General features: G+C 56.0%; 2 protein-coding genes across 10 annotated transcripts in view; both read right to left on the bottom strand.

Annotated features, from left to right (window-relative positions):
* NCCRP1 (NCCRP1, F-box associated domain containing) overlaps positions 1–3,348 on the bottom strand; it is a 3,807-nt gene extending 459 nt beyond the window's left edge. The window contains exons 1-6 of the mRNA XM_055554042.1: positions 3,044–3,348; positions 2,043–2,105; positions 1,904–1,955; positions 1,001–1,096; positions 266–404; positions 1–132 (exon numbers count right to left, since the gene is read on the bottom strand). The exon at positions 1–132 is cut by the window's left edge and continues 459 nt beyond it. Coding sequence (XP_055410017.1) covers positions 1–132; positions 266–404; positions 1,001–1,096; positions 1,904–1,955; positions 2,043–2,105; positions 3,044–3,335 — 774 coding nt within the window. The 5' untranslated portion in view covers positions 3,336–3,348. The remainder of the gene's footprint in view (positions 133–265; positions 405–1,000; positions 1,097–1,903; positions 1,956–2,042; positions 2,106–3,043) is intronic.
* A 15,474-nt stretch (positions 3,349–18,822) lies between these two features.
* PAK4 (p21 (RAC1) activated kinase 4) lies at positions 18,823–66,498 on the bottom strand. 9 transcript variants are annotated; one of them, XM_055554026.1, is made up of 11 exons: positions 66,343–66,497; positions 41,820–41,863; positions 30,084–30,157; positions 28,245–28,461; positions 25,166–25,627; positions 24,547–24,984; positions 23,210–23,343; positions 22,859–22,985; positions 21,643–21,768; positions 20,292–20,426; positions 18,823–19,801 (listed from the first exon to the last, which is right to left on the bottom strand). In XM_055554026.1, the coding sequence occupies exons 4-11, from the start codon at positions 28,446–28,448 to the stop codon at positions 19,646–19,648; spliced, it is 1,782 nt and encodes a 593-aa protein (XP_055410001.1). In that variant the 5' UTR covers positions 28,449–28,461; positions 30,084–30,157; positions 41,820–41,863; positions 66,343–66,497; the 3' UTR covers positions 18,823–19,645. The 9 variants fall into 9 exon arrangements, with proteins under 9 accessions (XP_055410001.1, XP_055410000.1, XP_055410004.1 ...); XM_055554025.1 differs by lacking the exon at positions 41,820–41,863 and adding an exon at positions 35,058–35,205; XM_055554029.1 differs by lacking the exon at positions 41,820–41,863 and adding an exon at positions 35,058–35,168 and having other exon boundaries at positions 28,245–28,499.
* Positions 66,499–69,004: the final 2,506 nt, after the last annotated feature.

Genomic DNA, 69,004 nt, shown 5'->3' with positions numbered 1-69,004 from the left:
GAATTGCACAGACACAGAGGAGTCGGTCACCCTAGTCCGCCGCAGCCCACCACGCTCCATCCGGTTCTTGGTCTTGTGCAGGAAGTGGACAAAGCGGACGCCGGGGCCATACTGGCGGAATACGTGGGATACCTGGGGCAGCACCAGGGTCAGGAAGAAGTTCTTTTTAGGGACCCGTAAGCCCTGCCCTCCTCCCTCCTCCCTCTGTGAGGTCTTGGGACACGAAAGCACGTGTGGGGGTGGTGGCCGGGGTAGGGCGTCTCACCTGGATCCAGTGCCCGGGAGGGCCTCTCCCGGAGGTGCGGGGGGCCACGTGGTGCTGGGCGATGACTGTGCTGCGGTCAGCCGCCAGCAGCCAGACGTGCAGCTCATACACACACGCGTCCAGTCGGCTGTCCTCGAACCTGGGGGCAGGCCTTCAGCTGCCACCACAGCCCCACTCCTGGTACGGTTGCCATTCCACACACACACCCACTGGCACCCACTCTGTGCACCGGGGCTGGGTGCTGCTTGTGACATGGCAGTGACCAAGACAACCCTACGCCCTGCTCTCATGGGATTAATAATGGTCTAGTTGGGGAGGTGGACATGTCATTAGGAAGCGACAATTAGGCATGGTCAGGGCTGGGATAGGGGACATTCGGGGTGCTGGAGCATAATGCATCTGACCCAGCTTGGGAGTGATCAGGGGAGGCTCCACATGGCCTGAGTTCAATCCCTGGTTGAGGAACTGAGATCCCTCAAGCTGTGAGACGCAGCCAAATAGAGGGGGGAATCCATCTCAAGAAAAGAGGGTGACCAACATCCAAGGAAGAAAGAAGAGGCTCTGGGCGGGAATATTCCAAGAACAGGAAGATTCAGACCAAAGGGGCCAGAGATATGGAAAGGGCTGGGTCCCCCAGTGGCAGGAGGGTCTCAGGGAGCACGGGGTGAGGCATGCGGTTTGGGGAGCCCACGTGTGCCACCTGGCTGGGCAGGTGGGCGGGGCGGAGGCACGTACCAGTCCATGACCGTGATACGTGGCTGCTCATCATCCAGTAGCTCCTCCCACAAGCCCTCGGCCAGAAGGTCCACGCACTGCTGCTTCACCGTCCAGCTGTGAGAGAGGGCACGGGGGAGGGCTGCCATCTGCTGGCATTCTCCCAGGTCAGCCGGGGCCCCTGAAGCGGGACACCCTGATCGTACCACCCTCCTAAAGACATCAAGGGCACTGGCCTAGGGGGGCTGAGCAGCCACTCAGCACCTCAGTCTTGGCTCCTATGAGCTTCTCTGAGGGCGATGCATCCTGAACCCTGTGTTGCAGATGGGGAAACCGTGGTGCACACAGGCAAGTGACTTAAAAGATCGAGCAGCAAAGAAGTGGCAGAGCTGAACCCAAGCGCCTGTGACCTGGAGCCCCTGAGCTGTGGCATCCCACCCACTATGCAGAAAGGGAGCCAGCTGGTGGCCTAGGTGACTCTCCCGTTCCCACAGAAAGAGGCTGAGTATAGGAACAGTATTAACTGCTAGGCTTCCCTGGTTCGGGCGGTAAAGAATCCACCGGCAGAGACGGAGACCCGGGTTGGATCCCTGGGTCCGGAAGATCCCCTGGAGAAGGGAATGGCAACCCATTCCAGTATTCCTGCCTGGAGAATTTCATGAACAGAGGAGCCTGGTGGGCTACCGTCTATGGGGTCGCAAAGAGTTGGACGCTAACTGAGTGACTAAGACGGCATGGAACACCTACTATCTGCAAACTAGCCAGACCCTATGCCGTGTGTTTTATGGGCATGCTTTTATGACATCCTGTTTACAGAGCAGGAGACTAGGGCCCAGAGAGGTAAAGACAGCTTTTCCAGGTCCCACAGCAAGGGAGGCCGGAAGAGGGAATCAAATGCAGGCCACGTGTGTCCCGGCCACTCACCTGAGGTTCTGCTGGAGTTTCTCAGTCCTGATGTGCCAGCCGCGGAAATTGCCTGGCGGATGGAGGAGCAACGGATTAAAACTTGCCCCTTCTCCAGGGCCACCCCTCCACAGCACGGGGCTAGCCTCCGGGCGCTTACCCAGAGCCTCCAGGGGTTGCTGGGTGGGACCGGTAGGGGGCGCTGGCTCATAAATGTTGATGCCTGAAACGCGCAGGGAAGCGGAGCCTCAGGCGTGCTGAAGCTGCCCTCCTTCCTGCAGGATACCCACTCACTGCCCGCTGGACGCGGCTGGAAGGACAGGAATCAGTGCCCCGCCTGCCAGACCAGCCCAGCCAGGCAGCGGGGAGTGAGTCAGGGCCCTGGGAGAGCCCTGAGAATGTCCTGGGGTCAGAGGGCCAGTGCTTGGAGGGGGAGGGCGTTGTGGCGAGAGGGGAGGAACAGAGGGAGAAAGAGAGAGAGGAACCAAGAAAAAGAGAGACTATGGGAGGAGGGGGAGGAGGGAGATAGCTCGGGGAGATAGTGAAGGACAGGGAAGTCTGGCGTGCTGCAGTCCATGGGGTCGTAGAGTCGGAATGACTGAGCGACTGAATGGTAACATGGGAGGAGGGAGGGAGAGATACAGACCCTGTGAGAGATAGAGACACAAGATGTAGAAAGAGACAGAGATGCAAGTGAGACAGAGAGACACGCTGAGAGAAAAAGGGACAGAGAAGGAAGTGCTAGAATGCATGGCTGCTCGGCCGCTCAGGCCTGTCAGATTCTTTGCGACCCCATGGATTGGAGCCCACTAGGCTCCTCTGTCCATGGGATTCTTCAGGCAAGAATACTGGAGTGGGTTGCCATGCCCTCCTCCAGGGGATCTTCCCGACCCAGGGATCGAACCTGCGTCTCCTGCATCTCCTACAGTGCAGGTGGATTCTTGACCTCTGTGCCACCGGAGAAGCCCCAGAGAAGGATGCAGAGGAATAAAAACACAGAGGGAGACATCAAGAGACAGAGACGAAGAAACAGAGTTAAGAGAGACAAGGAAACAAAGAGAAGACGAGACCGACGGTCTAGGTGAGCGAGCCCAGGGGAAGGAGACGGAGGCGTGGCGGCCTCCCGGCTGCTCCAGCCTCGCGCGGACCACGGCCCCGCACCTTCGGGGTTGGGCGAGCGCAGTAGGTTGCGGTAGAGCGGCCGCCTCAGGAAGAGCAGCTTCCAGGTGAGGCGCGGGGGCAGCTCCAGGCTCCCTCTCAGCGGCGCCCACTCTTGCAGCAGCAGCTGCCGCGCGTGGGCCTCGGTTGGCGACTCGGGCGCAGGGAGCCGAGGGGTCTCGGGGGCCGCGGGCGAAGGCGGCGACGGGGGCGGGGGCGGCGACGCCGGCTCCTGGGGGCTCGCGGGTTCCTCCATCCCGCCGCCGAGCTCTGGTCCTTCCCGCACCTCCTCCATCGCTCGGGTCTGGGTGACTGTCCGGGCTCCTCCGCAGGGTTCGGGGTGAACCCGGGGCGGGAGAGGGCGGAGCGCCTCGACTGGCCTTTAAGTAGAGGGGTGTGTTGGGGGAAGGATCCGGGCCCCCAGGCCCTCCTTCCTCGGGGCTCGGGAGCCCAGGTCCCAGCCCCTCCTTCTCCCAGCCTGCAGAAGTCCGGGTCCCAGCCCAGCTGTGTTTCCCAAGCCTCCTGCTCCAGTTTCCCCAGACATCAGCCCTGGAGAGGGGTGTGACCAAGGCGTTAATGCCAGGGCTCGGCTCTCTAATGAGGCCCATCCACCTCGTTAACATCCCGCGTGGCTGGAGGAAAGCTTAATTAATGAAGCCCCCCTCTCCCCCCGCAACCTCCCCGTCAGCTGGGCATGCTGTAAGGGGTGGGGGTGGGAGGGGAGTCCCGCCTCTGCTTGTTCCTCCTCTGTCCTCACTTGGGACACGAACTTGGGACCTGATATTTCTTGTCCCAGAAGCATAGAGGCGTGGGGTGGGGGACAGAGAGAGACCCAGAGAGAGTCTGAGCTAGAGATGGGGAGTCACAGAGATGGGGGACCCGAGGGAGACACTGAGATAGTGTCAGAAAGGGAGGTAGTAATAACCCCTCCTGGATATTGGGGTGCCTTGCATCTCTTCCTGGGGTTGGGCAGGCGGTGTAGGCTGGCCAAACCTCCTCCCTGGGAGGTCATAGGGAGTTTGGAGTCAGGGCTGGAGCGATGGCGGGGGCAGGAGGCCGGGGGTGCGAAGGAAGTGGGGTGGCGGAGGAACTTGAAGGGCCAGATGCCCACGCCCACAGCCTGCCCTTGCCACATCCCACAGCCCGCCCAGGTAAGCACGGGCTCAGTCCCACATAAGTTACCAGTAGCAAGTGCCACAGTGAATGCTTTCTGCTTGCTAGATGTTGTCCTAAGCTTTTACAAGTTCATTTCATCCTCTAACAACTTAGGTGCTATTATTACGGGCATTTTATACATAAGAAAAGATAATAGTGAATGAATATGGAGTTGCGTGCCAGCCACATGCACCCCAGCATCCAGCTTGCACACCAACCCTGAGTAGGGAGCTGTTGTTATCCCCATTTCACAGATGAAAAACTAGATGGCTCCCTCACAGGCCTGGTCCCATACCACCCCAGATAACCCCATATGCTTCCCGCCCCAGATTCCCGCAAGATGCTGACAGACATATTCTGCAGACACACAGAGTGGAGCTCACACCCAAATGATGATGCTCATGTAATTAACGCCTGTGTGCCAGGCATTGTTCTAAATTCTTTAGGTGGAGTAATTAATTCAATCTCCATATCTTCCATAGGAAATAGGTACTATTGTTATACCTGTTTTGTAGACTTCTACTTTTGTAGAAGTCTCAGTTACTGAGACTCAGAGAGGTCTAGTAACTCACCCAAGGTTGCACAGCTGGTATGTGGCAAATTAGACACGGAATTTCATGTGATACACAGGGATACAGATTCAAATTACCCCCAGAGACAGTGGCTCACACAGAAACAGATGGGAGAACATAGTTACATTTATTGAGTATCTGCCTTTAACTCATTATGTCTTACAACAACCCTGGGAGGTGGGGACTGGTAATAGTTCCTCCACTGACTGACTGGGGAACTGAGAGGCAAGAGAGGTGAAGTGACCTATCCTGGGAAAGCTGGGAATTAGCCAGGGCCCTGGGGGGAGGCAGGACCCACAGAAGGGGACAAACTAACTTATGTGCAATATCCCTGCTCACCCAGAAGTCCCCAAGAGGTTTCCAAATACTTGCAGAGCCCATGATCCACGCATAACTGGAGACACTCCCACCACCACTGCAAGCGCACAGACCCACACCCTTGCCTGGCTGCCTGCCTGTCTTCATCAGAGGAGGAAGAAAGGACAGAGTCAGGAGGAGGAGTGTCTATCTAGTGGAGTCAGAGCTGTCCCCAGGTCAGAATCCAGGGCAGGGAGTGGCTCAGAGCCAGAGACCAAAAAAAAAAAAAAAAAAAAAGGCAGGAAATCTGTAGCATCAGGATCAACACCCCTCCTCTGTCTGCCCCCCTCCTGCCATGGTGTCCACACTATCTCACTCCTGGGGTCCTCAGCCCCTTCTCTTACACACACACATGGGCCACAGTTAAAAGGATCTTATGAAAGGTTCAACACAAGTAGTCACTCCCCCGCTTAAACCTGCCATGGCTCCCCAGTGCCCTCAGGAGAAAAATCCCAGCTCTCTGCCAGCATTACAGGCCCTGGATTTCTGGTCCCTGTTCTCACCCATCTCAGGGATTTTGCTCAGAAAGTTCTTTCTACCCAGAATGCCCTTCTGTCTCACCCATATCCTCATACCACACGATCCCCAAATTTTAGTGCTCACCAGATTCACCCATGGAACTTATTTTAAATGTGTATCTTCAGGCTTCCCTGGCAGTCCAATGGTTAAGATTTGCACTTTCAATGCAGGGGGCATGGGTTCGATCCCTGGTCAGGGAACTAAGATCCCACATGCCTCATGGCATGGCCAAAAGAAAAAAAAAAGTGTATTTTCAAACCTTACACCCAGGAGTCTAATTTAGTCCCTGTGGACCCCAGAATCTGAAATTTTAGAAACACCCACCCTATCACCCCATACTATGAGAAATAGTTTTACTTAAATCTGAGCAATCCAGGAGCCATACAGAGCCAAGTGTCTTTCAACATTAGATCTCCAGTGTCTCCTTTCTTCACCTTCTGATCAGCAAAGGTCCCAGTGTGGGGACTCAAGCTCTGAAACAGCGATCTAGAATCAAAGAAAGCAGGTTGGTGGTTGCCTGGGCTGTAGGACAGAGGGGTGGCCTTTCTGGGGTGAGAAAAAAGCTTTATCTTAATTGTGGTGGTAGTTATATGGGAGTATACACTAGCCAAAATTCATCAAACTGTATGTTTAGAATGGGTGTGTGTGTGTTGGGGGAGGGGGGCGACTTTCCTGGTGGTCCAATGGTTAGTAATCCGCCTGCCAATGCAGAGGACATGGGTTCCATCCCTGGTCTGTGGTCTGAGAAGATCCCATATGTCTGGGAGCAACTAAGCCTAAGCATCACAAATACTGAGTCTGTGCTCTAGAGATCCTGCCCTGCAACAAGAGAAGCCACTGCGATGAAAAGCCTGAGCACCGCAACAAAGAGTTGCCCCTGCTTGCCACAGCTAGAGAATGCCTGAGCACAGCAACGAAGACCCAGTGCAACTGAAAGAAGAAAAGGGTTTAGGGACTTTCCTGGTGATCCAGTGGTTAAAACTTCATGCTGCAATGCAGGGAGCAAAAGTTCGATGCCTGGTTGGGGAACTAAGATTCGGCATTCAGCCAAAAATAATAATAATAAAATTAAAAAAAAATTAATGAGTGTATTTTCTTGTATGTAAATTATATCCCAGTAAGAAAAAAAGGCAAAAGGACATGGCAGTCCTGATGTACAGACAAGGAAATGGCAACAAACCTCCCCCTCCTCTCCCTTGGTGGCTCAGTCACGTCTGACTGTTTGCAATCCCATGGACTGTATCCTGCCAGGCTCTTCCGTCTATGGGATCTCCCAGGCAAGAATACTGGAGTAGGTTGCCATTTCCATCTCCAGGGGATTTTCCTGACCCAGTGATCGAACCCGTGTCTCTTGCATCTCCTGCATTGGCAGGCAGATTCTTTACCACTAGCCACAAGTCTATTGGGTGAAAAAGGCAAGATGTAGAACAGTGGGCCTCATAGGCTACTACCTTTTATTCTTTCAATAAATACTTATTAAACATCCACAGTGTCCAATCCCTCTGTGTTGGTGATATAATGGTGGAAGAACAGATTCCTATCCCTGTGCGGCTTCCTTGTGGGAGGAGGGATGGACTTCAGCAATTTAAGAATTTCTTTCTTTCTTTCTTTCTTTTGTTTACTGGCTAAGTCATTGGGCTCATGGGATCTTAGTTTCCTGACCAGGGATTGAATCTGCACCCTGATGTGCATGGGGTCCTAATCACTGAACCACCAGAGAATTCCCTCAATGAGTAACTAATTAAAGGGCAGCACTAAATGCTCTGATGGTGAAAAAGGTTGTAATGACGGGGCAAAGGAGTGGGTAGGAAGCCCGTTTTAGCTGAAGTGGTCAGGGAGGGCTTCTTGGAGGAGGTGACGTTTGAGCAAAGACCTGAAAAGGAGATAACAGCAAGTGTAAAGGCTCTAAGGTAGGACCAGGAGTGGTGGGTTTGGGGAACAGGAGGGAGGCCAGTGTGGCTGAAATGGAGGGAGTGCAGGGGAGATGAGATCAGATAGGGCATTGCTGGGGGCAGCTCTGTAGGATTTATCTAAGTGTAATAAATTCACAGTGAAACTGCGGGGAAAGTTTCAGCTGGGAAGTGATGAACTGATTTCTAGCTGAGTGTGGGCAGAGGGTGCAGGGAAACAATAAGGAAGGAGCTGGGGGTGGACAGGACCAGAGTGGTGCCATGGAGTGACTGCTGGGTCGAGGACAGATTGAATATCTTTGTTGATTTGACAGAGGGGAAAGCCTTGATTGGCCTTGAGGGTTGAGCAACGGGCAGAAGAAGGTGGTACCATTTGCACAGAGGGAAAGATGAGGCCAGAACAGGATTGACGGTGAGGAGGAAGCAGGAAGCAGTATTCTGTCTCAGATGTCAGTTATTGTTGTTGCTTAATCACTAAGTTGTGTCCAACTCTATTATGACCTTATGGCCTGTAGCCCACCAGGCTTCTCTGTCATTGGGATTTCCCTGGCAAGAATACTGGAGTGGGTTGCTACACAAACCCATGTCTCCTGCACTGGTAGGAGGATTCTTTACCACTGAGCCACCTGGGAAGCCCCAGATGTCAGTACTGGATATCTAAAGGAGCAATATTGGGGGTAGGGGCAGCTGGATGTACAAAGCAGAGTTCAAAGACAGGTATCAGGGCTGAGGCACAAATCTGAGAGGCATCACCATGTCAACACCTGAGGAACAGAATGAGATGATAAAAACAACAACAGTATTAGCAATAATGGAGCAGTTGCTGTGTGCCTGGCACTATGTGCTCTATGTCTATTAAATGAACTGCCCCCTGTAAGGTAGGTATTATCATTAAACCAACTTTACAGATGAAGAAACTGAGGCACAGAGAGGTGAAGTGTCTTACCCAAGGTCACACAGCCAGAAAGTGGCAAAGCTGGGATTTGAACCTCTGCTGTCTGGCGCAGAGTCTGCATTCCCTGCAAGGGTGGCCCAGGTTAGGGCCCAAGCTCCTTATGCCTCTTGATCTTTCTCACCAGCCATCTGGTGAGTCATCTCTGCTTTCCTGAAACCCTTCCCGGCTCCCCAGACTCTCCCCTACCCCAGATTCTGGTTTGCAGCCCCACTTCTAAGTCTTTGAGTTGGTCTCAGTTTACCTCATCCCCATCTCTGTCCCTTTCATTACATCCCAGCATCTCTGAATTCCACACATAAGAAGATTCTGAGTTCTCAGAAGCCGTCAGGGGGAAGCCTGGGTGGGCTCTGTCTTCTGCCCCAGGTGGGAAGTCAAGCTGGAGTCCGCTGCTCCGTCTGCCCCACCAAACGGTAGATTCATCTCTTAGGGCTGCCTCAGCAAATTAGCACATATGTGGTGGCTTACAAAACAGATTTATTCTCTAATGGTTCTAGAAGCCAAAAGTCTGAAATCAAGTTGGCAGGTGGCAACCCCTCAGAGGGTCTAGGAAGGATGCCTTTCTCGCCTCTCCCAGCTCCCGGCGGCGCCAGCATTCCTTGGCTTGTGGTCATATCACTCCAGTCTCTGCCTCTGTGGTCACGTGCCTTCCTTCGCTCTCATTTCCTTATGTCTCACTCCTTTAAAAAAAAATTATTTATTTGGCTGCATCGGGTCTTAGTTGTGGTGCAGGCTCTGGAGCTGTGGGCTCTGGTTGTGGTGTTCAGTTGCTCTGCGGCATGTGCGATCCTAGTTCCCCAACCAGGGATGGAACCCATGGCCCCTGCAGTGGAACTGCAGAGTCTCCACCACTTGACCTCTAGCGAAGCCCCCACCCCCAGTCTCTGATTCGGTGTTTCTGGGGTGGACCCAAGAGGTGATGCTGCGCTGCTGGTCTGGGATCCCTCACTAAGAACCACTGTCCTAGTGGTGAGGAGCAGAAGGCTGCCTGAGTTCAGCAGTCCTCACCCTTACTCTGTGTGTTCTTAGGCAAAAGACTTTCCTTTCTTTCCAAAGCTTAGCTTCTCATCTGAAAAATGGGTCTATCTCCTCCCCACAGTGCTATGTGAGGTGGTCCACACTTTCCTCCTCACCCACCATAAGTCCCGTATTTTTGCTGGTCCTTGACCCGCCAACTTCTTTCCCACCTCAGAACCTTTGCATGTGCCTCACTTTCTGGCTACAAGGTCTTCCACTCCATGCCTCCACCAATTACTTCCTCTCCATTCAAATGTCATCTCTTCATAAGGCACACACCCCTCTTCCTTATTCTAACAATGCATCTCAGTGATTGTTCCCTATTGGTTCATATAAAGCAACTTGGGCGCTCCCCCACCAGGTCACTTTCCTACCCCCTGCTCTCCTCTGTCACCACACCCCGTTCTTTCTTTCTTGAACTTCGTGTGGTCTTTAAATACCTATGAGTATGTGGGTATGTTCACTTGGTCATGAACTGTGTCACCCGGTGAGAATGTCAACCTCACCAGGGCAGGGCCTTGGGTGGGGGTTGGTTTGTTATTTGTCCCCAGCTCAGGGTTGACACAGACTGGTTGCTCTGTTTGTTGAGCAGGGAGGGCAAGAAGGCTGGGTCCCCAACAGGAGGACAAGGCTCTGTCTAGCCCAGAAGCCAAATCCAACCTGCCTCAGTCTAGCTTCCCATGACTCCTGATGAAAAACCAGTATCACCCCCAGGAGTGCCAGCTGGGCCCAGGGTCCAGTCCTGCTGGTACAGAGAAAGAAAGGGTGGGGGGCGGGCACCAGGGCACCAGGGCACCAGGGCTTGGACGAGCAGATGGTGGCTTCTCCATCAGGACTGCAGAGGATGGGAGACCCCAGCCAGGTCAAGAGAGGAGTGAGGGTGGGAGAAAGGTGTGCTAGGTTGGGTACCACATCCCCAGGGAGAAACCACTGGGCTCTGAGGTGGGGACATGTGTTGAACCAGCTTCACCTTGCAGGGGACGACAGAGAGGCGGGATGAGTTGGGAGATAACAGGAGGGAAACAAGATGGGATGGAGGGAGAGAAAAAGGAAGACAAGGGAAGCTGGTAAGGAGGAAAACAAAGAGAGACAGAGATGAAGATAGACACAGAAGGAAAGAGAGGCAGAGAAATCTAGAGACGCTGAAGCAGACAGGCAGACAACTGAGATGCTTATGGAGACTGGAATGGAGTTGACCAGATCCAGGGAAGGATCCAGAAGGTCAGAGATATCCAGAAGGCATCACCTGGGGGCAGCAGGCAGGTGGGAGTCCAGGGGCAGGCAGGGGAGGGGGCAAGATAAATTTGCCAGATAGGAAGTACATGCAAGGTCTCTCCTGTGGCATTGCTTAGGAAACCACCGCAAGCTTCCTGAACGTCCATCAGCAGAGGCTGTTCCAGTGAAATCAGGGTTCATATGCACCACGGAATACTACTGAGCCATCACCACGGGCAAGGTTGCTCATGTACCCCACCTGGGACCGACCACCAGAATACACCATTAGGTCGCAATAGAGCAAGTTGTAGAAGGATGTGCACATTTTGCAAACTTTTGTGCAAAGTAGAACATACGCCAGTATACGCATGTAGGTATTTCTAGGTACGCGCATACATTTCTGGAAGGAGATGCAAGAAACTTGTCTCAGTGGCTACCTTGGGGGACGGGGACCCGGGGGCAGGGCATGTGGAGGACGGAAGGTTGACTTTGCAATTTAGTCCCTTTGGAATCTTTTATATTTTGTACCATGGGTTTCTGTTACCTGTTCAAATACTCAATACGATTAAATGGCAGAATAAGAGAGAGAGAAAGTTGGGGATAAAGGTGTAGAGAAGAGAGGGAGAGGGGAAGAAAGGAAGAGAGAATTTAATTCTGTCTAACCCAGTGGTCCCCAGACTTCTGCAGATACCTTTGGTCAACCTGGAAAAGGCTGTGAGCAGTCCCCAACCCCCAAGCGACAGGTCAGGACCCTGTTTGCTGCCCCGTCTTGTCCCCTGCCCCGAACCAACACCCCTCAGTGTTTTCCAAGAACAGCCATCTCTCTTCTGGAGTCTCTTTTTGGGGGTCTGGCCTAGTTTGGTTGACTGCAGCCCCAGAAGACAGAGGCTGACCCTTTCCTGCTCAGACCTGTGGTCCCTCAGGTGCAGTCGTGAGAGATTCTCAGTCTTCAGGAGGCTGTGGCATGGTGATGGCTTTGAACTCTGCCTTGACCACTTTCTTGCTGTGTGACCTTAGACTAGTGACTCGGAGTCTCTGTTCCACAGCGTCCCAGCTGTAAAACAGGACACGGAAGGTGCTTCCTCAGAGGGCTGCTAGGAAGGTTGGTGAGCCTGGAGAGTTAGTCACTCAGTTGTATCCGACTCTTTGTGACCCCAAGCCCACCTGGCTCCTCTGTCCGTGGAATTCTCCAGGCAAGGATACTGGAATGGGTTGCCATTCCCTTCTCCAGGGGATCTTCCTGACCCAGGGATCAAACCTGGATCTCCTTTAATGCAGGTGGATTCTTTATTGCCTGAGCCACTTCCTCCTAGGAGAAGCCCTAGGAGGATTGGGGTTGCCATTATGAATTGCCACACACTGGGGTGGCTTGAAACAGCATAAATGTATTCTCTCATGGTTCTGGAAGCAGGCAGTCTGAAATCAAGGTGTCAGCAAGGACTTGCTCCCTCTGGAGCTTTAGGGGGAGATTTTGTTTGCCTCTTTCAGCTTCCAGAGGCTGCTGGTGTGGTTTTACTCATGGCTGTAGGACTCTAATCTCTTCACAAGGGCTTGATGGGTGTCTCAAATTTCCCTGTTTTTTTCTTTATAAGGACATTTGTCACTGGTTTTAGGGCCCACCCAGATAAGCCAGGAAGATCTCACCTCAAGGTCCTTAATCACATCTCAAAGTCCCCTTTTCCAAATAAGGTCACACTTACAGGTTCCATGGGGATGTATCTGGTTTTTTCTTTCTTGGGGTGGTGGGGGAAGAAGGGAACACTATTCAAGCCTCTACAGGGTTAATTAGGTAACACCAGGAACTCAGCAAAGCGCTGGACACAGTAAGGTTTTGATGAATGCTAACTATTCCCTCGATTTTGCTTGCCCCACATGATACTGTTGAATGTTTTTAATTATTGACCTACCTTTGAGATTCAAGGACTTTCACATGAACATGGGGATTTCTTGAGGAAAATCAGAACATTTGGCACCATCAGACCAAACTTCTGCAAGGCTGTGGAGCCCTGAGAAGTCACTGGCCTTCAAAGGGACCTGCGTGTGGCCACTTCCTCCCCCTACCCCATGTCATTTGTCTGGCCCTGGGGTGTCAGAGTCGGAGCGTCCTGCTCACTGTTGCAGCCTCTCTGCCCAGCCTGAGGCCTGGCTCAGAAAGTCAATGAGGGCATCCCTGGTGGCTCAGTGGTAAAAGAAAAATCCGCTGCTAACGCAGGAGACTGGGGTTCGATCCCTAGTCTGGGAAGATCCCACATGCCGAGGAGCAACTAAGCCCATGTGGCACAACTATTGAGGCTGTGCCCTAGAGCCTGGCAGCCGCAACTGCTGAAGCCCATGGGCCCTAGAGCTCGTGCTCTGCAGCAAGAGAAGCCTGCACACCGCAACTGGAGAGTAGCCCCCGTTCAATGTAACTAGAGACAAGTCAGGGCAGTAAGAAAGACCCAGCACAGCCATAAATAAATAAACAATTTTTTTTTTTTTTAAGAAGAAAGGGACTCACGGCTTTAGGCCTGGCCATTGTAGGCCATGTGACCTCAGTCTCCTTGTCTGTGAAATGGGGGAAGGTGTGGAATGATTCCTTGGCCCTTCCCCTGTGGGACATGGTGGGAGGCAGGCACGAGGTTTGAGGTTAACAGTGACTTACTGCGGCAGATAAACTGCCATTCTCATTCCTGGCTGCATGTTAGAATCTCCTGGATAATTTTCATTTTAAATACCTGTAACCAGACCCCAACCCACACCAGAGGGGGTTGCCCTTTGCTTACAAAACAGACCTTTGTCGTGGCCTTCAAGGCCTTTACTCCTCCCAAGACCCCTCTCTTGTTCTTTCGTTCCTTCTTTTGTGCCCCTCCTTTTCCCATTCTGCTCACGGGAGTCATTCTACTATATGAACAAGTCTCTTTTCTGGTTTTGCAAATGTTGCTGTTTAGTCGTGTCCAACTCTTTTGGGATCCCATGGACTTTAGCTCACCAGGCTCCTCTATGTGTCAAATTTCCCAGGCAGGAATACTGGAGTGAGTTGCCATATCCTTCTTCAGGGGATCTTCCTGACCCAGGGATCAAACCCGAGTCTCCTGTGTTGGCAGGCGGGTTCATTACCACTGAGCCACCTGGGAAGCCAGGACTATTTTATATCCACAATATTTGGCTTTGCGTTTTGCTATGGGCACAGGTGGGCCCTGGCTCCTGATGACGTCGCAGGAACCTTGCCTTGTGCCCTCAGCTCCCACATAAATACTGCTGCCTCGAACATCTTTGTGCACGCTCCCTCACGGTCCCAAGAGAGAATTTCTTTGGGAAGTCACCCGAGAGTGGAATTGTTAGGAGATTCGTACTTGCAGCACTTCATTTGACTAAGCCAGACATTAATTTTTACCAGATTCGTAGTGTTAAAATGACAGCTCATTGTTAAAATTCGCTTTTTTTTTTTAAAAGTAAATGTTTATTATTAATTTATTTGTGGCACTGGGTCTCAGTTGCTGCACTTGAGATCTGTCTTCATTACAGCATGTATGATCTTTAGTTGCAGCAAGTAGGCTCTTTTTTCCGTTGCGCCATGGAAACTTACTTGCGGCATGCGGGATGTATTAACAATTCCCTGACCTGGACCCCCTGCATTCTGAGCTCAGAGTCTTAGCCACTAGCCCACCAAGGAAGTCCCTGGAGTTAGTGTTTCTCTGATTACTAATGAGTTTGAGCACCTGTGCACATCCTTGTTGGGTTTTGGAATTTTTTTTCTTAGTTGTTTGTTTATACCATTGTGAATGCCCGTTTTTCTGTAAGAAATGCTCTTTTTCTTGTTTTAAAAAATATATCTTAAAGATGTTGCTGCTGCTGCTGCTAAGTCACTTCAGTCGTGTCCGACTCTGTGTGACCCCATAGACAGCAGCCTACCAGGCTCCCCCGTCCCCGGGATTCTCCAGGCAAGAACACTGGAGTGGGTTGCCATTCCCTTCTCCAATGCATGAAAGTGAAAAGTGAAAGTGAAGTCGCTCAGTCGTATCCAACCCTCAGCGACCCCATGGACTGCAGCCTTCCTACATCCATGGGATTTTCCAGGCAAGAGTACCAGAGTGGGGTGCCATTGCCTTCTCCTTAGGATTTGCAAATATTTTCTCCCATTCTGAAACCCAATACATTTGCCCATTATGTCCTTCCTTGAACAAAATAAATTTTGGCATAATCAAATTGATATTTTTTCCTTTGTAATTTATTCCTTTGGGGTTTTCAGAAGTCCTTCTCTGCCCCTAGGTTATCAATTATTTTCCTCCATCAACTTTATAGTTGACCTTTCATGGTGATGTTTAATCCAGCTAGAGAAACACTGTCCGATAAACAAAGGTAATAGTTTTCACATCTCTAATGTGTAATTCTTAGCTTCTGGCCAGAAGCAGCAACTGAACGTGTGAAATGTGGGTCACTACCCACAACAGAGAGACTAAATACTTAATTTTATTTCAATTTAAAAGTAAATAAGCACATGAGAATAGCAGCAACTGCCCTGCACAGTACCGACCTCAGGTTCCCTTGTGTTGTATTTGGTAAGGAGTCAGGTTTTTTTCCATCAGTTCAGTTCAGTCGCTCAGTCGTGTCCGACTCTTTGTGATCCCATGAATCACAGCACGCCAGGCCTCCCTGTCCATCACCAACTCCCGGAGTGCACCCAAATTCTTGTTCATCGAGTCGGTGATGCCATCCAGCCATCTCATCCTCTGTCGTCCCCTTCTCCTCCTGCCCCCAATCCCTCCCAGCATCAGAGTCTTTTCCAATGAGTCAACTCTTCCCATGAGGTGGCCAGAGTACTGGAGTTTCAGCTTGAGCATCAGTCCTTCCAAAGAAATCCCAGGGCTGATCTCCTTTAGAATGGACTGGTTGGATCTCCTTGCAGTCCAAGGGATTCTCAAGAGTCTTCTCCAACACCACAGTTCAAAAGCACCAATTCTTCGGTGCTCAGCTTTCTTCACAGTCCAACTCTCACATCCATACATGACCACTGGAAAAACCATAGCCTTGACTAGACGGACCTTTGTTGGCAAAGTAATGTCTCTGCTTTTCAATATGCTATCTAGGTTGGTCATAACTTTCCTTCCAAGGAGTAAGCGCCTTTTAATTTCATGGCTGCAGTCACCATCTGCAGTGATTTTGGAGCCCCCAAAAATAAAGTCTGACAGTTTCCATTGTTTCCCCATCTATTTCCCATGAAGTGATAAGATGAACCAATTTCCTCAACACTGTTATTAAACTATCTATTGCCCCCGCCCCCCATCCGTTTGCTCTTGCGTACACTTGGGTCTGCCTCTGAGTTTTCTGGCGTGAAGCCTGGCGTATTTAGTGAACAGCAAGATCTTGTAGAGATAGAAGTTTCAGACGCACAGCCGCCAGAATAAAGACTACATTTCCCAACCTCCTTTGCTGCTGGGCGTGGCCTTGTGACTAACTCAGGCCGAAGAGGCCACGGGGAAATCTTTGGGCCACGTCCTTAAAGGGAAGGGGCGTGCCCTTCTATTCACGTGGGAGGGGCCGCAATCCTAGGATGGAGGAGCCGCAAGGTGGAAGGAGGCTGGGACCCTGCTGACTGAGCGGGGCTGCGTCCCACGCTCCTTGGCCTTTTACCGAGAGCAACTGTGGATCTCAGTGGTTCTCAAACTTGAGTGGGCATCCGCGTCCCCTGGAAAGCTTGTTACAATACAGATTGCTGGCGCCACCCAGAGTCTCTGATTCAGCCTGGCGTGGGGCCTAGCAATTTGCCTTTCCAGCAAGTTCCCAGGGATGATATTGGTCCAGGAACCACACTTTGAGAGCCACTGGTCCGACTTGTTTCAATCACTCATTTTGGGTCGGTGTAAACACACCGCTGACCCACAGGTGAATACATCCCTGACTCCCCTTCCTGGGCGTCTGCAGTTCAGACCGGCACCCAGAGCGCCCCCTGCTGCAGCGGAGGCAACGTTCACTCTGTGCCTGGTCAGTAACGTGGACAGAGGGAGTCCTCTAGGCCACGGGGCTGCGAGGGACGTGTCTGCTGCTGCTCTGCCCCACTTGCGCTTCTAAGAGCTCCCTTGTTCTGTAGAGGCGGGAAGCCTGAAAACTCCTCGTAGAAGTCCCTTGCCAGTGGACATCAGTGAGGTCCTGGCGGTAGGAGGCACTGGAATGGGAGCAGAAGGCAGAAGTGGAGAGAGCAACCCCGTTCCAGCCACGGCTGACCCATTCTGGGATTCTGGTCGTGCCACTGACTCCTTTGTTACTCCAGCTTCCAGGAGGCGGCGGCCTCCCGCCTTTAATGACTGCTGGCTGGGCCTCAGCGGTAAAGAATCTGCCTGCAATGCAGGAGATGCAGGTTCATTCTCTGGGTGGGGCAGATCTGGAGGAGGAAATGGCAACCTGCTCCAGTATTCTTGTATGGACAATACCATGGACAGAGGAGCCTGGAGGGCTAGTCACAAACAGCGACACAATGGAGCAATTGACCACTGCACGGCTGGGTCCTCTGGCTCCTCCCGTCTTCCCAGTGCCTTGGTAACCAACCCCCTGGATTAAGCCCTGCCCCTCCCTGCTCCCAGACCCCATTGGAAACAACTGGAGAGGCTGACTGATACCCTGGGACCCCGTCTGCGTGGTACCTGGAGGGAGGTCTGGAGGAGGAGATGCCCTCACACCACTCAAGACCCTTCTTGATACAGCAGTGATGATGGCTGAAGGTGACAGGAACAGCGGAGTCTCCACGGAACCATGCGGAGCTGCCCCCACCACGCAGTGGACGGGCAAGTGATTCCCGTCCCGAAACCTAGAGCTCCCTGGGTATCCCGTGAGCTCATCACACAGGACTGTGAGTTAGAGACAGCCATCTTCTCTCCACTGGCCTTATCTGGCTCTCAGCTCACGGGCGTAGCAGCCTCCGCAAGGAGCCGGGAGCTATCCTCTTTTTCTATTTTCTGGAACAACTTGTATAAGGTGGGAATTACCTGATCCATCTGTCGGGTGGAATTCATTTGTAAAAGCACTCAAGTTTGAAGTTGTGTGTGTGTGTTGTCAGGGGGTGGGTGTGGAGGGTGTACTTCAGTCTTTTCTTGTACTGTTTCTCCCCACACCATTTGGCATATATATTTTTTTTCCCCACAGAAAATGTATCCATTTCACCCAGGCCTCAAACACACTCATATACAGCAGTAGTTGGCTGTACTGCTGTTTTAAATTTCTATGTCTGTCTGTCTATCATGCATGCGTTCAGCCAGGCGGTCACAGAAACAGAGCCCTGATTCTTGGGGGATTCAGGGCCTGTGGCGAGGGGTGCTAAGGGAGCAGGTGCTAACAGTGGCGGGGTGGGGGAGGAGGGGAGCGGAGACAGGACTAAGCTGGATTCTCTGGGTCTGCTCCACACTTTCTGCCCACACACCAGCTTGAGGTCCCTGGTGCCACTGATGCCTGGAGGGCTCTGGATAGGGGGTTCCCTCTTTGCTCTCCCAGGTGCTAGAGAGGGCGTGCGCAAAGCCCACGCCAGCCTGGGGCAGTCACTGCCCAGAATGCAGAAGCAGCGGTGTCACCTGTCGGCTGGCTATTCTCCTGAGACCCAGGCTCGGCCCCCACGTCCCCAGCCGCACCCTGGAGGGAAGGACTCAGCCAATGGCATGTTTCTGAGGCTGGCAGCCCTGGGTCCTTCCGTTGTAGCCTATCCCCCGAAAGCCCATCTGCCTGCTGACCAGTTTCCTAACGTCAGCTCCCAAGGATCAGTTCTCCACTGAACGCACTCCACCCAACCTTTATGTTTCCAGCAAATCGCAGACATGGCAAGCTGATCATCCTGGCATGTGGACTGGTAAACTGGCTGCCTTTCCAGGCCTGGGTCGTCGATCCGGTCCCCATGAGAAGGCGCGTTACTGGCTGCTGGGCTGTAACTCACTGCCCGCCCCCACTCCCCCGCCCCCACCGCCGACCTCCTTGCCAGAGACATGGCCCTGGCCCTTAGTGGGGCTGGAATCCTGGGGTCAGCCAAGCCTCCTCCCAAGCCTAGAGCCCCGCCCCATCAGCTCTCCCCACCAGCAGGCCTGGACCTGGGGTGGGGGGAAGCTCTACACACACTGCACACACACAAAACAAGAAAATGTTTTAATTGTAAAACTAACTTGAGGGAGGGGAGGGGCGAGGCTGCGCTGAGGGGCCAGGAACCTGATTCTTCAAGCGGTGGTTCTGTCCCTGGAGCCACCCCGCAGGCCAAGGACTATCTGTCCCCAGATGGGGGCTAGAGTGTTATAAAATGACAATATAAATAGACTTCTAGAAAAGAGGAGGCTGTCCAGGTGCAGTAGTCATGTTCTGCAGAGGCTGGGGGTGGGTGGGAAGCCCCGCCCCCTGGATCCCAGGTCCAGCCACACAGAGGGGTTCTGGGCGAGGGAAAAGGCCACTCTTCAGACATTCATGATCGACCCCTGCAATGGCTCGGGGGAGGGGCTGCGTGTCAGACGAGGTCTCAGACACCCCCACTTGCAGGCTGGAGGACACCGGAACTGGACCTTCCACATGCACACGCACGCACGCACACACACACTCACACACACACACACACCTTTCGTAGTGTTGTCTCCACCCCCGGCAGTCCCCAAGGCAGATTTCCAGTGATGGGGGGCCGCCTGCCCTTCCTGGGGACAGGAAAACCCCGGGGACGGGCCTGTCCCAGAGGGTGGGGGCGTCCTGGGAGCCTCACTTGCTCCCACGAGTCCCTGTGTTTCTTTCAAAGTCACAAAATCAAAACCGGAGTTCAGTAGTAGGGTCCCGCACACCCCCTGGCAAGGAGGGGGGCGCCACACGGAGTGTCTCCGGGGCTGGGAGGAGCAGAGGCCGGCCCCCCACTGGCCTCTGGCTGGGAAGGGGTGACCCAGGGGGCTCTTTGGTTCAGGGGTGGGGGTGACACCGGGCCTCATCGGGTGCGGTTCTGACGCATGAGGGGCACGATGCTGGCGGGAGGGCCCGCTTTGGCCAGGAACGGGTGTTTGAGCAGCTCGGCCGCTGTGGCCCGCTGGGCCGGGTCACGCACCAGCAGGCGGTCCAGGAAGCCCTTCAGGGACGGTGACACCTGCCAGGAGCGGGGCGAGAGGGTCGGTGAGCAGTCTGCTCACTTGCCTTCAGGTCCCTGGTTTCCTCCTGCCCAACGGGCCGATGGCATTTACTGCCCAGGGAGGGGCAGAGAGGCCCTCCGCACCGACAGCTTGGCCCCAGGGGCTCACGGCCTCCCCACTTTCATGATTCGGCAGGAGCTGGCAACAGCTGGGCCCTGGAGGCACCCCTTTTTCAGGAGGCAATTTCCCCACCGGAAGGTCCCTCTGCTGGACCTCACCAGCCAGCCTGAGCGCAAGCTCTGAGGGGCTGAGGGCGCAGAGTCCACACGGACACTCGAGGTCTGGGGGGGCGTGGGGGCGACTCAGCATGCAGTAAGCACCACCTCAGAGCCATCAGCACCGAGTCCCGCCTACACCCAGCACGATCCTTGGGTTCGGGGCTGGGCGGTGCCCTCCCCCACCCACGTGTGGTCTCCCCCACGCCCACTGCCTGCGGGAGGGGCCCACCTTGTGCAGGTTCTTCAGTCGGGGTGGCAGGTTGTCCCGGATCATCTTCATGGCTTTGAGGGGTGGCTCATTGAAGTAAGGGGGCTCCCCATCCACCATCTCGATCACCATCACCCCCAGAGACCAGATGTCCACCTGTGGTGGGGGCAGGGCAGAAGGGCTGAGCTGTGTGGGTGTGGCCAGCGCTCAGGGGACACCCACAGACAGGTGGCCCTGCTTCCATCTTTGCCTCTGATACTGGGACCCAGCCTGCCAGACCCTATGCACTCCTCACTCAGGGAACCCTCTGAAGGGTTCTGCCCACCCTGCATCCATCCCCTTCTTTTTGCTACCCTCTCCCCCTGCCCCTGGATTCCTCTGGAGAACCTCCTCCTCACTACTTCAGTCCATGGTGCATGACCAAGCTGTCTTAATCAGCAGAGTGCGGAAACAGTAACTGGTTCAGGAATGGACACGTGACCCAAGCTGAGCCAATCACAGTTGACCCTGAGACTTTAAACAAGATAGTCAGGAACACAGTCCTCATTTCTGCTCTGATGGGGCAGCACCTGCCTGAGTGAGGGCTACACGGGGACAATCAGAGCCGGGAGGGACACTGCACACAGCTGGGCATGAAGCCTGTGCCCCCGCCAAACTTTACAGTCCTAGGGACCCACAGTTTTCCACTTTGCTAAATCCTTCTTGAGAAGGTTTTGTCACAGGCAGTCCTGGTGGAGATGGTCCCTCAGAATCTCCTACCAGCCTCCCCTCCCAATGTGACCCCACTCCTGCCTGCGGTTCCCCAAGCTATGCTTCCACGGGCACCCTGGCCAGGCACTGGGTCAAGTCTTATTGACTGACTGTCCTCAGAGCCACAGGCAGAGCTGGAAGACCTCAGGGCCAGGCAGGGAATGGCAGGGAGTGAAGCAGGTCAGTGTAGGCAACACAGATGGGTGGGGGCTGTGACCAAGACGAGGGTTCCCCTGCTCCTCAGCACCTGACTGTTGCCATGAGGGAATGCGGCCTCCTCGTGCCCAGGTCACTTGGCTTTCCACCAGGGGACCAAATTCAGACTCACGTGAGAGCTCTTTTTAAAAAAATGCTTGCAAGAGCATCTTCAGAGCGCATCAGCCAGTTTGAAGCCTCTGCCCCAGGCTGGCAGGCAGGCCAGGGCCCCTTCTGCCCAGCCTCCTGTTCCCGTTGCCAAGCACTGGCTCCGAACTAGCACTCAGCTGGCGAGGAGTACACGCAGGCAAGTCTACTTCTCCCCCCAAGCTGTCCCTGGTGATCAAGCCCCCTCACCCAACACTCCGGCTGTTCTGGACCGCAACAGCGCAAACCAGTGCAGGGCGACTGGCTGCCTCTGGCTCACCTCTGGCCCATAGGGCAGGCGGGAGATGAGCTCTGGGGCCATCCAGTAGGGTGTGCCGACCAGGGACTTCCTCCGAGGCACCTCCTTGCTCACCTGGGCGCAGAACCCGAAGTCTGACAGCTTTACCTGGAGCAGGGTGCAGAAGTGGGGGTCAGAGGTGCTGGTGGGGCAGAGGCAGTCGCCTGTTTAATTCCTCAGCCTCTGACACGCTGGGTTTCCACATGCCGCCCAGAGGTTAGAGCCTGACCTTGGCGGAGCTCTGCCATCTCCTGGCTGGGGCCCTCAGTGGTGTCAGCTGCCTGAGATCACACATCTGCCTCCTTGACAGGGTCTGTGCTGGGACTCCTGGGGGAGGCAGCCCAAGTTCCATGAGTACCAAAGGCTGGGCAGGGATTTGGCCTGAGGCTGGCTCCCAATGCCGTGCCCTGGGCCCTGGCTTCCCGGCAGGAGGCATGTCTTTAGTTGGTAGGGGGTGAGAAGGATGCTGCCTGTCCCTCTGCAACAACCACCTCCTCAGAAACAATGATTTACAGCTTCTTGGGAACTATGGGCCCTATTCAGACTCCTGAGGATGTCAATGGACCCTCCAGAGAGCATGCTCATACACATTGCACATACAGTTCTGTGCTCACCCGTGTCCCCCAAACACGTCTGTAGAATCTTCAGGTGTTCACGACCCCAACTGAGACTCCCTGGGAAGCAAAGCCTTCCCCCGACCCCCCCGCCTCTGTGAACTGGCTTAACTTTCCTGGGGGAGGGCAGGCAGATCACCAACCAGAATCTGGTGAAAGTCAAGGGCCCCCTCCCCCTGAAAAATCACATCTGCTCTTGGAATACGAATGCAGGTTCTGGGACCAGGAGGCTCATCCATGGACTGCAAACTCGGAGCTTCGGTCCAGAAGACAGGACCGAGAGTCCGCAGCCCAGTCCTGGACGCCAGGCCAGGAGCAGGTTGTCGCGTGGCTGAGAGCTGTGGCCAGCCACCCAGATGCAGTCTCCCTGCTCTGGGTCCAGGGCTAGACTCCAGCTCTCAGCGGCTGGGGCTAATGATGGCAGAGGCCCCCACTCACCTGGACCCCTGACTCTGGACTGATGCACGAGGAATGAATACACGTACTGCTCCTCAAGAGACTGAACTGGGGGCTGGGCCCACCCACCCGCAGGGGGAGAGCTGGGCAGAGGCCGGGGGAGGCCAAGCCACCCCACCACTGCTCACCCTGCCGTCGTGGGTCAGCAGGATGGAGTCGCTCTTGATGTCTCGGTGGATGACTCCCTGGGCGTGGAGCACGGACAGGGCCTGCAGCACGGCCAGGCACACGGCGGCGATCTGCTCCTCGTTCATCCTGGGAGGGCAGGGCAGGTGGGGGGTGGGGAGTGAGTGGGGCAGACAGGGGCCCCACCCTGGGGTCTGATGGGGACACGGCCCCACCCTGGAGGTATGATGGGGACAGTGTGTTGGTTCTGAGATGTGGCCCCACCCTAAGGCGTCTGGAGGGGAGCAGTCCTGATATGGGCGAGGTCTGGGGGCACTCTGGGGACCCAGCAGCGTCCAGCTGCCCGGCTGTACCTGGTGTGCGTGACGATGTCGGTGAGGGCGCCTCCCTCCAGGAACTCCATCACCACCCAGAGCTCGTCCCCAACCAGGTAGCTGTTGTACATCTCCACCACGTTCTCATGCTGGTAGTCCCTCATGATCACCACCTGCACGCAGGAGGCGGGGTCGGCACGGCGAGGGGAGGACCAGCAGTCCCTGCCGCCAGAGCCCGCCCTCTCAGCCTCGGGGGGGCCCTGCCAAACTGCAGGTCCATTTCCACCCGCCACTCCTGCTCATCGGGGTCCAGTCCAGGGACTGTCCTCCCACGCCTGAAGCCAAGAGACCCAGAAGGCAGCGAGGGGCCTGACATATGTATTCTATTCCGGGGTGCTCCCACCCCATGCACACCTCACGCTGCTGATGTTGATCTCTGACCAGCCCTGAGTGGGTCTGTGAGTAGCCCTGATGGCCAGGCTGGCATTGGGAGAGGGCGCTGGGACGAGAGCATTAAGCACAGGGCTGAGACCAGGACAAGCAGGCGGCTCAGACACAAGGCGGGGGTGGGGGTTAGATTCCAGGGGCAGGAAGGCCTGGCAAAGCAAAGCCTGGAGGGCGGGCGTGGCGCTCACTGCGTGCAGCTCCGGCAGCCACGTTAAACGTGCGCCGCTGCGCGCTGCATTGGGGGAGGGGCGACAGGCTCTCGCCTGGGGGGCTGGGGAGGCAACGGGGAGGCTCAGGGCCCTGGCCTGGGGACTGGGGTGGTGGGGCCTCTCCGAGATGGGGAACCAGGAGAGGCAGGTGTGGGGTCAACAGTGTGGGGCCAGTATGGGACTTGGTGGTGAGGGGCCTGGAAGGCACACAGAGGGTCAGTGGGGCTCAGGGCCTGGAGCTGGGGCTCGGGGCCTGGACAGGACAGGACGGCATGGCAGTGGGTATCGTGGGGACAGAGGACACAGCCTGGGGAGGCATGAAGAGCGAGGACAGGAGCTGGGCTCAGAACTCACACCTGGCAAACCCCAGCCCCATAGAGCCTCTCCCGGTTCTCAGCCGTGCATACCCTCTAAACCGTGGGGTAGGGGAGCCCCAGGAGGAGTGGGACAGCTTGGGGGGGGGCAGGTGGGGAGGCGGGGAGCCCCGGGAGGATGGGGGCAGGTGCGGGAGCCCTGGGAGGAGCCGGGGGGCCCTGGGAGGAGCCAAGGGGCCCTGGGAGGAACCGGGGGTCAGGGGAGCCCTAGGGAGAGTGGGGTAGTTGGGGGGCCCTGGGAGGAGTGGGGCAGGTGGGAGGGTGGGGGAGCCCTGGGGAGCAGGGGGGCCCCAGGAGGAGCATGGTGGGGCAGGGGAGCCCTACGGGGATGGGGCGGCGGGCCCACCTCGTTGAAGAGCAGCTCCCGCCGCTGCTGCTTGCGCAGGTCCATCTTCTTGACGGCCACCAGCCTGCCGGAGCTGCGCACGGTAGCGATGCACACTATGCCGGTGGAGCCCTCGCCAATCTTGATGAAGTTGTCCAGGTAGGAGCGGGGGTCACCAGGGTCCACCACCAGCTGCAGGGCAGCCCGGAACTGCTCGTGGGACACTCGCTGGGGTTCCCGCTGTGGTGAGCGGGGGCCGGGGGGCCCGGGGGCAGGGGGCCCGGCGGGGGCGGCGAGGGCGCGGGCTGGAGGGGCCAGCTGGGGCTCAGAGGCATGGGGGCCCAGCACTCCAGGGCTGGGGGCGCCGTGGGCTCGGGCAGGGGGCCGGGAGGAGGAGGACTGGGGGACAGCCAGGCCCCCCACCGATGGCCCGTTGGGGGCCATGTTGTGAGGCTCCCCCTGCAACAGAAAAGAGAGGCGGCTGTCAGGGGAGGGACTGGGGGACAGGGATCCTGGCTGCGGAACAGATAATGGCGGTCAAGATGGAGATGGACAGTGGGCTGGGGCAGGCTGGAGTTGGTGGGTGGGAACAGGCTGGGCAAGGCAACGGTCAGGGGTCCTGGGGTGGGGGAGTGGTTACCTGGGTGCCCCGGGATGGGTGGTCCGTGTCGGCCCGCGGGTACGTGTTAAAGGGCCGGCCAGCCGCCACTTTCGCCCCGCTGGCTAGACTGGCAGGTTGGTGGGGGGTGCCGACGTCAGGCCCAGAGAGGGGGCGCTTGTCCCGGGAGGACTCCTGGGGCCCTCCCGAGCCCTCCCTAGAAGACTTGGGCCTCTTGTCTGGCCCCGCCCGCCGCCTGTCTCCAGTGCTGCCACCTGCCTCGCCATGACCGGCCCCCCGGCCTTGGCTGCCCGCCTTCTCTGGGCCCCCTCTGGCCGTGGCGGCCTGCTCCGCGGGCATCCCGTTTTCCTGGCGGGCACGGGTGGGTGGCGGCGGGCTGTCTCTCCGCAGGGAGTTGGAGCGCGTCACCGACATGTTCTCGAACTCGTCGAGCAGCAGCGTGAGGGCCCCATCCTTGGCGCCTTTGCTGCCCCGCACGATGGTCTGGGGTCCAGGGCAATGGCAGGGTGGGGGCCGGGCAAGGAGGAGGGGGACACAGGACGTGCATCCAACACAGGCGGACAGGACAACACAACACACACAGAGACAAGACAGAGACGGAATGAAGAAATGCCATGGGGTGACGGTGGGGCTGGGAGGGCGGGGCGGACCCGGGGAGGCCCCCACAGCCCCTCCCCCAGCACCGAGCCTCGCGTGACAGGAGGGGAGCTGCCCGCCCCATCAGGTTGTTGCCCCCGGGCTGGGAGCAGCGGTTCCCAGGACACCCCTCAGAGAAGCACCCCCTGCCTTTTCCTTGTTCTCCAGGCTTGGAGGGGTGCAGGGGAAGGAGGGCAGAGGCTGCGCCAGCCCATAACAAGCCCTGGAAAGCTGAAAATTACAGGATGCGGGGGCCAGGGCCCGGCTTGGCACCTCCTTCCCTGCAGCCTGGCAGGGCTGTGAGCCCTAAACACGCCCTCTGTTCCCGTGGAGGCTGAGGGTGGGGTGGAGGTAAAGTGAGAAAGGTCTGGGCCCGGAGCAGAGGGCAGGAGTGCCCGAGGGGTGGTGCCAGCGAACGCGAACCAGCACCGTGTGTGTCCCAGGCACGCCCTGCCTGCCGTGGCCACCGTCCTGACCCAGCTCACTGCCTCCAGGGCTCCCCCTAGGGGCCCCCACGCACCAGCTCCAGGCACACGGGGCCTCTTAACTGCTCCTCAAACACACCAGACATAGCGCAGCCTCAGGCACTGGCTGCTCATTCAGCCTGCAGTCCTTCGCCCCCGTCTGCCTGGGGCTCCCCTCCTCAGTGTGCCCCCTTCAGGTCTCTGCTGCTGGCTCTCCCTGACTTCCTGTGGTCTAAAACGCCAGCCTCGAACCCTCCCTATCCTGCTCTCTTGCTTTCCTTTTCTCAGAGCACTCAGATCCAGCGGGCGTGAGGCACGTGTTCAGCTGCCCGTGGCCTGCTCCATGGTGCAGTGTTCGTGAGGGTGGCCACCGCTTCTTCCTGGCTGCATCTAAGGCCCAGAACAGTGGCTGGTGCGCAGAAGGCCTCAGTAAGTACCTGCTGAGCCCATGAGTGAGCGAGTGAGGCGGGCAGGCTGGGAAGGGGCTGCCGCTGCAGAGCACAGGCCCCAGTCCTGTGCGTCAGTCACTGGCAGGCAGGGCCATGGGCTGCCAGACAACCTGAGGCCAGCACTGCCTCATATGTGCAGAAAACTCGAACCCCGCAAAACCCACCGACAGGCCACCGTGCCCTGGGGGCAGCGCCTGCCCCTGCCTCTCCTGGACCCTGGCTGCTAGTAGGGCAGCCTGGTTTTGCCCCAGGGGCCCAGTGAAACAAGGGAGACACCTGCTCAGGCTTCGGTGCTGGAATAAGAGGTCAGGAATCCCTGGCGGCTGGGGAGGATTTTTAGGAAGTGCCTGAATGAGGGCATGACCAGCAGGCATGCAGCCACAGGGCCTGGCAGGGGGTGGAATCGAGGTGGGCTGGGTGCGGCCAGCGGGCCCAGAAGAGCCGGCACCCTGCCTGCGCGGGCGGCTGCCCCTCCAGTGGCCCCAGCCGATTCATCAGAAGGCAGAAACAGACTTGGATGTAAAGTCTTGCTTTTCTAGGCAGTGGCAAAGAATTCAAAGTATCCCAAGCCCCCTGCCTGGGGCGCACAAACACCTCAGTGGGAGACCCTGGAGGAGAGCGTCTGCCTGCGGCTCCTCCCGCCAGGCTGGGCTGGGCACGACACCCAGGGCACCAGCGAGGATGAGTCAGCCCCGGGCCTGCTGACCAGCCCATGCACCCCCCACCCCCACCCCTCAGAACAACCCAGGCTGACTTCCTGGTTTCCACTGCCCTTCGGGTGAAGTCTGTGCTCTGAGGCCGGCTTTGCAGGCTGCGGGGGCCACACCCCCTGCCCCCAGAACAGCCTCACCACAGGCCACGCCCAGGGAGCCAAGACCATGGAGACAGGAACGGGGTTAAGAGCATGGGCCTTGGAAACGCACCTTGATTCAAATCCCAGCTTGGCACATTTGCTTAGATGGCAGGGAAAAAACTGAAACCACTCCCCCGCCCCCCGCGCTTCACGAGGGCTGTTTCCTCCACTACAAGCCCTGGCTCTCCACCATCTGCCTGAATGACTCCTCCTGTCCTCTGCCCTCAGGGCTCAGCTCAGGTGACCCTGACTCCGGGAAGCTGGCCTGTACCCTGGGGCTGGGTCCGATGGCCCCTCGGGCCTCTCCTGGCCCAGCCCTGACCACTGGGGCGGTCACCACGTGGGAACTGGTCTGTCCCTCTGCCTGCGATGGGAGGCCTGTCAAGACCCAGGGCGAGTTTGTGGTCCTGGGGACAGGAGCACAGGGCTCAGGACAGACAAATGAGTTGGGGCTGGCATGGGGGATCGTCAGAGGGTCAAGGTCAGCGGGGGCTTCTCAGGAAGGGAAGGTGGGTTGGCGCTGGTGCCAGGTGAGGTATCAGTGGTGGATAGGCGAGTGAAAGGTGAGGATGGGGGGTGTGGTTGGGGTGCATCTGTTTGGTGGGCAGCAAGGGAGGGTCCAGTGTGGGGCTGAGGCCTGGGGTCACCCCACAGGGGTCGGCGCAGGTCAGGAGAAGCAGCAGCGGGCGCCAGCATACCTTGGGGGCCCCAGGCTGGATGGAGGTGATGCAGGCGGGGTCGATGAGGGGCTTGGGCCGGCGGGCCGACTCCTCGATCAGGCTCTGCCACTGGCGGGGCAGCCCCGTGAACTTCTGCTCATGCTGGTCGAAGCCCGTGTGCACGCGGTGCTCGAAGTTAGACGGCGCCGAGATCTCGACCCGTTTCTTCTTCTTCCCGAACATGGCTCCAGGCTCTCTGCGTGGAGAGTGCAGAGTGGGGCTCCGGTTGGCAGCCTGAGGAAGGGCGTGGCTTGCCAGGACCTGCTGCTTCTCCTCCATCTCTCCCTGGTTTCCCCACACCCCCACCCTTTCCACAGCCTGCACCCCATCTGCAGCCCGAGGGGCCTTGTGAATACTCCAGTTAGGCCCCTGGCTCAGAGCCCACTGGCGGTCCCACCCCACTCAGGTAAAAAGGTGAGCACTCCCAGTGGGCTTCTCTGCTCTCAGCTCTTCCTCTGGCTCACGGTGGGCTTCCGACCTCAGGGCCTCTGCCGTGGCAGCTCCCTCTGTGGGGACTGACGCCTGACTCCCGCCCGCTTCAGGTGGCAGTCACTGGTGGCTCCTCTCCTGAATACACCCAGGCCCCCTGTCCTTCCACCCCATCTCGCAGCATGTATAACTTTTGGAAACTGCGCTGCTCAGTCTTATGTTTGGGCTTCTCTAGTGGCTCAGATGGTTAAGAATCCACCTGTGATGCAGGAGACCTGGGTTCGATCCCTGGGTCAGGCAGATGCCCTGGAGAAGGGAACGGCCACCTACCCCAGTGTACCTGCCTGGAGAATCCCACGAACAGAGGAGCCTGGCTGGCTACAGTCCATGGGGTCACAAAGAATCAAACTCGACTGAGCGACTCACACACACACAGCCAGTCTTGTGTTTACATTTCAGCGTTTACAACTCCCATCGCGACTCCCGGTGCCACAGGCCCGGTCTCATCTGCCGCCCCCCGTCCCAGCCCCCGCCCAACACATAGGATGTGCTCTGTGACTGGTGCCTAAGGCCTGCCACCTCTGTCCCTGCTTTCTCAGCCTGGACTGTGGGCTAGAAACAGCACGTACCTCTGGTTACTTGTTCAACACATGGTTACCAAGCCCCTGTCCGACGCGTGACTCCTAGGCAGCCTCACTAATATACCCCCACTTTACAGATGAGGAGACTGAGGCTTAGAGGAGGAGGCAAGTTCCTCACAGAGTGGGGCAAGACCCACTTCATGAAGGATCCTAAAAGACTAAACTGCCCCTGTCTTTAGGGCCCGTGCTTTCCAGGCCGGTACTCACAACAATACTGGCACAGCAGTGGTAAATGCCAATGGAAGTGAAAGTTACTCAGTCCAACTCTTTGTGACCCCTATGGACTGTAGCCCGCCACGCTCCTCTGTCCACGGAATTCTCCAGGCAAGAATACTGGAGTGGGTACCCATGCCCTTCTCCAGGGGGTCTTCCCGAACCTATGAAAGCTGAATTTAAAAACCAAAGGGGCTGAAGGGGACATGCGGAATGGTGGTGTCCCACAGAGGGGGCCGGAGACATGAAGAGCGAGGAAACCAGATGGCCAGAGTGCAAATCTCTCTCTGCCACCTACTGTGACCCTGGGCAAGTGACTTAGCCTGTTTGTGCCTCGTCTTGACCCCCGTGGGGCGGCTGCCGGGAGGATTAATGAGTTAATTAATGAGCAGGGCTCGGTGCGGGGCATGGAGGGAGGGCCCAGTCGGCCTTTGCTCTTCTGATGACGAGGATGACTCCCAGCTGTGTCAGGGGCCCAGGTGCTGCGCCCCCCAGAACCCCGGTCCCACACACTTGCCCCTGGAGCCCCACAGACCTGCTTTGTTGCTGGCTCTGCTAGAAGTGCCCTTGGGCGGGTGATGTCTCCTCTCGGGGCTTTGGGTTACTCATCTGTAAAGTGGGAAGAAAACATCCTTTGCTTACTCATCCATCCAGCCATCAGCAACTCACTCCTTTGTGGCCAGCCTTGTGCTGGTCAGTGTGAGGGACAGAGTGGTGACCCAGACAGCCTCTGAAGGCCCAGGATGGTCGGGGCTGGGGTCACAGAGTGCCAGACCCAGCCTGCAGGGACAGCAGGGTAGTGATACAGGAGGCTTCCCAGAAAAGGGCTCGTGTGAACTGAGACCCGAAGGACGAGGGGAAGTGCACTGGGTGGGGATTTCTATCTGCTCAGGCTGGCTCCTCAGCACCTGGCACAGTGCCCGGCGCGGGGTTGGCCCCAGCACAGTGAGTCTCGTGACTCAGTGAGGACGCTCGTGAGCGGATCTGCGATGCGGCCCGGCAGCCCCTGGTCGTTCTCCCAGCTCCTTTCCCAGGAGCAGGGCTTGAGGGCGGAGAGGCCGCCATCCCCAGCCCAGAGGTGGGGCCATCGGTGGGCAGCCATCCAGGAGAACCGGTTTGGCGGCAGGAGCCCAGTGGGAGGCGGGTGGGGACCCAAGCAGCCAACCTGTCTCAACTGGCCTGGGCCTCCTGGCCAGCAGGTGGCCAGAGCCAGGGCTCTGCCAGGGGAACAGACCTGGCCAGGGTCGGGGACCCTCTGCCCCAGCCCCTTCTCTACCCCCACCAAGCCAGGAGCCCCTTCAGTGCGGCTCCCCCATTCCAGCCCCCAGAACACTGTGCATTCCACCCTCCCAGGCCTCGGGGACCCTGACCAATCCCGTGCTCCCTCCAGACTTCTCTGCCCTCGCCTCCCTTGCAGCTCCAGCTCCTCTACTCGTCCCTACACCCCGACTCTCCCCCACCTGCCCAGACGTGCGCCCCCCTCACCCGCCCGCCCTGGTCCCACTGCCTCCTGTCTGCCCAGATTTGCCCCCGTCTGGCTTCAGGCCCAGCCTCATTCCTCACCTTGGCCTCTTTCACTCTGCCTGCCCATCCCCACCCCCCAGCCCGTGGCCTGCGGGCCCCAAGTCAGCTCCGAGCCCTCTGCAAGACAGGATTAGCCGCATGACCCCTCACTAAACCCGGGAGAGGGAGGAGCTTAGGATCCAGACGGGGTGGGCAGGAGGCAGCTTGCTAGAGGGGCAGCCAACCCAGGATGCCCACCCGCGAGCCCCCAGGCTCCCCAGCCCCCGCCCCCTGCGGCGGGGGAGAGAGGGGCACACCTCCGGATATTTGCCTGGGGCCACCCCTTCCCTCTAGGCGCTGCACAGAGGGCAGGACAAACAGAGGAACTGGCCGTGTTTATAGTGGCCAGGCGGGAGCCCCACCCCAGGGCAGCTCTGAGCACCGCGGGCTCCCCTGACCCCTCCATCAGTCCCCAAGCTCCTGACTTTACCGGAGCCACAGAGGGGAGGGAGAGGAGCTGCCACATGTGAGGGGAGGGGCCTGGCCAGGAGCAGTGGGGTGTCAAGGAGTGGGCGCTGGGCTCCCAGGCACGCCCGGAACTCAGGAGTCAGACAGCCCAGGGCCCAGAGGCCGGCTCTGCTGCGAGGCTGAGCCAGCCCACGGGGGAAGCACGCTGCGTGGCCCTGGGCCAGCAGCTCTGTGCCTCAGTTTCCTCTTCTGTTAGAAGAGAACCGAGACAGTACCTGCTTCCAGGAGTTCTTGCAAGCAGTCACAGAGAACCCAGCGCGATGGCCTGGCCCCGGGGCCGGTGCACACAACAAGGGAGCGGGCGGTAGACGTCGGTCACCGTGACAGTGACAGCGGTCCCGCCGGCCCCTCTGCTAAGCACTCGACCCACAGTCTGCACGCCCGACCCCGGAGGAAGGGGCCAACTTGGGCCTTGTGTTACAGACAAGGAGAATGAGGCACAGAGAGGGCACCCGCTGGCCCAGGTCACACACAGCTTGGGAAGCAGAGTGGACTCAAGACACCAGGCTGGCCTAACCCGAGTCTGGGCCCCGCCGGTTCTCGGAACGATAGCAGCCACATCCTCGGAGACCCGAGTGTGCCCGGGCCTGCTCTGTGTCTAATCGCATTCCACCCTCGCCCCTAACCTGTGAGACAGGCATGGCTATCATCCCCAATTCACAGGTGGGAAGACTGAGGCCCAGCGAGGGGAACCCTGGGATTTGAACCCGGGCAGTTGGAGACTTGCCTGTCCTGTGGTTGTGCTTCTGTGTCGTCATCATCATCAACTCCCAGGCTGTCCCTGGTCTCTGCCCCTTCCTCCCTCCTTCCCCTTCCTCTGTCCACCCAGACACTGCTATTTCTTTCCTGCCCTGACCCGTCCTGGCGGACAGGGTCCCTCCTCCTCCGACCTGCCCAGGCCCCCAGTGGTAGGTGGGAGGCAGCGTAAAGTGGGGACCCACCGCCGCCACCCTCCACCCCACAGGGCTCCTCCCTTGCCTATTCCACAGGCCTTCGGCACGTCCGTCTGCAGCGAGAAAGCAGTCCAAGAGCCAGTGCCAGCCACCAAGGTGGTTTACTGCGGCTCAGCCCCAGGACTCGCACCACCACCTCTACCACCGTGGGGGACCCTGAGCCTGCACAGACGCCGATGCTGAGCTCACTGCCTCCCAGGACTTCCGTGGGGTGGCTGACCTCACTCCCATCATGCAGATGTGGAAACTGAGGCTCACAAAGGTGAAACCTCTTGCTACGATCAACAAGCAGAGGTGGGCATGGAAGACAGTTGCTCCACCGCAGAGTCAACACCTTAAACTCTGGCCCATGGCCCACGAGGCCCGGCACCATCGGCTGCTCGGCTCTCCCCCCACAGGCCCCCTCGCCCCCTCTGGCCCAGCCACCTGGCCTCTTCACTGTTCTTCACACCCTGGACATGCCCTGATTCAGGGCCTTTGTTCTGGCAGTTGGGCCCCCAACTCTCTTCTCACTGATCTCCACATAGCTCCCTCCCTCTCTCTCTCTCTCTCTCCCCGCCCAAGTCTATGCATGAATGTCCCAGTTCCTCACACCTTCAGCGCCCTCCCTGCTTTATCTTTCCTCTCTGCATTCACCACGTAACTCTGTGTGTGTGGGTGAGCCTTCGATGTCTGCTACTACGAGAATGTCAGCTCCTCCAGGGGAGCAGGGCCTGACCTCTGTCGAGCTCCCCACTGTACCCCAGTGCCTACTACGCGGCGTGGCAGGCACTCGAACATCTGGTGAATGAACACATTCACCTGAACTTGCTCCGCGGCGCCCCTGCTCGGACACCTCAGGCTCTGCCCAGGGTCTCTCTCTGGTGGACAAAGGCCTGGAACCCAGAGGCAGAGGGTGAAGCCGTGACCCCAGTGACGTGGAACATGGGAGGGCAGGGCGCAGCCTGCAGCCATCAACGCGGGCAGAGAAGCGTCTGAAGCTCACTGTTTGCTCCCCAATGCAGACACATGTTGATCCTACTCTAAAATTTTTATTTCAATTAAAAAAAAAAAAAACAACTTGTGAATGATTTCACATGTGGGATGTGAAGGTTTTTCGCCTGTCGGAGAAGGCAATGGCACCCCACTCCAGTACTCTTGCCTGGAAAATCCCATGGATGGAGGAGCCTGGTAGGCTTCAGTCCATGGGGTCGCTAAGAGTCGGACACGACTGAGCAACTTCACTTTCACTTTTCACTTTCATGCATTGGAGAAGGAAATGGCAACCCACTCTAGTGTTCTTGCTTGGAGAATCCCAGGGACGGGGGAGCCTGGTGGGCTGCCGTCTATGGGATCGCACAGAGTCTGACGCGACTTAGCAGCAGCAGCAAGCAAAACCTTCCCATTTTCCAGTCACCTCCTGCACTCACAGGCTCTGCCCGCTGACCTTCCGTGAGAAAAAAATGGCACCACGCTGCGGCTCCCCGCACCAAGGAAATGAATGCCCGTGGAGGAGCCAGGTCCACGAGTGTGACCACGCGCTCAGGAGTGCGTTGTGTACACATGTGTGTGTGCGCGCAGACTTCTTTCCTACTGCCCTGCCTGCAGCCCCGAATAAAACTGCCCCCACCCCACAGGGCAATGTTGGCTGACTCAGCCAGGGCCCTGGGGCCCAAGTGGAGGACGCAGCAGGGGCCACGGCCGCCCTTTCCTAGTCACTGAAGTGAAACTAGAGCAGGAAGCGGGCGATGGAGACGCGCTCACCGGCCCCCTCACCCTTCTGCCATCATCTGCACCCACTGGCTCCAGAGGCCCCCTGGCTCTGCTCTGACGCTGGACAGGGGTCTGGCTAACCTTGGCAGCCCCAGCAGGCTCTCACGGCCCCCCTGAAACCCCAGACCATTCCCCTTACAGCTCTGCTCAGCTCTTGCCGCCCATCCACGTGCCCGCCCCCCATTCTCCTCCTGCCTAGTCCTTGCAGGGAATCCTCAGGTACTATCCCCAGACCCCGCCTCAAGCTTTGGGACTGACATGTGCCCAAGCTCTCTCCTTGGCAGACACCTGCTCTCCCCACAAAGGGCCCATCACACCCACCCGCCATCTATTCCATCATCCTTGTCGGGTGAGAGCTGAGCTCTGCCAAGCCCGGGGCAGGGCCCACAGCAGAGGCCAGGAGAGCCAGGGATGTCCCTGCCCTTGCCAAGCTCACATTCGAGGGGAAAGGAGACAGCTCACAACAAGATACACCAGAAAGCCAGTCAGTGACTCAGATGGTGAGTGCTGGGAAGAAAAAGAGCAGGGGTCAGCTGGGTGCGGAGGCTGAGGGGACGTGGGGATCTTCAGTGAAGTGGTGAGGGAGGGGCTCACAGAGGGGGTCACACTAGAGCAGGGTGGGGAGAGGAGTGACTACCTGGGGGAGGAGAGCGCAAAGGCCTGGGGCTGCAGCGTGCTCAGCGGCCAAAGAGCAGAGTGGAGGCCGAGGGGCTGGGGCGGGGCAAGGGGCACAGGGCGAGGGAGGAGGGCCACGGGGAGGACTCAGCTCTTACCTGCGCCAAGATGGAGCCGCAGGAAGGCTGTGAGCAGGGCAGGAGCAGGGAGGCCCGGAAGCGGAGGATGCGAGAGGCCAGCAGGAAGAGGGTGGACGGGACACGTGGGGCCTGTGGAGGCGGGAGCAACGGGCAGGTTCTGGGCGCTCTGGACAGGTCGAGAAGGTGGGAGGCTTTGGTCTGGTTTTGCCCATGGCTGCATCCTCCCAGAGCCTGGCACCCGGTCCGTTCTCTCCCAGCCCTTAGCATCACCTAACGTGTTACATGATCACGATAGTGTCAGTTGTCTCCCCGCTAAGTCGGTGGCTCGGCGTGGGCAGGAACCGTGTTCCGGCTGTTATAGCTGGGTCCCAGTAACAGGGTTCTGCCCTGTGTGGGTACTGGGTGGATGGAGGGGACACACGAGTTTCAGTGCTGACTCTGGCCATGCTAAACCCTCCGGGCGGTTCCTGGGTGTGCGGGTGGAGAGGCTTCTCCTCTCCTGTTTCCCAAATTAGGAAACTGAGGCCCAGAGACGGGAAGTCCCTGCCAGGGCTGCCCAGCACCGGGGCACAAAGTGTCCACTCTGCCCTCTGGAGAAGACCTGTCGCTGCCCCCTTAGCCTCCTGCCTCCCAGCAACCCTGGCTCCTGCCAAAGCTTCTGCTCCAGATGCAGGACCTAGAGGTTTATGGGGCGAGAACACGCACAAGAGACAACTCAGCCTCTGATGACCAGGACCGAGATCAGAAAGGGTGTGGTTAGGAGGGAATCTGAAGAAAACAAAACCCTCCGCCCGGATGAGACTCCCCACTGGGACTGAGCAGGGCCCCAACCGCCCCTGGGCCTCACCTCCTCCCCACACTTCGCCCCTGCCACACGAGCCCCTCCTTTCCAGGCCTAGACACGCGGAGCCTGCTCCAGCCTCAGGGCCTCGGTACCCACTGCTCCCGTGGCCCACAGCCGCGCGGCTCACCCTTCCTCGATCATCAGGTCTTAGTGTAAACACACTGCCTGACCCCCTGACAAAATTTGCACCCAGCTTTATACTTCTCCGTGGCATTTATTACCATCTTGCATTTTATATACCGGTTGATCCTAGGTCCTGCCTCCCACCCCTGCCCCCAGCAGGGGAGCGGTGGCTCCCCAAGAACAGGGGCCTTTGTCTGTCTTGTTCTCGCTGCACCCCTGGCAGCTAGAGCAGACCTGGCGCACAGCAGGCACCGGTAATAGCTGTGCTGTGACTGAGTGATGCCACTGCCGCGGTGATGAGGCTGGACTCCAGGAGGAGCAGGGCAGAGGGTTAGACAGGAGTCCCCAAGCCCTGTCCACACCGCCTGGAAGTCTGACCTTGACGCCTGCAAAGGAACTGGGCCTCCTTAGAGTCTGGCTATTTAGCAAATAACCTGGCGTTTGTTCTGAACACAAGAGGTGCCCGGCTGTGAGCCCACTTCCCCAGGACCTGCCACCATGCAGCCTAGGCGGGTAATTTGAGCAGGTGGCAGTAAATCTTGGCCAGAGGCACATCACACAGAAGGTATGCCGCCAGAGACCGTGAGTCCTCGCGATGGGTGAAACCCCACAAAGAGACACAGATCCGGGGCCACCCTGGCCTGGGGGAGCAGGGCCTGGAGCTGGCCGTGCGGGGAGCAAGGGGCAGCCTGCTCTCCGTGTTCCGGCCACATCGCAGGCCTCTGCCCACAAGGACTCCGAGGGCAGCTGGTGAGGAAGAGTGGACACCCAGGCTTGTGGCTCCTCTACCACCGTCAAGCCCTGGGCCGGGAGCTCGTGACTCTGGGCCTCTATGTCCTGGTCTGCAAACTGGGGGGTCATGACGGTTCCTCTCTCCCCAGGGGATGTTTGAATGATTGAAAGAGGTGACCTGGCAAAGCGTTCAGAGCAGTGCCTGGCGCCAAGTGGGTCCTCACCGCTACAGGCTGACTGTGGTTATTAGCGCTGCTGTTGTTTCCGCGCGAATAAAGGAACAGATGAAGGAAAGAGGGTCCCCAGAGCAGGGTCCCCCAAGCAGGGCCCCCAGAACAGGGTCCCCTGAGCAGGGTCCCCAGAGCAGGGCCCCCCTGAGCAGGGTCCCCGGAGCAGACGTGCCAGTCCTTCTGTCTCTGTTAAGACGCTCCCTCTCCAGGGCTGGGATGGGGCAGCACAGTGGGCCCCCTTTATGTTCCGAGGGCAGGTCTGCCTCTCCCGCTAGACTGTGTCCCCCCGGAGGACAGGCCCTGGGGCCATCTCGGGCACCCTGCCCAGCACAGGTCTGGGCACAGCTCAGAGAATGTGGCTGGATGAAGAGACGGTGCTCTGAGCCCCCCGGGAGGCCAGGCGGCTCCTGTGGCAGCCCCAGGCTTGGCCCCCTGCCACCCGCCCCCCAGCCAGGCTCCACAGGGCACAGACACAAAGGGCACTGTTGGAGTCCCTCAGCCCCCCGGGGAGGGGAATGGATGCCATAACAAACCTGAGAGTGCGGGCGAGCCCCCGGAGACTGGGGAAATCAGATTGAGACATCTCTCATTCCTCCCCTGAGGTGGGGCAGGAAGGAGGGAGGGGGCGGGAGGCAGAAAAGAGGCTCCAGAGCCTCCCCGGCCCCCCCACCTAAGGGCTTCCGCCCTCCCACACAGACACACGCGCACACCCCCAAGATACAGAGCACACGAGGTCGCGCCACAGTGCACAGGTGACACAGACACGCAGCACGGGCGTCCAGCCACACATCCCCAGACCACAGGAACACACCCTCTGGTCACACGGCAAAGCCCCTGAAACAGGACAGCGGGAACCTGGGCGCAGGAAGGGCCAGCCCGCCCTGAGCCTCAGCTCCTGCCTCAGGAACGCGGGCCCAGCAAGTGGCCGGAGCTGACTGTGTGGCGTCAGTGGGAGAAGGTGGGGAGCAGTCTTAAGAGGGGCCTGGCTCAGAGGAAGCCCTGGGAACGGAGGGTCGCAACACTGGGGACCCAAGGTTGGGACCCCAGGAAGTTAAGGACCCAGAAGCCCTTCCACAGTGTAAAGAGCCATTCCAAAGAAGCAAGGGCTCCGGAGAGACCTGGAGATGCATACAAGGATCCTGGGGGAAGGCGACGACACAAAGATAGACTTCGGCCACCACCTACAAACACACTCACACACACGCGTGCACATACACAATCCCAGACACTCCGTGACGGCTGGACTCATCTAGGAAGGCAGACCCCAAGACCCCATCCACCTAGGAGCCCTCCTGATACAGAAGGAGACCATGGGATACACACACAGTGGGTAACGAGACCTACCACAGACTCAGGCATACACACCACCAAGTCTGTGGTCACCCACTGACCCCTCAGAACCACCTCCATGCAAACCAGACCCCAAGAACACGCTCCCACAGAGACGCTCGCGGGAGGGGTATGTGTGGAGGGGGAACCTGTGCTGAGGCCTGGGCTAAGTCCCAGCAGACAGACACCTGCCATCTCCACCAGAAACACACACGACACCCCGCCCCTGGCCCAGAGAAAGGTGTGGCCCCTCGCATGCACTCAGGTGGCTGCCCTCCCCCACACCCAGGCGGCCCGCCCCCTCCTCCTCGAGGCCGGGCCAGCTCACCTCCACCATCCTTGGCCCTCCCTCGGGCCTGGGCTGCCCGCAGTGGGGCAGGCCAGCAGACAGGGGGCTCCCAGCTGAAACCGAGCAGGGAGCCGGGATCGAGGGGTTCCCCTGGCCCACCGAGGAGAGCCGGCTGGCCTCTGTGCCCCAGCCGCCCTGGCAGTGGCTGGCAACTCGGCCCTGCCCTGGCAGGAGTTGAGCTTGGCTGTGGCTCCAACCCCCAGGAGGGGGAGGGGGAGGGGGAGGGCGGGGCGGAGGGAGGCGGGGCTGAGCCTGGAAAGCCTGGGCCACGTGGCCCACAGCTGTCCCCGTGGAGGGGAGGGGACCCAACCACTGCCCCTGCGTAGGCAGGGGCAGTCTCCCACCACACACGCACGCCCCCATCTCACGTCCAGGCCAGGCGAGGTGCCAGGGGAGCAGTGGCTACACAGCCCAGGGCTGCGCGTCTGAGAGGGGCTGCCGGGCCAGTTAGGTGTGAAACAGTGGCCAGGGCTGCGGTGCGGGACAGGGCACCAGGGCATAAGCGGCCTCTCTGATGGGGAGGGTGGCGGGAGATCTGGGGCTTGCTGCATCCCCTGGCACCCAGGCTGCGATTCTAGCAGGAGCTTCAGAGGGCACAGTGACCGGGGCGCTCCTGCTCCGCCGCCCTTGACTATCAGGATGAACTTGAGACTTGCAGGCTCGCCAGGGGAGATCACGGTGAACCCCCAGCTCATTGCTATATCTAGGTGTGAGAGGGGCTGGAAGGCCATGACGGCAATGGGGAGAGAGAAAGGTGGAGAGGGCTGGGACTTCTGTGTGCCATGCTGGCTGGCTGGCCAGGGTGTAATTAACCCTTCTGAAAATGAGTGGCCTGACTTTCCAGAGAACCTCCTCTGGGCTGGGGCGTGCTCTCAGCATGCATGAAGTCCTTTAGCTTACCACTGCCCTAAATGGGCAGGTACTTTATCAGGCCATTTTATCACGTGGACCAGGAGGCCTGACTGGTCTGGAAACCCCATCTACCCCTTCTGCCCACCACCTGCTCACTAAGCCAGGGGCTTCCAGCTGAGCCTGGGGCCGATGCAGGGCAGGTCTCAGGGCCCCCTCCCCAGGGCCCAGGCTAACCCCTCCCCCGGCAGCGTGAAGCACCTGTCAGGCAGCCACCCAGACAGGAGCCAAATGGGGCGGGTTCCCAAACCGGACAGGCTTGTTTGGGCTCTGGTGAGGGAGGCGGTCAGGACTGCGTAGGTCTGACCAGCCAGGGAAACTAGGTCCCACGGGAAGGGACAGGGGAGGGCGGGGGAAGGAGGGAGCACCTCTCCTCCAAAAGGCAGTCTCACTGGAGACAAGGGGTCCTCCTGGGGCCAGGCCTCAGGGGCAAGGAGAGGTCCGTTCAAGAACCTCTCACAGGGACTTCCCTGGTGGCCCAGTGGTTACGACTCCATGCTCGCAGTGCAGGGGGACACTGGTTCAATTCCCGGTCAGGGAACTAGAGACCGCATGTCGAAACTAAGAGCCTGCATGCCACAACCAAACACCTGGAACAGCTAAAGGGGGAGAAAAAGGAGTCTCTCACGCCAGAACAGATCTGCATAATGAAAGTTTTAAAACATGCTCCCAGAGAGACTAAACTAATGAACCCCCATCACTCAGATTCTTAACTATCAAGTTCTGCCATATTTAGGTTTCATCTCTCCCCTCCATTTCTTCCCCTTCTCTCTGTCTCAGTCTCTGTCTCTTTATAATATGCAACATAGTTCAAAAGTCAGTGGCACTGAAGGGGAAACGCTGACAGGTCGGCGCCCTCCTGCTTTGCCCCAGCTCGGCCGTGGAGTCACCTCTACTAGAGATTCTATTGTTTTCTGAGAGCCTATGCACACACGCATGTGTACACACAGATGCTTTCGCACTTAAAAAAACAATCATAAATGGCTGCACACCACACACTCAACTGCACTTTGCTTTTCTCAAGACTGTTCCTTGGCTCCTCTGCGCCGCGGGCACCAGGAGGTGTTTGGCAGCGTCCAGTGGAGGTGAAGACACGCTGGGAACCTGGCGCGCTCTCCCGGATCCACCCCCAGGGACACACACGGGGAGGTGCACACGGCACAGTCTGAATCGGCGAGAGACTGGAAACACCAACGCTCGCCCACACCAGGTGGATAATGAACCGTGTGATCCACTAGCCCCACACGAGAGTACACAACGGTGAGAATGAGTGACCCACAGCCGTGTGTGGACGGACACCAAACATGATATTAAACAGAAGCAGCGAAACAAAACCCAACACATCCTAGGACTCTGGTCAGGAACAGTTCAAACCAGGTAAAACGAAATATGCTCCTTAGGGATGCACACAGAGGGGGCAAAAGCAAAGAGAAAAGGGAGGGAGCGACTGCCTCAAAAGTCAGGGAAGGGGCTGCCTCCAGGGGCGGGGGCAGGGGCTGGCACCATCTGTTACTTCAACTGGAGGAAGTAGTTACGTGGGTCTTCCCCTTAAAGTCATTGGTCATACTGTACATTTGTACTTTATGCGCTTTCCACATGTAGGCTAATTGTGATTTTAAATGAAAAAAAAAAAAGATATGTCTAATGATCTTTCCAGGCTTCCATCTGTGCAAAGCACAGCCCCGCTGCTTTAGCAGCTGTGTGGAAGGGCCATGATGCCTTGAGCCAGTCCCCACGGGGCCAGGTCAGAGGCTTCCAGTCATTTGCTCTTACACATGGTGCAGCAGTGAAAACCGTGGGCAGAAGTCACTTCACAGGTGTGCCAGCGTGTCTGTGGGCCAAGTGCCTACCAGGAGGACTGCCAGGCAAAGCACAGCACCGCCAAGCTGCCACTCTCAGCCCTTCCCTTGGCCTCAGGCCCAGGGTGTTCTCACACCCTCCCATCTTCCCCACTCAGACAGGTGAAGTCTGGCCCCTCTTGGCCTTGTTTTCATTCGCCTTTTGGTGCTGAGTAATTGCTGGCTTCCCAGATGGCGCAGCACCTGGGAAGAATCCGCCTGCCAATGCAGGAGACTCGGGTTCGATCCCTGAGTCAGGAAGATCCCCTGGAGGAGGCAATGGCAACCCACTCCAGTCTTCTTGCCTGGGAGATCCCATGGACAGAGGAGCCTGGTGGGTTCATGCTGTCAGAGTCAGACACAACTTAGCGATTCAGCACACAGGCACTTAGTAACTGCGCATCCTTTTAAATTTGTAAAAGTCACCAGAACTCCTTTTCTGCTAACAGTCTCTTCAAAGCCTTTACCTCCTACATGCTGCATGACGTAGACAAAAATGAAAAAGAAAAAAAGGTTGATTTTGGGACTTCCCTGGTAGTCCAGTGGTTAAGACTCCACACTTCCACTACAGGGGGTTCAAGCCCTGGTTGGGGAACTAAATTTCCACATGCCACACAGCGTGGCCGAAAAAAAAAAAAAGCCTTTGTTTTTCTGTGAGGGTCAAGATCTTTGTAAACCCACCCCAGCTCTTCCCACCTCTCCAGCCTCGTCTCCCCACCACGACCCCAATTACAGGTTCTATCTCGCATCCGTGTATTTTGTCAACAGAAGCAGAACACGTGCCCACCATGCGCCTTCCAGGCTGGGGCAGCGGTGCAGCATGGTCCCTGCCCCCGGGGCTTACAGTCCAGGACCATCCAGTGAAATGTGACATTCCAGCTGAGAAGGGTGGCTGGAGGGATGAGAACACAGAGGAGCCAGGCTGGACCAGGCCACCAGGGGAGTCAGGGGAGCCAAGACAAGCGCTGAGGATGGCCTGCATCTGGAAGACATAACTCTGGCTGCGCGTCTGAGGACGGGATGAAGGGGGCCTGAGTAGATGTGGGGACAGGTGATGAGACCGACGGCCGGGCATGGAGGGAGGGCCCCAGACCAGAGGTGTGTCTGCCCACAACATGCAACTCCTGTCAGATGTGGGGGCCGAGGGCAAGGCAGGCACAAAGGGTGACTCTGAAAGTTGGTAAGTCACACTGCCATCTTTCACACAAGGGTGTGCCAGAGGGGCTCCAAAAATGCCAGGCCCCAGAACTACTCAATTGTGAAAGATGAATAAAGCCCGAAGACTCACTTTCCCCGATAGTAAGGCCTGGGGTACAACCACAGTAATCAAGACAGTGGGGAAAATCACAGAGGTCAGTGAATGGAATAAAGAATCCAGACAAAGACCCAAACAAATACACCCAGCTGGGTTTTAAAACACTGATTTTTTTTTTTCACTGTGGTAAAATATACCTTGTCTGTTCTTCAGTTGCTAAGTTGTGTCTGACTCTTTGTGACCCCATGGACTGCAGCACGCCAGGCTTTCCTGTCCTTCACTATTCCCCAGAGCTTGCTCAAACTCATGTCCGTTGAGTTGGTGATGCCATCCAATCAGCTCATCCTCTGTCACTCCCCTTTCCTCCTGCCTTCAATCTTTTCCAGCATTACCATCTTTTCCGATGAGTCGGCTCTTCGAATCAGGTGGCCAAAGTATTGGAGCTTCAGCTTCAGTATCAGTCCTTCCAATAAATATTCAGGACTGATTTCCTTTAGGATGGACTGGTTTGATCTCCTTGCAGTCCAAGGGACTCTCAAGAACCTTCTCCAGCACCACAATTTGAAAGCATCAATTCTTCGATGGTCCAACTCTCACATCTATACACGACTATTGGTTAAACAACAGCTTTGACTATATGGACCTTTCTTTCCAAGGAGCAAACGTCTTCTAATTTCATGGCTGCAGTCATTGTCTGCAGTGATTCTGGAGCCCAAGAAAATAAAATCTATCACTGTTTCCACTTTTCCCCATCTATTTGACATGAAGTGATGGACCAGATGCCATGATTTTAGTTTTTTGAATGCTGAGTTTTAAGCCAGCTTTTTCACGCTCCTCTTTCACCCTTATCAAGAGGCTCTTAAGTTCCTCTTTGCTTTCTGCCATTAGAGTGGTATCATCTGCATATCTGAGCCTGTTGATATTTCTCCCAGCAATCTTGATTCCAGCTTGTGATTCGTCCAGCCTGGCATTTTGCATGATGTTATATATAAGTTAAATAAGCAGGATAACAATATACAGCCTTGTCGTACTCCTTTTTCAATTTTGAACCAGTCCCTTGTTCCATGTCCAGTTCTAACTGCTGCTTCTTGACCCGCATACAGGTTTCTCAGGAGACAAGTAAGGTGGTCTGGTATTTCTATCTCTTTAAGAATTTTCCAGTTTGTTGTGATCCACACAGTCAAAGGCTTTAGCACAGTCAATGAAGCAGAAGTAGATGTTTTTCTGCGATTCGCTTGCTTTCTCTATGATCCAAGGGCTTCCCTGGTGGCTTAGACAGTAAAAAATCCACCCACAATGTGGGAGACCTGGGTTGGATCCCTGGGTTGGGAAGATCCCATGGAGGAGGGCATGGCAACCCACTCAAGTATTCTTGCCTGAAGAATCCCCATGGACAGAGGAGCCTGGCGGGCTACAGTCCATGGGGTCACAAAGAATTGGACATGACTGACTGACTAAGCACATACATACTTTATGATCCAATGGATGTTGGCAATTTGATCTCTGGTTCCTCTGCCTTTTCTAAACCCAGCTCATACATCTGGAATTTCTCAGTTCACACACTGCTGAAGCCTAGCTTGAAGGATTTTGAGCATTACCTTGCTAGCATGTGAAATGAGCACAACTGTATGGTAGTTGAAACATTCTTTGGCATTGCACCTCCTTGGGATTGGACTGAAAACTGACCTTTTCCAATCTTGTGGCCACCACCAAGTTTTCCAAATTTGCTGACATATTGAGTGCAGCACTTTAACAGCATCATCTTTCAGGATTTGAAATAGCTCAGCTGGAATTCCATAACCTCCACTAGCTTTGTTTGTAGTAGTACTTACTATAAGGTCCACCTGACTTCACACTCTAGGATGTCTGGCTCTGGTAAGTGACTATCATGGTTATCCAGGTCATTAAGATCTTTTTTGTACAGTTCTATATATTCTTGCCACCTCTTCTTAATATCTTCTGCTTCTGTTAGGTCCATACTGTTTCTGTCCTTTATTGTGCCCATCTTTGCAAGAAATGCTCCCTTGGTATCTCTACTTTTTTTGAAGAGATCTCTAGTTTTTCCCATCATATTGTTTTCCTCTATTTCTTTGCACTGATCACTGAGAAGGCTTTCTTATCTCTCCTTGCTATTCTCTGGAACTCTGCGTGCAGTTGGGTATATCTTTCCCTTTCTCCTTTGCTTTTAGCTTCTCTTCTTTTTTCAGCTATCTGTAAGGCCTCCCCAGACAACCACTTTGCCTTCTTGCATTTCTTTTTCCTGGGGATGGTTTTGGTTACTGCTGCCTATACAGTATACATAACGACTTCCCTGGTGGCTCAGACGGTAAAGAATCTGCCTGCAATGCAGGAGACCCAGGTTTGATCCCTGGGTCAGGAAGATCCCCTGGAGAAGAAAATGGCTACCCACTCCACTATTCTTGCCCGGAGAATACCATGGACAGAGGAGCCTGGCTGGCTACAGTCCTTAGGGTCACAAAGAGTCAGACATAATGGAGTTACTATTATATATCTATCTATGATTTTAAGCAACCTTAATCCTAGAGTGTGAACCACGGTGGCAGTGAACACATTCACAATGCTGTACAACCACCACCATGACTCATGCTCCAAACGTTTTCATCATCCCCAGCAAAGACCCTGTGCCCATGGACGCCAGCTCCCCACTCCCTCCTTCCCCCCAGCCCCTGGCCACCCCTATTCTACTTTCCTTCTCTATGAATCTGCCTGTTCTATGTGGAATATATAAGTGGACTCGTAGAATATCTTTCCTACATGTGGCTTATTTCACTAAGCATGATGTTTCAAGGTCCATCCATTTTGTAGTATGCATGTAAACCCCGTTCCTTTTTATGGCTAAATAATATTCCATTGCATGTATACACCAAATTTCATTTACCCATTCATCTGCTGGACGCCTGGGTTGTTTCCACTTTTAAGCTATTGTGAATAAAGCAACTATGAACATTAAAGTGTACAAATATCTGTTCAAGTCTCTGCTTTCAATTTTTCGGATATGTATCTAGGAGTCGAATTGCTGGGTCATATGGTAGTTCTATATTTAACCTTTTGAGAAAAGACCAAACTGTTTCCCACAGCAGCTGCACCATTTCACATCTCCAATAGCAATCCACGAGGGCTCCAATTTCTCTATCTCCTCACCAATACGTTAGTTTTCTTTCTTTTTTTTTTTTTAAAGATAATAGCCATCCTGGTAGGTGCGAAGCTATATCTCATTGTTGTAATTTATTTTTAACAAAGAACTATAAGCAATTCAATGGAGGAAAAAAAATTCTGAATTTTCAACAAACAGTACTGGAACAAAGGGACATCCATATGCTAAAAAAATGAACCTTTATCCGAACTTCATACTTACACAAACCTTAACAAAACTTTTAGAAAACAAACCAACATATCTTCAAGATCTAGGGCTAAGCACAGACTTCTTAGACTGGATACCAAAAGCATGACCCATAAAAGGAAAAATTATTAAAGTCGACCTCATCAAAATTAAAAACTTCTGGACGATTTCCCCGGTGGTCCAGTGGTTAAGGATCTGCCTTCCAGCGAAGGGGACATGGGTTTGATCCCTGGTTGGGGAACTAAGATCCTATATGCTGTGGGGCAACTAAGCCCAAGCACCACAACTAGAGGCCACACAACTACTGAGCCTCACGCACCAGGGCCGATGCTTTACAATGAGAAGCCTGCAAGGAGAGAAGCCCCTGTCTAAGGCCATACCACCCTGAACGCACCCAATCTCGTCTGGTCTCAGAAGCTAAGCAGGGTCGGGCCTGGTTAGTACTGGGATGGGAGAAGCCCCTGTGTCCCATACTAGAGAAAAGCCTATGTGCTTCAACGAAGACCCAGAGCAGCCAAAATTAAAATAATAATAATAACAAATTTTTTTTTTTAAAAATTAAGAACTCCTGGTCTGCAAAAGTCCATGTAAAGAACATAAAAAAGTAACAGATTGGGGGAAAATATTTGCAAACCACATACCTGACAAAGGACTAATATTTCGAAGACATAAAGGATTCTCAACGCTCAACAGTAAAAAACCCAAACAATCCAATTAGCAAATGGGCAGAAGACATGAAGATGATTCACCAGAGAGGATACACAGATGGCAGATAGGCTCATGAAAGGATGTCTGACAGCATTAGCCATTAGAGAAATACAAATTAAAGCCACAGAGGATTATCATTACATGCTCATTAGAATAGCCAAAATAAAAAATAGTGACACCACCAAATGCTGGCCAGGACGCAGAGAAATTGATCACTCATTCGCTGCTGGTGAGGATGTAAAGTTGTACAGCCATCCTAAAAAATAGTTTGGCAGTTTCTTTAAACACGCATCCACCTACATACCAGCAGCTGCACTTCTGGGTATTTGTCCCAGAAAAAATGAAAATTTATATTCATACAAAAACCTGTATGAGATTGTTAATAGCAGCTTCATTTCTAATAGTCAAAAACTGGAAACACCCCAGATGTCCCTCAGTGGGTGAATGGTTCAATAAACTATGGCACATCCACTACTCAGCAAAAAAAAGGAACCAACTATTGACACAACCTGGATGAATCTCCAGAGAACTATGCTGAGTGAAAAAAATGCCAACACCCAAAGGTTATGTACAGTACAATCTCATTTACGTAACACTGTTGAAATGACAGAATTATAAAAATGGGGTACAAATAGATGAATGGCTGCCTGGAGCGAGGGACAGAGCAGGGACGGGATGTGGCTGTAAAAAGGGCATGGGGGATCCTTGTGATGGAGTGTTCTCCATCCTGACTGTATCTGTGACAACATCCTGGTTGTGATCTTGTACTGATTCTAATTTTGCAAAATGTTACTATTGGAGGGAGCTGGCTAAAGGGTACAGGGGCTCTCCCTGTGTTATTTCTCACACCTCCAGATTAAAGCACAATGATCTCAAAATGAAAAGCTTCATGAAAAACTACTAATATTGTCGTTTAGTCTCTAAATCATGTCTGACTCTGCGACACCATGGACTGCAGCATGCCAGGCTTCCCTGTCCTTCATCATTTCCCAGAGTTTGCTCAAACTCATGTCCATTGAGTCAGTGATGCCATCCACTGTCACCCCCTTCTTATCCTCTGTCACCCCCTTCTCTTGCCCTCAGTCTTTCCCAGCATCAGGGTCTTTTCCAATGAGTTGGCTCTTCACATCAGCTGGCCAAGGTATTGGAGCTTCCGCTTCAGCAATCAATCCTTCCAATGAATATTTAGGGTTGATTTCCTTTAGGATTGACTGGTTTGATCTCCTTGCTGTCCAAGGGACTCTCGAGAAGTCTTTGTAGCACAGTTTGAAAGCATCAATTTTTCGGTGCTCAGCCTTCTTTATGGTCCAACTCTCACATCCATACATGACTACTAATAATTTATTAAAAATGCCAGGCCCTTTCCCACCTTAGAACATGCTATTCATTTTCCTTGGAACACACAGGCTTCCACACACTGACTGCTCTTACAGGCCTCAGCTCTGATGTCCCCTCCTGCAGGAAGCCTTCCCTGATTTCCCAGGCTGGAGCTAGGGCTTGTCTCAGTCCTCAGGGCTGCCCCCACCAAAGCCATGACACGGGGGCCTGTGCTTTCCTCAAGGTCACTCTGGGGCTGTCACTGCCTGGTGCCGTGTCTGTTTCTATCACTAGACATGAGGGCAGGGTCTTGGTGGGGAGACAGGTCAGAGGAGGAGCGCAGTGATTATCTACAAAGTGCAAGAGTGAGTGGTACTGACAACATCACTGACAGCTGCTGCTGCTGCTACGTCGCTTCAGTCGTGTCCGACTCTGAGACCCCATAGATGGCAGCCCACCAGGCTCCCCCGTCCCTGGGATTCTTCAGGCAAGCGTACTGGAGTGGGTTGCCATTTCCTTCTCCAATGCATGAAAGTGAAAAGTGAAAGGGAAGTTGCTCAGTCGTGTCTGACTCTTAGCGACCCCATGGACTGCAGCCCACCAGGCTCCTCCGCCCATGGGATTTTCCAGGCAAGAGTACTGGAGTGGGGTGCCCTTGCCTTCTCCTAACACTTGTTAAAGAGATTTCTATGTGCTAGATCTGTTTTGAGAGCTTTGCATGGATAAAATAACCTGTATAACAATCCCATTTTACAAATGGGGAAACTGAGGCCGCCGGGGGTGGTGGTGGAGGAGGGATGAGGGAGGAGCTACAAGCTCAAGGTCATCCAGCTAGCAGGTCGAAGAGCTGGGAAGCAAACCCACGCCTCCGGATCAGGGCTTTTGATAGGATCACTAACCACAAGGTTTCCCTAGGAAAGGCTGGATGAGACCAGCTGAAGGGGGAAGCCAAGGGGCAGGTGGGCAGGGGAAGAGACCCTGCTGCCTCCTCCCTAGTCCCCAGTCCATTCCCACGTGGCGTGGGGGGGGCCTCACCCTCCTCCATGGAAGGTCCCTTCTGTGGAACTGACACACCCAGAATGGTACCAGAACCCCTTCCCACCTAACAGGCATCCGGGAAGGCCTCTTCCATGTCAAGGGCCTGTAACTGAATCCCATTTATCAACCTGGGAAGCCGGCAGTGCCCTCCATGGAGAGGAGCACCCACCTTCACTGGACGTGTGCCTGCGTGTGTGCCAAGTTTCTTCAGTCGTGTCCCACTCTTTTGTGACCCCATGAACGGCAGCCCGCCAGGCTTCTCTGCCCATGGGATTCTCCAGGCAGGAACACTGGAGTGGGTTGCCATGCCCTCCTCCAGGGGATCTTCCCAGCCCAAGGATCGAACCTGCGTTTCTTATGTCTCCTGCAGTAGTGTCAAACCGGGGAATGGGGCAGGGGAGGGGGGAGGGTGGCGAGCCGAGAGGAGCCCCCAGGCGCCCTCCTGAGGCTCCCCCAGGGCAGGGCTGCTTTCATCTGGCTGTGGGGAGGGGCTTCCCTCTGACACATGCTGGGGAGCGTTCCTACTGGCAGGCGACTTCATCGCTCCACTAGAGAAGTCTCCAGAGCACAATACTGAGAGCAAGCTGCAGCTGAGCAGGGAACCATTTACATCCAGTTTTCAAACCTGCAGCACAATACGATATGGGATACTGTTCATGGAGGCAACAAGGAATCACAGCGAGGCCGGGGTACCTGCGGGAGGGACCCCGGGGACTCTAACCACGGCAAGTGTGTTTCCTCTCTTAGTTGGGCAACAGGCCCCAGGGGAGGCCATCAGGTGGCTCTCTGATCTCTTTCACACACAGTCTCTTTCGCTCTCTCTCTGTCCATCTGTCTCTAACACACACACACTCTCTCTCTCTCCACCGCCCCCCAAGACTGGAACTGGTCCTGTGATCAGAGCAGCGGCTCTCCTTGGTCCCTTGCAACTCTTGGGAATTTGCTGTGTGACTCAGGGAGCTCACACCGGGGCTCTGTGACAACCTAGAGGGGTGGGATGGGGAGGGAGGTTCAAGAGGGAAGGGACATATGTGTACCTATGGCTGAGTCATGTTGATGTATGGCAGAAACCAGGGCTTCCCTGGTGGCTCAGATGGTCAAGAATCCACCTACAATGCAGGAGACCCCGGTTCCCTGGGTCAGGAAGATCCCCCTGGAGAGGGGAATGGCAACCCACTCCAGTATTCCTGCCTGGAGAATTCCATGGGCAGAGGAGCCTGGCGGACTACAGTCCATGGGGTTGCAAAGAGTCGGACACGACTGAGCAACTAATACACAGACACACAGAGCAGAAACCAGCACAATATCGTAAAGCAATTATTCTTCAATTAAAAACCAGAAAGCACCAGGATTCCATGGCAGGTCTGACCCAGGCCGGAGTCCACTCGCTTAACCATGTTTACACTCCCATTGGTCATGCACTCGACAATTCCTGATTATACACTCAGTGTATGCCAGGCATTGTGTTAGGCACTAGGGACACAGTGAATAAGACAGTCCCTCCTTCCCGGAGGTGACACGCTGGTGAGTGAGGGAGATAAGATAACATAAAGGTAAACAAGAAAGTACATGACCAGTGGGAGAGGGGACAGAGCACGGGGTGTGTGGGGGGGACAGGGTGTCTAGGGGGGTGGGTGTCCCTGAGCAGGAGCAGGGGAAGTGAGGGGGCCACGTGGGGAACCTAGGGAAGTGCTTTCAGAGTAGAAGGAACCACAACTGCAAAGGCCTGAGGACTGAAGCCTGCCTGGCACGTTCCAGAATGCCTGAGGCTGGCCCAGGAGGCCTGTGTGGCAGGAAGGGAGGGAGGGTGTGAGGGGAGGGTGGCGGGGCTGAGGTCAAGAGAGTCTACACTAAATGCAGAAGAGCCGCTCCCGGAGCCCAGACCTCCTGACCACAGCCCTCCCGGAGGTGCAGCTGCCCTCCCACCATCATGCTATGTTAAGGAGGAGGAAGCAGGCGGGGGCGGGGGGCAGGGGGGGAGGATAGGAAAGCTTCCCAGGGGGCCCAGCTGGCCAAGGGCAGAGCTGGGGCAGGAGCCCCTAAAGATAAGCAGAGGGGAGGGTGAAGAATGAGGGTGGGGGGGATGGATGAATGGCTCTCAGCTGGGGGCCTCTGGTCCCAGAAGAGCAGGAGCCCAAAGCTTCAGTTTGTAAAGAAGGCTCACTGGAAGCCAGGGGCTCACGCACAGCCCTGTGCTCCCAGACTACGGGTGTTCTGAACCTCAGACCTTCGGCTCCCCCCTGCCCCGTTCTGCTGTAGTGCGTACCAGCCTTACTAAGAGCAACTTAAGAATTTCCATTTTAATCCACTCACTTGCAAAAAAAAAAAAAGAAATTACTTCAAGATAGTCACCCAGACATGAAGGCTGGCCTGAATTCCTACAAAGCACCATCTATGAAGTAGTGGAACCCGAATGCAATCGCGCCTCTAGACCTAAGGCCCAACATACAGGAAGCACAGGGGACAGAGGGACCCGTGAAGTGACACCACGAGGGTGCCTGGTGAGGCCCGGGCCGTGGGAAGCTCCAGACGACAGAGGATCAGGGGTTTCAACAGATCAATGACCTGTTCAGCGGGCACAGGAAAGAGCCTACAGGCGACAGAAGACGTTAGGGGCCTGTCGACCAAACGCAGAGCAGACCTTGTCCGGATGCCAAGTCAAACACACACATTGGAAAAAACGACAAGACAACCGGGAAAATGCGAGGCTATTAAGAAAGTATTGGTTCTTTTTCTCCTATGACCATGGTATCGTCTGTGTGGGTATGTTTAAAGACTCCTTATCTCTTATATGCAAAAAATCTGAGATATTTATGGCCGCAGTATATGATGTTTAAGAACTGCCTCCAAAGAATCAGGGAGGTGGGGGTGGGGTGCAGATGAAAAAGCCTGGTGGTGACAGATAACTGCTGAAGCTGGGGCGGGCGCCGTGAGGAGGGTGGCAGGCCACTGCTCAGAAGAACGTGTGGGCACTTCCATCATACAGAGGTTTTAAACACTTTGCAGAAAGGAATGTGACCTAGTCAGAACAGTGAAGAATTCGTGGGTCACTCACCTTGTGAACCTTAATTACTAAATCCAAACACGTATCCTGCCTCTAATAACTGTAACAGACGTCACGGCAGTAGTAACTATAATGACATGATGATGGCAGACCTGGGCTGAGTTGCTCTAAACGGGAACCAGTGCAGAGACACCCGGGGCTCAGGGCCTGGCCCCAGGTCACAGAGGAGGCTGGGGGAGCCGGGTGAGGCCAGCAGGGAAGCTGGATGCCCAGTCCTTGCCCAGAGGGGATGGGGGAGAGGAGGCCAGGAGCCCTTGCAGAGCGGGGGCGCACAGGGGCTTCTGGACTCTCAGCTCCCCTCATTCCCACTGAGTGAATCCTAATGGCTCCTGCGATGCAATGGTCACATCTGAGCACAAACCTTTCCTGAAATTAAACTATCAGCCACTCCATGGGAGCCTGAAATGGTAACCGCAACGGATGACAACATCAGATTTGGGGGCCCACAGGATCTGGGGGGTCCATCAGCCTGGGCGCTCTTCCCTGCTCCCGGGCCCCCCAACAGCAGGGGCATGCATGCCCTGCCCCCCACCCCCTCCCCCTCCAGGTGCCAGGAACAGCCAGGAGTGGCTGGCGTGTGGGGGACCAGCACCCGGCCTCGTCCTGGGTCTGCAGAAACCATCTTCCTTGTGTGGCTTCGGCAGGATCCTGCCTGCAAGCAGGGAAGCCTCTGCAGGGGAGTAGGGAGAGTAGAAACTGAGGGAGAGGAGAGGAGAGACAAGAGGCAGCGAGTCGGGAAGAGAAAGACAGGAGGCGGGAGGGGACAGTCGGCTGCCCAGACAGGGGCTGGCGGGCCCAGGGATGAAGAGGCCCTGACGCCTCCTCCGGGCCTCAGCTCCCTTGTCAGTAACGTGGGAATAACAGTCACATCTTCCTGTAGTGAGGCTGTGGGGGTGACAGGGCTGACACGACTTAATCACGCCATGTCAGAAGCCTAGAAAAGTGTCCAAACATCGCGAAAGCTAATACGTGATTTCTACCATTTCTGTAAGCCAGTGGCTCTCATCTCGGTTCAGAAGCACACTACAGTCGCTCAGGGAGCTTAAAAAAAACACCAAATAACACAAAACCCAATGCTCAGGCCCCACAGCCAGAGATTCAGATTCAAGTGGCCTGACCTTTTGTTGTTTAGTCGCTCAGTGGTGTCCGACTCTTTGCAACCCCATGGACTGCAGCGCGCCAGGCTTCCCTGTCCTTCACTATCTCCGGGAGTTGGCTCAGACTCATGTCCGTTGAGTCAGTGATGTACACCTGTGCCAGGTAACCCTAAGGAGCATGGGATGGGGGCGGGGGGGAGCCTGGACACAGAGTCCCAGGACTGAGTCCTCAGGGGGTGGTAGAAGTGAGACAGACTGATGGGGGGCGGGGTAGGGGGCGGAAAGGAAAAGGGGCGGGAGGGGCAGGGTACGCCGCCCAGGAGGCCCCTCTCTGCCTGCCCACCGGAGTCTGGAGTCTGGGGCCGGCTGAGGAATGCGAGGAATGAAGCCAGGCCTGGCACGGCCATCCCCAGGTCCCCTCCCCCTTCGCAAACTGCCAAGAGCCCATCCTTGGCCAGGTCACTGGCCAAGCTGTCAACTGCCCCCTGCTCCCCCAAGGCCTTGGCAACCACTCAGTCCTCCAGGCCTGAAGCCCACTCCCAGCCGTCTCCTCGGGGCGCCTGTCCTGAGCCCCTTTCTCCTCTTGGGTCCTCCCATGACCCCAGTGCTGGACCACAGGGCGCAGCCCAGGCATGGAGCCCTTATCGGTGGTGGGGTGAGGGATGCTGACAGCGGCATGTGGCAGGCAGAGTTTATCACCCGCTCTGGAGGCAGGAGTGGCCTGAGAAGGCTGCCCAGAGGTGGTGACCTTTAGCCCGAGCCCCAGAGAATAACCGAGGTGAGAGCAGGAAACAAAGACCCGCGAGGCTGGAGCGCGGGAGGCAAGCGGAGGGCCAGGCCCAGCCCAGCAGAGGGGGCCATGGAAGGGTTGGAGCCGAGAAGGGACACACGTAGACCGCAACCATAGGCACTGGCTGCCCCGCACCTGGTCCCCTCGCAGGGCTGGAGAACCGCGGCGGGCCTCGGGGGGTCCTCAGCTATCCCCACATCCCGCCACCACCCCGGGGGGAGCGGCCCGGCCCTGGCTCCCTCTGGCTACTCTGTGAGGAGACCCCAGCGAGCGGCTTCCTGCATCCCTGAGCCTGTTTCCTGATAATTAAACCGTAAGCTGATTAGTCAAGGAAAACCTTTAATTAGCCCTTGAAATCATTCAGGAAAATTACAACCTCCTCTCCGGGCAACCTGCCCGCCCTCTGCCAGGGCCCAGGGGCGGTGCCTGGGAGGAAGCAGAGCATGGGGAAGCCAGGCTCCTGCCTCTGTTCTGAGGGCCTCACCCAGCCAGGCTGAGGCCAGGGAGCAAGGCGCCACGCGGGAGAGGTGGCCACGGGCTCCCCTCTGCCACATCACCAAGTGCCCGGAATAAACCCAGCAAGAGGTGGGCAAGGCCCGGCTGGAGAAGTGTGACCCTCTGCTGAAAGACATCAGAGGAGACCTAAATAAATCGAGAGACAGACCACGTTCATGGACTGGGAGACTTAACGTCATGTCTGCTTGTGGGGCACGAGGCTTGTCTCATATCTAAGTGGCATTACAAAAAGTCAACTGGCAGAGACACTTGGGAAGAAGGACGCGTGCGTGGGAGGGCTTGCTCTCCACGCCATCAAGACTTATTATCAACTACTGGGACTTCCCTGGTGGTCCAGTAGCTAGGACTCCGATCTCCCAATGCAGGGAACCCAGGTTCGATCCCTGGTCAGGGACCTGGATCCCACATGCTGCAACTGAAGATCCTGCCTGCCGCCACAGAGACTGAAGATCTCTTGCGCCACAACTAAGACCCGGCATGGCCATTTAAATGAAAATATTAAGAAAAAAGACAACGATATGAATTAGGATAGCGGGATACTGATGCAGGAATAGGCAAACTTGAGCACAAGAAAGAATGAGAGCACCCAGAAACAGGCCCACTTACAGAGACATGACTTTATGGCCCAGGTGCAGAGGAGAAACTACGGGCTGTTGTCATAATGGTATATGGATGACTGGGGATCCACATGGAAAATGTGAAGCTGGGTGACTACCTCACACCACATACATGCGTGCGCGCACACACACACACATATTCCAGAACAAAGAGCGACTAAATGTGAAAAGTAGAACTATAAAACTATAAAGGAAGTAGATGATAAATCTGGCTACAGTAAAATTAAAAGCTTCATCAAAAGACACAATTTAAAGAAACTGGAAAGACAGGGCATCAAATGAGAGAATGTAAGGAGGACCATCTTAGAAACACAGGTTCTGGTCCAGACTCTCAAGACTTAACTCACAGAAATTCAAAATGAAAATGCAGACAGCCTGGAGGAGAAAGAGGCAAGCGGCTGGAATGGGCCCTTCACAGGGGGCGCTCCCGATGTGCACTCCAGATGTTCACAGAGCGAGCAAGGCTGCTCTGGCCCCAGGAGGAGACACCACCACGCCAGCTGGGCACCAGCGGGCAGGATGGGCCCAGCACTCACCACTGGCGCTGCCCTCGCCTCCCTCATCTCTGAAATGGGTCGAATCCTTCCGGGAAGGACTGAGCAGAAGCAGCGTGGGAGTTCTGTACAGGCATTGGGCCTGGCACGTGCAAGCCCTCAATTAGTTCTCTCTATTAATCCGCCTCAGGAATAAGGACTCCCCAGGCTCAAGGTCATTTGAGGCCTTCTCCTGCCTCGGAGCTGGAGCTGTGATGTGTCAGGGGTGTGGCCAGAAGGCTGAGAGTCCAAGAGACAGGTTCCAACTGGGTAGCAACTGGGTTTGTTTACCAGCACAGTGTCCCCGGAGGCCACAAAGGGCCAGGCACTCCTGAGTATTTGTTGGAAAAAAGATAATAAACCAATCACATTCCTATTTCTCTGCCAGGCCCAAGGACAAGTGTGTTAGGAGCAGAACCTCAGATACGTCCTGGGACACCCAGAGGGGCCTTGGTTCTAGAGAGGAAGAAACTGGGACACGGAGAGGCCCAAGTGGCTGTCAAGATTCAATTCCAGAGTACACAGAACCAAATGCCAGTCTCCTTTCAGTTCCTCAAAGGTGCCCTGCACTCTACTGCCTAGGACATCTGTACAGGCAGCTCCCTCAGCCTTGAACCCACGACCCTCTACCTCCCCGAGTTCACCCTTCAAGTGGCAATTCCTCCTCAGGAAAGCCTGCTCTGTAATCCTCACCTGAGGGGAACTACCCCTCCTCCCCACTGGCCCAACATACACCCTGGCAAAGATATACTCCACTTACTACAACCTCTCATTCATTCATTCAGCTCACCAGGGCTTGACTAGTGAAAGTCAAGCCCTGAGGATACAGCAAGGCACATAGTAAGCCGCCTACCTGGCCCCGCCCCGTACCCCCGCCATGAAGCTAAGTTGTGGGGGTGGGTGGATGAGGCGGACACCAACCAACACACCGGGTCACACTGGAACAGTAGTGACGGTGAGCGGACCAGGGAAGCCAAGCAGGCGAAGGTGGGGAGAGAGTGACATCGCTACTGTAGACCTAGGAGGGGGCGCTGAACAAAGAGCCTGAGGCAGGACTCGGCCCGGAATGTTCCAGCGACAGGGAAGCAGCAGATGAGTGAAGGCGAGCAGGGAAGCTGGGCCAGAATCTTCTGGGACCTTGAAGGCTGTTCCTCAAAAGAGATGAAGCCAGGGAAGGGGTCCCCCGCAGGACAGGGACGGGATCTGACCCGGGCTCCCTCCAGCTGGGCGTGGACCGACTGTGGGGCAGTTGGGGGGGGGGGGGGCTGTCCCCACGGTCGAGGCTGGAGTTGAGGGTGGCTGGAACTAGGGGGTGACAACAAAGAGTGGGTGGCCCCGGGTTCTAATCTGAAGGTAGAACAGCAGGCTTTCTGGACATCCTGGATGTGGAGGAAGAGGCCAAGAGGAGTCAGGATGACATCAGATTCCCAGCCCAACCAGGAGGGCGGATGGGGCACCCGTGAACGAGGCAGGGCCGCTGGGAGAAGATGGGGCCCGGAGTCTGGTCTATTTTCCATGTCTCTGTGTCACTCTTGCTCCATATAGAGTCCCCTGCCAGACCGAGCCCAGTGAGGGAGCCTGTTGTGTTCACTGCGGGTCTCAAGAGCCCAGAGGCGAGCATAAGAGGTGGGATGGGTAAGAGCCAGCATGGACAGGAACCCCGGGGAGGAGAAAAGGACAAGAGGACTCATCTTGGCGATAAGCTTCTGCAGGAGATGAGAATATAAAATGTTCCAAGGTCAATTACAGAGTCTGACAGGCCTCGTGTTGGGGAGGGAGGCTGTGCAGCTGCCGGCAGGCGCGGGTGCGGTTACCCCCGCTCTGGACAGCTGCGTGGTGGGGTCTGCTAAAGGTGAAGAGACACCCCCCCCCCACCCGAGCACTGGACCCTGGACGTGATCCCTGGGGAAGTGTGGGCGCAGACATCCTGGCAGACATGTTCAAAGAGCACGTTCACACCCAGGCAGTGGGAGTGGAGAAGTCAGTCGGTTAGAACACTGCACGGCAAACAGACCACTCACACCCAGGACCACAGGGATGCGCCTCACAGACCAAGGATGAGGGAGACCAGACGGGGGCATGCTGGAGGAGGGCATTCATGCGAAGGGCCCGAGCAGCCAAGGTGGAGGCTAGGACTCGGGATGCACACCTGGTAAAACCGCCAGGCTGCAGGGAGCCGGTGACCTCCAGTCAGGGAGATGGCCGCTACTGGGGTTGTGGTCAACACGGAGGCCCTGGGGTGGGGTGTTCTCAGTCTCCACCTAGGTGTGGGGAAATGCTGCTCACCTTATAATTACCTGTTAGACTGATATGTGCACTGATGCACTTTTCTGTAGGTAAGTTAAGCTTCACAATTATTAAAGGTTGAAAAAGAGGTGGAATTATCAATATACCTAAAACACACACACACACAGACACACACAGCGACCTGGGGCCAGGCTTCTGCTGAAGACTGGGAGGAGGGAGAAGGGGGCTGTGGAGGCGCTGGAGGCAGCAGAGGAGGGGTCCCTAGGGAAAAAGAAAGCACCAGAAAGAGAGAGCACGTGCGCTTAGGGCTTGATGGGGGGGTCCTCACCTGGGGGACGGCGGGAGCCCGGCCCTCTCTCGCTGTCCTACTTCCTCCCCATTCCCAGCATTGATTGAGGAGGGGCGGGGGAGGGGAGGCGGCCCAGGCCGCTTCCCGTAGGGTGGGAGTGGCTGAAACCCGCTGGGGGAAGCCAGCCCGAAACTGCCACACAATGCCGCTTTATCAGGAGTTTCCAGGGCCGGGCTGGGGCTGGCGGAGGGGAGCAGAGGGCGGGGGAGGGAGGCTCTCTCCGTGGGGCCCCTGCCTAGCACCCCACCTGCCAAGGTGTGCCCTCCGAGCTCCGCTGCAGCCAGCCCTGAGTGGGCGCGGGGCAGACGGGGTGAGAGGGACAGCCTCCTAATCCCTTGGCTCAGTGAGGAGGGTGGCTCAGGGAGTGCCCCCCAGTGGTTAGGAGCCCCGGGCCAAACCCCAGCCCTGCTGATTCTGTGACACCAGGCTGGTCTCCTGGGATCTCAATTTCCTCCTCTTAAAAGGGAGAGAAGAACAAGTACGGGGTTTTCCTGATAGCTTAGCTGGTAAAGAATCTGTCTGCAACCTGGGTTGGTAAGATCCATTGGAGAAGGGATAGGCGACCCACTCCAGTATTCTTGGGCTTCTCTTGTGGCTCAGCGGGTAGAGAATCTGCCTGCAATGCGGGAGACCTGGGTTGGATCCCTGGCTTGGGAAGATCCTCTGAAGAAGGGAAAGGCACTCACTCCAGTATTCTGGCCTGGAGAATTCCATAGACTGTATAGTCCATGTCAAAAAGAGTCAGACACGACTGAGTACTTTCACTCCCTTCACTCGAGAGCATGTGCACCTAGGACTTCCCTGGTGGTCCAGTGGTTAAGGCTCCAGGCTTCCACTGCAGGGGCGCGAGCTCGGGTCCCAATCAGGGAACTTAAGATTCCATATGCCACTCAGCGCAGCCCAAACAAACAGCAACAACAACAACAACCACAAACCCTAAATATCTACATCTTGGGGTTGCTAGGAGGTTGGGATAAATTCATTTACTCAAAACACGCAGAATGTACCTGCTAATACCAATAACAAAGAGAAATCCTATGAGGACTAATGCTAGCAGCTGACGGTCTTGAACATTGACTATGCATTCCGCCTGAGGAGTAGGCATCTATAGCCTCAGAACAACCCCATACAGGAGGTGCCGTTATCATCCCCATTTTACAGATGAGGACACGGAGGCACAGAGAGGTGAAGTGACTTGTCTGGGAGGTTCCAGACTCCGTGCCCTCAATCTCGACTACATCAGACAGGTTAAGAGCTCCGGGTTGGAGAGGGCAGGCCTGCCTGGGTTCGAGTCCCACATCTGCCTCTCTCACACGCTGCAGGGTGTCTAGCCTCTGCCTCAGTTTCTTCTTTTTAGGGAAAGCAAAATATCACACATAGACAGGAAAGGAATTCCAAATGGCTTTCAACAAAGATGCTCCCCTTTGCTCATGTTAAAATCAGAACCACAGTAAGGACCACTCGGCACCTGTCTGCCTGGCTGAGGTCAAAGCATCTGATGACACCCGTCCGCAGGGTGAGCATGGGAGGAGACAGACCCTGGCGCCCCTGGACATAGGGGGTGGGAATGCGAACAGGCACGGGCTCTTGGCAGACCGGGACACTACTGCAGGGCTTCCGGGCACACGTCTCGGACCCCAAGCACCTCCAGAGGTGTGCACAGCTCACAGGTGTGTACAGAAGACATCACACCATGGAACCTGCCCCAGTCGTAGAAAGCGCAAGGGAGCCCCTGACCTCCTGACACAGAACTTCAGTAGAAAGTGCAAGGGAGCCCCTGACCTCCTGACACAGAACTTAAGAGTGAAAAGTGCAAGGAGCAGGACAGAATACAAACGTGAAAAGTCAGCTCCATGTGAGCAAAACAAAAGTGGGAGAGAACACACGCAGGAACAAATGTCCAGGAAAGAAGAGAAACCGGAACAAGGCTGTCTCTGGGAAGGGGCCGACCACTTGGGTGGCAAGGAGACCTACAGCTGCGCACTCTCTGTGCTCTGCGTGGCTTCTCAAGTGCGAACAGATCATACATGCCGCTGGGGCAAAAATGGGCCTTCTTAAAATTAAAATGCAGGAAAAGAGAAATGAGGTTAATAACACCCCTTCCTCAAGGCTCCGGGCCGAGCTGCTGAGAGATGCTTATAAAGCACACATCTGGCTCTTAGCACTTGGGAGCTGGGGGCTGGCGCAGTGTCCTGGGGGGCTGGGAGCAGGTGAAGAGGAGGCTGCAGCCCAGAGCGGGGCACATCCGATGAGCTTACTGTGTGCCTGGCAACATGCAAACACGTCGACATCAGTCTCCTCCAACCCTCCCAATAGCTCATTTAACAGCTGAGGAGGGCATCCCCGGTGGCTTAGCTGTAAAGAACCTGCTTGTGATGCAGGCGATGCAAGAGATGCGGGTTCCATCCCTGGGTCGGGAAGATTCTCCTGGAGAAGGAAATGGCATCCCACGCCAGTATTCTTGCCTGGAGAATCTCATGGACAGAAGAGCCTGGCGGGCTACAGTCCATGCGACCTCAAAGAGTCGGACACAACTGAAGCCAACAGCAGGAGCACCATGTGAGGAAGGAGAGGCCCAGGGCGGCCCGGCCTCCCCCTCCAGCCCCGGGATCCCCACTAGGGGTTGGGCTTCGGGGTGTGGGGAACGCGTGGCCCTGGCAGGGAAGCTGCCACTGCTCCGAGGATGGCAGCAGAGACCTGGCACCCCGGGGAAGGGCAGGGTGGGACCAGAGGGCCCTGTGACACCGGCAGCGGTGAGTGGTGGCTTCTGCTCCATCTGCCGTAGCTGGCTCCCCTGGGACCTGGGAAAGCTCCCCTTCTGACCCTCCTTGCCTCCCCCTCAACCTTCCTGTGGGCCAGGGCAGCTGTGAGACAATAAGCCCCAGCCCCGGATGGGTGGCTGGGCCGGGAAGGGTCCCATTTCCCTGGCCGTGACTGGGAAGGAGACCGCTTCCTGCTGGCAGCATCTGTGGCCGCCTGGCTGGGGTGATGGGAGAAACAGCTGCTGGGGACACCCTGACCGGCGTCTGGCCAGGAAGTGTGGCTCACTAGGAGCCAGCAGGACAAGGAGGGGTGACGCAGTGGACCAGAAGTGCAAGGAGCTGTGGGAGGTCCTGAGGGAGGCGCGGGCCCAGGGCTCAGAAACTACCCAGGCTGCCCCCCAAAGAGTTTCTGTCCAAACAGGAATCTGGGTTAAGAACAGGAAGTAGCCTGCTTCCAAATCACTGGAGGGCCACTGTGAAAACAAGCAGTGACTCTGGAGCCCGGAGGCCTGGGGTTCAAGTCCTGCCTCTGCCACCTGCCTGCTATGTGTCCCCAGGCAGGTCACACACCTCTCTGGGTCGCATTCTCTCATCTCTAAATGGCGTTAATAACCGTACCTATGGGCTTCCCAGGTGGCACAGTGGTAAAGAACCTGCCTGCCAATGCAGGAGATGAAGAGACATGGGTTTGATCCCTGGGTCGGGAAGATCCCCTGGAGGAGGAAATGGCAACCCGCTCCAGTATTCTTGCCTGGGGAATTCCACGGACAGAGGAACCTGGCCAGCTACAGTCCATGGGACTGCGAGGAGGCGGGCACAACTGAGCGAATACACCCCCACACAGCGGCACCTGCCTGTAGGCTGCTGTGAAGATCAAATGGGTTCATACAAGTAAAGGACTCGAAATCTTGGCCAGCACTCAGGACCCTTCTCCATCTCCACCAGCCTCATGCTACCCACCCTCCCCGGCATGGACTATCCCTCTCCCTCCCCCGCCTTCCCTGATCTGTTCCCCACATGGCAGCCTGAGCGATCTTTATAAAAGGGAAAGCAGATGCTGCTTACAGCCCTGCGATGATTCTCATCACACACAGAAAGAAATCCACACTCCTTGTCTCAGCCCATCGACCCCTGCTGTATCCTATCTGCCAGACCTTCCCATGTCCTTGGTCTCGCTGCTGACTGCCACACTGGCTTCTTTGGTGGGACCCGAACACCCCAAGCTCCTTCGGACCTCGGGGCCTTCACACTTTCTGTACCCACTACCTGCTCTGTTTTTCCCAGCTGTTCCTGGGCCTGGCTCCCTCTCGTCAGTCAGGTATCTCCCTTCTCCAGAAAGCCCTCGCTGGCTCCCCAGGTGGAGTGAAGAGCCACCTCCGGGTTCCTTTAGTCTCTACCTTGTCCCAGCCCTGACCACTCTGCTTGAGCATCCCTACCCAGCCTGACCACTCTGGGCTGTCACTGTCTGGGGCCAGGTCTGTTTCCTTCACGGTCCTGTGAGCCCCGAGGACAGGGCTTTGACTGTGTTGGTCACCACGAGGACCGATGAGCACTGTAACACACACACACACGCAGTGTAACCAGGTTCTGCTCGTCCCCTTCTGAGTGGCACTTCCTTTCTCTTTGCCTCCTTCCTGAGGAGGTTTAAGTCAGTATGTTTCCCTTTCAAAGGCCAGCCCTGGAGACGATCCCCTAGGAGAGGTGGGTCAAAGTTTCAGCCACTGTCCTGGATACCCTGGAAAGGCAGAGCCTTTCCCAGCCTGCCTTCTCCTCTGGGTGTGGGGATTCAACAAGGTGTCAGACCCCAGCTAAGCTCATCACATGAACCGTACCCGTTTGCAACCAGACCAGGGAAGGGGTGCAGGTGGTATAAAATCCACCACCTCACAGCTGAGGAAACTGTTTCAGCAAGGACTGCAAGCTTGCCCGAAGCCGAAGCTGCACGGAGCCGAGGGAACCCTCAGGCACTGCTGGGAAACACGCTGGTACAAATGCTGAACAGAGTAATTTGGGAAGGTCCAGCATGTCCACTGCGTGGCATATGCCCAAGAGACTCCGGCTGCAGTACACAGGGAAACAGGCTCTAGAGTGTTCGTGGCAGCACTGTCTGTTACAGTCCCGATGGGAACCACCTGAACGGCCACCAAAAGATGAACGGGTAACTCTGGTGCCGCACCATCACAAAAAGAAACACACAAGGCGGAAATGAGCAGCCTGCTCTAGATCCACACTCGTCCACACAGAGAAACAGCCGCACTGACGCAGAGAAGCAGCAGTGGGCTGTTTCCCGTGGCGCCACTGATAACGACCTGTGAAACAGCGGACCACCCTGGCCGGCCATTGCAACCACGTGCTGAGGCTAGCCCCGCCCCAGACAAGGGCACCCAGGCCAGAGTCTGCGAGGGGGCAGGGGCCTGGGGCAGCAGCGTTCTGGAAAGCTCTCCAAGTGACTGCAGCGTGGAGCCAGGGTTGAGAGCTATTACTCTGTCGTTTGCGAATCCCTCCGAGGGTAGTAACAGAAGGAAAATCTGCGATGGTAGGCTGGAGGCCAAATCCAGCCCCGTGGCTACCATCGGGAAGGCGGGGCAGAGAACAGGGGCCTGTAACTGTATCCACGGTCCCAGGCTGGACGCTGGAAGCGTGGGTGTTTTGCTATATTGAAGCTCTACTCTTTCCACTAGTCTAAAATGTATCATAAGAACAAAACTGGCAAATAAGACATGACTTGCCCAATGTCCCATGGCTGGTAAGTGACGGGGAGGGAACCTGAATGTCGGTGTCCGGCGCCAAATCCCTATCCAGCACCAAAGCCCCCCCTTTATCTGTGCGGAGCCCTGAGATGCTGAGTGAGCCACCACTGTGAGGACTGGTAGGGCTCCCTGGCCACGTGCCCACCTGGTGACCCTGCCAGAGCAAGCCAGGAGGCAGGTGGAGACGGCCTGACTGCCACCTCTGAGGCCCTCCCCAGGCAGCAGTAGCCTGAAGACTAGGGCTGACACAACCCCTACCACGCGCCAGGCCTTGGGCCAAGCTCTTTGTGTTCCACATCCTCACAGCAGGTCTGAGGTAGCCACTATCATTATGCCCATTTTGCACAGGGAGAAACTGAGGCCCAGAAAAGTTAAGCGACTTGCCCACGATCACACAGCCTGTGAGTGATGGAGCTGGGTGTGAGCCAGGCATCCTTGTCCCAGCGTCCCCTCTCTGAACCACTCCCCAGTACTGCCTCAGAGCTCTACACACACGGGGCAGCCACTCACCCGCCTCTGCTCCACTGCCCGCCCCACTCCAAGCCGAGAACCCTAGGGGTCTCACTCAGGCTCCATGCTGCCCACAAGCCCCCAGTTCTGCACCCCTGACCTCCACTTACGCCTTTCCTTCTGCTTGGCACACCCTTTCCCATTCCTCCTACCCATCCTTCAGAGATTGCCCAGGGGACTTTCCGAGTCTGGGGCCCTGGGTGAGGGCATTTTCCTCATCCCCGAGCATGTTTTCGCAGGCCACATCACCCTGGGCGAGATGTAGCCATGTCTCACTGGCTAGGGGTCTGGTCTCAGTCTGCTCCCACCAAGGGACACTGAGGGCCCCTGGGGGCCAGGGGCTCCCCGCTGTCCTGTCCACTGTTGCAGACCCAGCACCATGCCCAACATTCAATCGCCACCAACCCTGGGGGGATTCAGGGAAAGAACATGGGAAAATTCCTGCCTGTGATGGGCCCACCTTCTAGCAAGGAGGCAGCTCAACTGTGCTCTGATAAGTAAATTAAGGACAGAGTGAAGGGCTGGCAGAGAACAACAGTGAGATAAAGAGTGTCTGGGGACAGGGTGGTCCCGGTCAAGCTGTGAGCGACTGGTGAGTGAGAGGGTACAGAGCAGAGACGGGATTCCAGGCAGAGGGAACAGGAAGGTCAAAGACCCGGAGACAGGCATGAGCCTGCAGGGCTGAAGAACAGCAAGCAGGCTAGCGTAGCTGGACCTCCCTGAGGGGTGGGGAAAGCAGCCCAACAAGAGGTGGGAGCGACTGAGGGCCATGATGAGAGGTTGCGGTTTTAAGTACAGAGAACACCCAACTTTGTACAGAGTACCACCCAAGGACACCCTCCCTAGCCAGAAGCCTGCCAGACTCACTTGGACTCTGGGCCACCCACAAACACCGCATCCCATAGGCCCAGGGGAAACTCTCCTCCCAGATCACACCCTTCCACAGAGGCCAGAGACAATCTATTCCTGCCCAAGGAGTGGCCCAGCCTTGCCCAGCTCCCTGCTTCCAGGAACAGACCTCCAGCAGTTTACAGTGTGGCAACCGGAGGCCGGAGCTCTGGAATTATTCAGATCCAGCAGGGAATCTTCCTCCATTACTTCGCAGGACCTCTCTGTGCCTCACTTCTCCTGGCTGTGAAGTGGGTCTATCCAGATTGTGGTATAGTAAGACTAGGCACACAGGGTCCTGAGTACAGCCTCAGCACTCATTAAGGATTAACCAACATAATGAGTATGTGAGAGTCAGTAGGGCATAGAACTCTGAGCCCAGGCCTCCAGAGTTCAAATCTCAGCTGCAAAACTAACTCATTAGGCGGCCCTGGGCAAAACACTAAGCCCCTTAATAATGGCACCAAGCCCATAAGGTTGTGGTCAGGACTAAATACACGGTAAGCGTTCAGAACAGGGCCTGACACACAATAAGTGCTTTATGAGTGTTTGTTATTCTTTTCATTATCTGGGGGAGGGGAGGTTCCTTCTCCCCCATCAGAAAGCACCTTTGACCTCTTTCTTGAGTGTCCTATCCCTGCCCTCCTGCAATATGTCCCATTTGGGTTTTAACTTTTGACCCTTGGGACCATCATCTGTGATCTTTCTACAATTTGGTCACGTTCCACCCTTGATCCCATAAAGATGCCCCCCAAGCCAAATCTCATTCATTTGCTTTACTGGCTGCTGCCTTAAATCTCCAATCCGCCACCCCCATGGCTGTGACCTCTGACCCTCATGGGCACATCCTCCCATCAAATTATTAATTTTGACCCCCCTTTTTGACATTCACCCCGTGCCCCTCCAACGGAGCTCCCGCTTCAAACTTTGAATTTTGCGCCCCCTCGCCACGCCCCCTTCATTAGTTTGACCTCTGACCTCCTCTACAACTCCCTCCCACTCAGCGTTGACCCGCGACCCCCTGGACGCGACTCTTCCCACCACGAGTGAACTTTGACCCCAGCGGCCCCGCCCCCTACTCGCGTAAACGCTCTCCCACCGCATTGCCCAGCGCACACCAACCCCCTGGCCAGACAGCTTATCCTACCGGCTCGGCACCGCAGTCGTTTGCGGCCTGGCCGCTCGGCCCGGAACTCGGCGCCCTCCTGCTGCCCTCAGCTCTCTGGCGCCGCCGCCGCCACGGCCACTGCCGCCGCCATGTTGAATCCCCAACGAACATCCGGGGCTTTCCCCCCTCGCCGCCCACCAGTCCCCATAGCAACGGGGCTGACCCGACAGGGGGCAGGGCCGGCTCAGGGGCGGAGCTGGACGCCTGGCAGCGTCCTCTCCAGTCTCTGATTGGTGCGTGTTGTCCAATCGGAGACCTTCGGGCGGAAAATGCCAAGCCGGGATTGGAAAATTTGGAAAGGCTGGCTCCCAGCCCACTTGGATTCTTAAAGGGGAAAATGACTATTCTCTCGTAAATGCATCCCACCTTCCACCCAAAGGAATTAGGGAGTGGAAGCCAGTAGTGGGTAATAATGGCCAGAAACGGCTCTGAAGCGTGTACTACTATGTGTCAGACACCCCGCCAAGTGAAATTTCTTGCTGAATGCTCAGTACAACCGTGTTGTATATTAATGCCCATTTGCAGATAAATGGCGGAGAAGGCAATGGCACCCCACTCCAGTACCCTTGCCTGGAAAATACCATGGACGGAGGAGCCTGGTGGGCTGCAGTCCATGGGGTCACTAAGAGTCGGACACAACTGAGTGACTTCACTTTCACTTTTCACTTTCATGCATTGGAGAAGGAAATGGCAACCCACTTTAGTGTTCTTGCCTGGAGAATCCCAGAGACGGGGGAGCCTGGTGGGCTGCCATCTGTGGGGTCGCACAGAGTCGGACACGACTGAAGCGACTTAGCAGCAGCAGCAGCAGGAGGTTCAGAGGAGGCAAACTAGCTGCTTGGGGACCACAGAAAGTAAATAATGAGTTTTGAACGACGTCTGTCTGTCTGAGCCCAAGAACTTCACCCTGAACCAAGACACTGTTTGATCTTAATCTTTTTGGTAAGTTTTATGTTTGTTTTTAGCAGGCATTTGTAAAAAACAACAACAACAACAACAAAAAAAGGGTAAAAAACCCCATAAACTAAACTCGGACATCTTTCTCTGTGATTTCCACTCATTGGGTTCTAGCCAGTGAGTTTGTGTATGTGTGTGTTAGTCTCTCAGTCGTGTCCGATTCTGCGACTCCATAGAATGTAGCCTGCCAGGCTTCTCTGTCGATGGAATTCTCCAGGCAGGAATAATGGAGTGGGTTGCCAGTCCCTTCTCCAGGGGATCTTCCCAAACCAGCGATCGAACCCAGGTCTCGGGCTGTGCAGGCAGTTTCTTTGTCGTCTGAGCCACCAGGGAAGCCCAGTCAATGGGTTTGCTCTTCCCCCTCCCCACGAAAAACTCAAGTGCTCTCCCACTTCAAGGTCATTACATTGATTATTCCTTTTTTCTGGAATAGACTTCCCCCAGGTACCCTCATTTCAAAATGGGGGAAATCAATATGATAATGCATGCAAAGTGCTTGCTGGTACCTGGAATTAGTAAGCACTCAGTGCATATGGGGCTTCCCAGGTGGCATAGATGGTAAAGAACCTTCCTGCCAACGCAGAAGACATGAGAGACATAGGTTTGATCCCTGGTTTGGGAAGATCCCATATTCATTTGGGATCGCCTGGTGGCTGAGACAGTAAAGAATCTGCCTGCAATGAAGGAGACCTGGGTTCGATCCCTGCGTCAGGAAGATCCCCTGGAGGAGGAAATGGCAACCCACTCTAGTATTCTTTCCTGGACAATTCCATGGACTAAGGAGCCTGGTGGGCACCAGTCCATGGGGTCGCTAGGAGTCGGGCATGACTGAACGACTTCACTTTCACTTTTCACTTTCATGCATTGGAGAAGGAAATGGCAACCCACTCCAGTGTTCTTGCCTGGAGAATCCCAGGGACAGAGGAGCCTGATGGGCTGCTGTCTATGGGGTCGCAGAGTCGGACACGACTGAAGCGACTTAGCAGCAGCAAGGAGCCTGGCAGGCTACACTTTATGGGGTTGTAAAGAGTTGGACAGGACTGAGCGACTAACACATTAACACTTAACACAGGTACCCTCATGGCTTCTTCCTCCCTTCTCTCCTTCAAGGTTTACTCAAATGTCACCTTAACAGGAGAACTGTTCCAGCCCACCCTGACTAATGCAACAAACACCCCTCTCATGCTACTAAACTCTTTACCTTGTCTGGTTTTATTTTCTGTTGCTCAGATCACCCTTTAACATACTATCTAATACACAGAATTAGCTAATCGTAGTTATCGTTTTTTGGTCATCTGCCTTGCTGGCATGTCTCTCCATGAGAGCATGGAGTTTTGTTTTGTTCACTGTGCATGCCCATTGGCTGAATGGATGGTTGGATAAGTTGTAAATCCACCTTTGCAGAAGTACTCTTAAATGTTTAGTGCATATCCCTTGCCCCAGCACAGTGTCTTACAGAGTAGGCATTTAATTAATATCTGCAAAAACAGTGAATGAGTGATGCATAATTTCTTTTTTTTCTCTGTACTTTCAGTGTGCGTGCTCAGTCACGTCCAACTCTTTGCGACCCTGTGGACTGTAGCCTGCCAGGCTCCTTTGTCCATGGGATTCTCTAGGTAAGAATACTGGAGTGAATGGGTTGCCATTTCCTTCTCCAGGGGATCTTCCAGACTCAGGGATCAAA

Source organism: Bubalus kerabau, chromosome 17 (genome assembly GCF_029407905.1).
Source record: "Bubalus kerabau isolate K-KA32 ecotype Philippines breed swamp buffalo chromosome 17, PCC_UOA_SB_1v2, whole genome shotgun sequence".
Lineage (NCBI taxonomy): Eukaryota > Metazoa > Chordata > Mammalia > Artiodactyla > Bovidae > Bubalus > Bubalus kerabau.
The sequence above is the reverse complement of the archived record's forward strand: the minus strand, read 5'-3'. Positions and strand labels throughout refer to the sequence as shown.

Excerpts from the sequence above, each read along its gene's own strand:
- PAK4 (XM_055554028.1), bottom strand. The coding sequence starts at position 28,448 with ATGTTCGGGAAGAAGAAGAAACGGGTCGAGATCTCGGCGCCGTCTAAC. Across the intron at positions 25,628-28,244 it reads TCCAGCCTGGGGCCCCCAAG|ACCATCGTGCGGGGCAGCAA; the intron begins GTATGCTGGCGC and ends CCTGGACCCCAG. Across the intron at positions 24,985-25,165 it reads ACCCATCCCGGGGCACCCAG|GGGGAGCCTCACAACATGGC; the intron begins GTAACCACTCCC and ends TTTCTGTTGCAG.